At 43.5% G+C, this 72089-nt stretch overlaps 1 protein-coding gene across 1 annotated transcript; it reads right to left on the reverse strand.

Annotated features, from left to right (window-relative positions):
• Window positions 1-1489: 1489 nt before the first annotated feature.
• CNGA3 (cyclic nucleotide gated channel subunit alpha 3) lies at window positions 1490-46127 on the reverse strand. The gene is made up of 8 exons (XM_006137386.4): window positions 46027-46127; window positions 37544-37660; window positions 33953-34132; window positions 23091-23141; window positions 18622-18729; window positions 14845-14952; window positions 7125-7231; window positions 1490-3444 (listed from the first exon to the last, which is right to left on the reverse strand). The coding sequence occupies exons 1-8, from the start codon at window positions 46125-46127 to the stop codon at window positions 2033-2035; spliced, it is 2184 nt and encodes a 727-aa protein (XP_006137448.2). The 3' UTR covers window positions 1490-2032.
• Between the last annotated feature and the right edge of the window lie 25962 nt (window positions 46128-72089).

Below are 72089 nucleotides of genomic sequence, written 5' to 3' on the forward strand. Positions count from 1 at the left end.
AATTCAGCTGAGAAGCTGAAGAGGCAGACCTGAACTATTTATGAGCATCAACCAGCAAATCGCTGTTTCTGTGGTTTCTCAAGATGCACTGTGAGTCTGACCTAGCACCAGAAGTAGCCTCCTGCAGGAAAGAGGAAGTCCCCTACCTCCCCACCCACACCAGTACTAGCAGCTGGAGCTCAGTGCATAGTAGAAGCCCTCTAGTGCTAAAATAGCCTAATTTCATGGTCTATAATATGTTGGCAGTAAAAATCCTCAATAAAATTCTGCTTAAATGCAGTGCTAGCATGATTGCACCTGAGATAGTGTATTCACCAGAAAGCTAAGTGTCAACCTAGACTCCTAGGCTACGTCTAGACTGGCAGGATTTTCCGGAAATGCTTTTAAAAGTTTTCCGTTAAAAGCATTTTCGGAAAACAGCATCTAGATTGGCACGGGCGCTTTTCCGCAAATCACTTTTTGCGGAAAAGCGTCCGTGGCCAATCTAGACGCGCTTTTCCGCAAAAAAGCCCCGAACGCCATTTTCGCGATCAGGGATTTTTTGTGCAAAACAAATCTCAGCTGTCTACACTGGACTTTTGCCCAAACGGGAGCAGCATAGTATTTCCGCAAAAATCACTGATTTCTTACAGTAGGAAGTCAGTGCTTTTGCGGAAATTCAAGCGGCCAGTGTAGACAGCTGGCAAGTTTTTCTGGAAAAGCAGCTGATTTTCCGGAAAAACTGGCCAGTCTAGACACAGCCTTAGAGCAATTTTAGAAGGGGGGAGCAAATAGAATGACTAGGAGCCTGAAAGGGTTGTCTTGAGGAAAATTACAAGTAAATTTTGTCTGTCTTAGCTTAGTAATGATGAGCCATGGTAACAGATATCTAAAAGCTGTAAATTTCAAGAAGAGAGAGGAAATCTTTAGGCTGGCATGAGGGGCTTATCACCAGGAGTAATAAGATAAAGGAAGGAAATCTTAGGCTGAATTTCAGGACATGCCTCCTAGCAGGAACCAGGATCTTCCTCCTCTGTAGAAATACTTGCAAATGGAGATCTGTGTAGAAAATCAGAGCAGAAAAATCTGCTCCTCCCTCACAACATTTTCTGCAATAGGGGGTGCCCCCATGCATTAAATGCCACAGTTCTGCCTCCAAAGCCTGATGAAATACCAGGGGATGGAGAGCAGGCCCTCAGTATGAAGGCAGATGGCTTTGTGGGTGGGTCGCTATATCTTTTTTCAGCTTTAATGAAGCCATGCTGCCAGGACTGCCAACCTCTTTGGGCTTCCCTTCATGCAAGGATTTTCCCAGAATGGACAGGGCTAGGAAACCGTTAATGCACTCCAGTTAACATAACAGTTGCAAAGTGGAGAAACTATAATAGAGTTTCATTCAAGGTAAATTAAGCACCGTTTGCTTGCATTATAAAGACGTCCAATGACCACAGCATAGTACAGCAAACAGGAGTCATTTCAACATCTGTGGCATTCAAATAACTGGGTATTTTACATCATGTGATATGTTATATAGCAAAGACAGACTTTCTTTTAAACCAGGTTCTTTCACATGTGCAAAGTGCATTGATGGGTAGTGTGGATTTACTACATGTATTCAGCAGACTACTAGCGTACCAAGGTAGAGGGTGTGGACATATACAGATCAGTCTCCTCATTCTGGCAGACTCCATTCTTTACACATAATTTCCTTAACAATAAGAGCATGGAAAAAAATAAACAAAAATTAAATGGTCAAGAAAAAACCTTTACATACCACATTAAAGATAATCTGAGCATGACTTGTAAGAAACATGTCATAAGTACAAAAGACCCAAATGACAATCCAAAGTCTCCTCCTAAAAACAAGATAAAAGGTAACAATTTCCTATTTACAAGAAAATATTGCTTTAATTAAAAACTCTAAAAACCATTCTCTTGGAGTCCATATAAAAATAAGAGTGTGTGTGTTTTCACATATATAATATGCTTATATATATTTATGGCTTTACAGGCAGCAATATTCTAGATTAAATGAGGGAATATAAATGAACTATTAATTCTTTTTCTCAACTTCCTCGGGTTTTATAGACTCTTCCCCTCCATCAGATAAGAAGCCACTTCCATATTTCTTCACTTTGTTTTCCACTTTGGTGAGTCTCTGTTTTACTTTGAGTTGGGCTGAGTTGTATTCTGCCATTAGCCTAGCAAACCTAGTCTGTAGACTGTCCAGTGCACTTTCAAGTCTTTCCACTTTTTCTTCCAAGTCTTTAGGGTCAGCTCCTGCTTTTGCTGCCTCCTCATCTATTAAATTGTCTTTCAACAGAATTTGCCGCCCTTTCTCTTCCAACGCCTTTTTGGCATCAGGATATTCAGTGAGGGCTTCCATCAAATCGTCTTTGGATAAACAGAACAGATCAGAATAACCAATGCTTCTGATGTTGGCTGTCCTCCTGTTACCAGATTTGCTACCCTTGATGTTTAAAATGCTGATTTCACCAAAGTAGCTGCCATCGCTTAGGACAACAAACTGTGTTATGCCATCATCTGCCACCACAGCCAACTTCCCCTCCTTAATGATATACATTTCCCTCCCAATATCCCCCTTTTTGCAGATGTAATCTCCAGGACTAAAGACTGTAGGTCTCAGCTTCAGCACTAGCTCAATAAGAAGTCCAGCTTCACAATCCTGGAAGATGCGCACTTTCTTTAGCGTATCCAGATGGACGTTGATAGCAATTTCAGCCTTAAGTTTATCAGGCAGGTTTTTAAGAACTTCCTTCTCATCTACTGTTTTCTTATTGGTCCAGAGGTAATCAAACCACTTAATGACCCTGGCCTCCAAATCCTTTGTCACCTTTCGGAAATGCATATACTGTTTTATGGAATCAACTTTGGCCTGGAACTCTGCCCTGGAAGCATTCATGTTGGAAATCATAGAGCCTACATTACCAACAATGGTAGCAAAGATCAGCACACCCACCAAGAAGTCAATGACCACAAAGAGATACTCTTCATCTTTCACCGGAGGTGGGGTTTCTCCAATTGTCGTCAGTGTCAGTGTTGACCAATACAAACAGTAAATATACTTTCTGGACAGACGTCCATATTCTGGGTGGGTCACATTGGGATAAACCCAGGAGTCAGTCCCAAACCCAATAAGCTTTGAAATTGCATAATATATGCATGCATTCCAGTGGATGATTATGAGAATGTACAAGACAAGATTTCCAATCCGAAACATATTTGGATAGTTTGTCCTGGTTTCTGTGCGATCAAAAAACTCAAATAGCCTGGCAAACCTCAGCAAGCGATTAAAACGTAGTTCAGGGTAGTTCAGCCCAAGTTTTAAATATGCCAGGTCTGTTGGTAAAAGAGAGAGCACATCCAATCTGAACTGTACAGTAGTAGTGTAATGTTTTCTTAATTTCTTTTCATCTTGAACTAGTAAGCCTTGTTCAAGAAAGCCTTAAAAGAATTTTAAAAAAAGTTCTCTGTTAGAATACATAACAAAATGGGCTACAAACCTATAATTAGTCAGAAACATTTCATAACTTATGCCTGAAGGATTCTTGTTTGCTTGCAAATACTGAAGACGTTATTGGATTTGAAACTTATCATACATTAATGTACTCTCCATAGGTTTCTAGTATGTTTAATAAAAAAGATATTGCATAAGTTTCATATTTACCACAGGCTGAACCTCAGTTGTCCAGGACTCTCTGGTCTGGCAACATCCATGGTCCGCAAGGACCACGGATATTGCTGGACTAGAGTCCCAGCCACAGAGGTTGTCAGCGGCCGAGAGCTCAGCCAGTCTGGCAGCAGGCACCCTGCAGAGGCAGTGGCCTGGGGGCAGGAAGCCAGCCAGGATGTGAGCCCTACCATCCCTGAAGCCGCTGCCAACCGGAGCCACAGAGCCACGACTGGCCAGGGCTGTGGAGCTGGGGATAGGGGATAGGGAGCCCTAGCAGCCACAGGCATGGAGCTGCTGCTGTCCAAAAGCAGAGGACCCCTGTGGCTGGCAGCAAAGCTCCACCATCCGGGGGCAGGGAGCCCCTGTGACCATGGGTGCAGCGAGCCCTGGTGGCTGTGGGTAGAGAGTCCCGCCAGTCTGAGCTGGGCTGCAGCCCTGCGTGGAGCTCTGCTAGCAGGCCAGGGGGAGGGCACTAGTCAGACCAGCGGCCAGATGGGGAGCCCTGGGACAGTCGGAGCCCTGACCTCCCCTGGTCCGGCAACCTCCCTCTTTCTGGATGGCTCAAGTCCTGAGGGTGCAAGACCAGAGAGGTCCAAATTGGAGTAACAGAATTACAGTAGCACATAGAGGCCTCACCCAAGAATGGAACTCCACTGTGGTAAGCATTCTAGCAAGCCTGACGAGCTCGGTCAGTAGAGCATCAGGATCTTAACCTGCAGCAGCAGCAGCTGGGAGCCCTGGGCCCCTTTGAATCACCAGGCCCCAGGACAACTGCCCCTTCTGTCCCAGTCCCATCAATGTGCCTGCACTTACTCATAGATTTATAGAGGCTACAGCCAGAAGTGAGCATTGTGACCATTTAGTTTGACCTGTATAACACAAGCCAGAGAACTTCCCCACAATAATTCCAACAGCAGATATTTTAGAAAAACACCCAATCCTGACTTAAAAATAGTCAGTGATGGAGAATCAACCAGGCCCCTTGGTAAATTGTTTCAATGGTTAATTATTCTCATGCTTAAAAATTTACACGTTAGGTTCCATTCTGAATTTGTCTAGCTCCATTTTCAAGCCATTGGATCGTATTATACCTTTCTCTGCTCAATTGAATGACTCATTATTAAATATTTGGTCACCATGTAGCTACTTACTAACTATAAAAAAATTAAAAAAACAACATATAGTCTAGTAGCACCTTAAAGACTAACAAAATGTGTAGATGGTATCATGGGCTTTTGTGGGCACAACCCACTTCTTCAGATGACAAGAGTATAATAAATCCAGATCCAAGATAATCAGTCACCCCTTAATCGTCTCTTTGTTAAGCTAAATGAATGGAGCTACAGTCTATCAGTATCAGGTAAGATTTGTAATCCTTCAGGCTTCAGTCATCCTTGTGACTCTTCCCTGAATCTTCACAAATTTATCAACATCCTTCTTCAACTGTGAGCAGCAGAACTGGACACCGTATTCCAGCAGCAATCAAGCCAAAAGGGCCTGAGCTGTCAGATGAAGATCTGCAGAGCGTGGCTGAAAGCCCAGTTTCCAAAAGGAAATACAATGTTCAGAGCAGCCTCTTTTCTCTGGAAAGCTACTTCATTATTCAGAATCATTTTGGTTCTCTGAGATGGGCCCTCGAATTTCCAATACACATCTTGATTTTGTACAAATTCAATTTATAAAAATTAGTTTCTTGAAAATCAAAAATATATAAATACAGGATTTAAGGCTCCCACTAAATCCTAGTCCCATTACAATTGTTTAACACAGGTTTTTAACATTGTGTCTTTCATTATTTGTTTTTGTCCATTACCCCTCTGAGACTTTTACAAAATAGTGACATGGACATGATGTGAAAGGACCTACTTTAAGCTGATGGAAGTCAACACTTCCCACACTTCACAGAATACAGTCCCACACTTCACAGAAACCACTGCAGATGCCTGAACTGAAGTGACTGACTCACAGTAGCATTTCCCCACCTTTGATATTTGCATCTCCATATCAAATACTGTGAATGAGACACATCCACCTTGACTTAAGTAGCTTCATTAACACGAGTCCTACAATTCACAGGTAACTTCTTTTGCTGTTATAGATATATATCCCCAATTCTGTAATGTCCACTCCAACTCATCTGATGAAATGGGTTTGTCCCACAAAAGTTCATAACCTACTAAATTTGTTAGTCTTTAAGGTGCCACAAGACTGCTCGTTTTCTTTACAGTTACAGGCTAACACGGATACCCCTCTGAGGGTATGTCTACACTGCATTCCTCTTTCGAGGAATTTTATAAGGAGTAAGGGTAATTTTGAAAGAAGGGTTCTCTTTTGAAATAACTGTGTCTAGACAGCGTTTCTTTTTTCGAAATAGGGTATTTTGAAATAGCACCTGGATATGATTATGCAAATGAAGCACGGGAAATTAAAATCTGCGCTTCATTTGCAATTTCATTAGTCTGTATTTGCATTCCTCTCTCGAAAGAGGAATGCAGTGTAGACATACCCTGAGACTTAACAGCATTTCTGTAGCCAACCCAAAACTGTTTAATCAGCATTTTAGCTGTTCTGTGACAGCCTTACAATTCTAATAGTCAGAATAGTCACATGCATCTGTATCCATTGCCATACCAAGGAACTCCTATTTTCTCTTCAGTTGTTAGAAATTCCCCTTGTAGCACATTACTCCACTGCAAAAGGGAACCTTTTTGGGTAGGGTTGGCCTCTTGTGGAAATACGGTGAATCTAAGTCTTAAGGCTACATTGATTTGATAAATAAGTTGCATACTAAATGTGAACGATAGTGAGGCTAAGCATTTACTTTCTGCTGTGAATTGTTTAAATGTCTCTCAAGGCAACAGCAGATTTTTCCTCCCCTCTGCAACTGTGGTCACCATTTTACTGATGTCATTTGCTTGGCTTAAAATAGATAACATTGCATGCACCATAGTATGAAAGTTTGGGTTCCGATACACTGCAAGAGGAAAGTTCTCAGCAGTGACTGTTCTCAGCAGTGACTCTCTTAGTGACAGACTGGCCATGGTATGCTCTTTTTTACACAGTGAATAATTAGCTTGTATTATTCATTGCCACAAGCTATAATTAATGTCAAGACATCAGCAGGATTAAAAAACAGCACTCAACATTTATATGGATTTTAAAAAATCACCACTATAATACATAGGATTGTGGGGGATTTTTTAACTTTGGAAAGGATTTGAGACAGGGAATAATCCTATCTCTAATTGATGGGTGTTAGGAAAAGCTTTTTCTAAACACAGGTTATTCCATACTTTCCCACATCAGAGTTTCCTGTGTTTTCTTCAGAAGCATATAGTTTTATGTGTTGTTAGAGAGAGGATACTGAACTACAAGGACAATCACCATACCGATCCAATAAGGCATGATACATGGTATGTCTGAAAACAACATATAATTTAAAAGGACTCACCTGTCCTGAATCTGACGAATATGTCCAGTACATAGATGATATCTGAGCAGTAGTCCAAGACCACCCATAGTATAATATGATTACTTTGTAGCTCATCAAAACAGGCTCTAAACAAACACAAAGATACAGAAGATTTAATTCTCCTTGTATGAGCAAGTGCAGAGAGTACTATATGTGTGTTCTAAAAGCATGTTAGCTAACTGTTGCTGGTATTCGCAGGCTGTGGGCATCATGTCTGCACTGGAGTATTTCCTGTGAATTTAAATATAATGATTTAACATAATCGGACATTTCTGAAACCAAAGGTCTTAGGGTACGTCTACACTACAGCGCTAGTTCGAACTAACTTAGTTCGAATTAGTTAATTCGAACTAAGCTAGTTCGAACTAACGCGTCTAGAACTAAAAACTAGTTCGAACTAGCGTTTTGCTACTTCGAACTAGTAAGTCCACATTGAGTGGACTCTGAACAGGGCTTAAGGATGGCCGGAAGCAGTGCCGGCAGGGCATAAAAGGAGGACTTAGAGCATGGAGATGCTGTCTCAGGCTAGCCGAGGGCTGCGCTTAAAGGGTCCCGACCCCCACCCCGGACACACAGTTCTAAGGGGTGCCCCGCTTCCAAAGAAGTTCTGGCTTGGAGTGCCCTGAGTGCCCACACTGGGCACATCACACCACTCGGCCATCAGCCCGGCTGCACTTGCCGCAGGCTGCCATCTGGGGAGAGGGAGTAATTGGGGGGCTGCAGGAGAGCTTCCACCCCCAGAAGCCCGCAGAGCCAGCCCAGTCCTCCCCATCGGGGGCTCGTACCCCATTCCTCCCTCACCTCCTTCCACTTACCCTTCCCTAGCCCCTCTTCTTATTGATGTACAAAATAAAGATAACGTTTCTTCCAACATTGACTCTGTCTTTATTGAAAAAAACTGGGGGACACTGGGAAAAGGAGGTGGGAGAGGGGAAGAGAAAGGCTGGGAGAGGGGAGGGCAACTAACATGATCAGGGGTTGGGAACAGGTCCCAGATGAAGAAAGGCTACAGAGACTGGGACTGTTCAGCTTAGAAAAGAGGAGACGGAGAGGGGACAGGATAGAGGTCTCTAAAAGCAGGGGTTGGGTGGAGAGGGTGCATTCAGAAAAGTTCTTCCTGAGTTCCCATAAAGAAGGACTAGAGGACACCAAAGGAAAGGAATGGGTAGCAGGCTTGAAACTAGTAAGAGAAAGTTGTTGTTCTTGACAAAGCAAATAGTTAACCTGTGGAACTCCTTGCTGCAGGAGGCTGTGAAGGCTACAACTAGAACAGAGTTTAAAGGGAAGTGAGATAAAGTGATGGAGGTTGGGTCCATGGAGTCCTATTAGCCAGAGGGTAGGAGTGGTGTCCCTGCCTAAAGTTTGTGGAAGGCTGGAGAGGGATGGCACGAGACAAATGGCTTGGTCATTATCTTCGGTCCATCCCCTCCAGGGTCCCTAGGGTTGGCCGCTGTTGGCAGACAGGCTACTGGGCTAGATGGATCTTTGGTCTGACCCAGTACGGCCATTGTAAGCTCAGGGCTCAGTGTCGGGGGTCTCAGTGGACCCCCTTGATTTTCATGCACACCTGCTCGTGGGTGGCCAGGCTGGCAGCTCTCCTGCCCTAGACAGCCACTTTCCTGTGCCTAGTGCGGAGATCGTGGACGAGGTCCACGATGTCCGCACTAGCCCAGGAAGGTGCCCGCCTCTTGCGGTCCAGGGCAAGCTCCCGGGAGCCGCCAGCCTGGTCCCGGCAAGAGGGGGTGGGCTGGGGGGCATCGGGTGGGTGGCTCTGTGCCGTGCCAGGTGCAGGGTCTGCTAGCTGGGTGCTGGCAGGCTTGCACCTGGCACGGGCACCGTAGCCAGCCCGTGCCCCTTTAAGGGGTCCGGGGCCGGGAGGGGGGCATAGAGTTTCCCTGGTGTTGGCCAGAGTGGCCACCAGGGAAACCTGGGGAGGGCTAGCCTCCCACTAGTTCGAACTAAAGGGCTACACAGCCCTTAGTTCGAACTAGCTAGTTCGAACTAGGCGTTAGTCCTCGTAAAATGAGGTTTACCTAGTTCGAACTAAGCGCTCCGCTAGTTCGATTCAAATTCGAACTAGCGGAGCGCTAGTGTAGCACCTATTAAAGTTAGTTCGAACTAACGTCCGTTAGTTCGAACTAACTTTGTAGTGTAGACATACCCTTACATAGCAGGGGAAAATGTCACATACATACACACATACACACGTTACTCTGTATCAGTCCTCTCAGCATAGATCCTCAAGACTTTACATCACAGCATCAAGTCTGCAAGCTGAGGAGAACTGGACAGGAATTCATTCAGATCCCATCCAGGGACTTCCTGGCTCAACTGAAAGAAGGCTTACTCCTTCAGGGCACACTATCTCCCATGTCTCCCAGAGGCTAAATGGTCTGTCTCTATAACAGTCTGACATGACTCTCATACACAGACTCCGATTGTCCATTTAACATACTCCAGTAATATCCACCTGCTACTGGAGAAACAGCCATGTCAAAATTCCTCATACTAATTTTAAATGACTCTTCTCTGTCCACTCCTCTATCATGCTTGCCATCCACCACCTTTCTATCCCTGTATTGGCATTTACACATCTGATGGTTAGGAAAAGGAGACTACTATACGTTTCTCCATAAATGGTAAGAGTGCCTAGCGCAGGGATGGGCAAAATATAGTCTATGAGCTGGATCCAGCCTGTCACAATACTCTGGGCCACCAATGTCCCAGTGGGAACCTCAGGCAGGCTGCTTGACTGCTGTGCTCCTGCACGCCACTTAAAGCAGCTAGCTGCTGGGGCCAGTGTTTGTCTCCGCACCATGCACACTTCAGGGTAGGGAGGTCTCTGTATGCTGCTCCCACACCACCAGCACAATCCTCGCAACTCCCATTGGCTGCAAACTGACCAATGGGAGCTGTCTGGGCCATGCTTACAGGCGCAGGCAGTTTGTGGAGCTTCCTCTCCTCGTGGCATGCACTACACAGAGACACACATCCTGGGCCCAGTAGCCGGACACTTTGAGTGGCGTGCAGAAGTGTGGTGGGCAGGAAGTCTGCCTGAAGATCCCACTGAGCAGCTGAGCAGGAGCTGCCTAGCATAAGTGACTCCTGTATCTGACATCCTCACTTCCGCCCACATTGCAACTCCCTGCTCCGGTCACAAACTAAACCCTCTGCACCCCCTTCTGCACTCCTGCCTCTGGTCACAACCACCTCCCAGACCCAGCACCCCCTTTTGCATCCCTCCTCCAGGTCAGCATCCTCTCCTATACACAAAACCCTGCCAGAAACTGCACCCCCTGCTGTAACTCAATGCCCTCTCTTCCACATCCTACACCTTCTCTTATGCCCCAATGTCCTACCAACCCCCTTTCTGTATACACCCTCCATCCCAGACCCTGCACATCCTCCATTAAAATCAATGAAGAGTGCGGCCCTTGACCACTTACTAAATTCTTAGAGTGCCACCCCCCCATCAAAAATTATTGGTAACCCTGGCCTAGAGCAATACCTTGACTTAGTGTCACTTTGTGCTGTAGCCACTAGATGGCACACAGAAGCCATTGCAGGCACAGATTTGAGGATGCTTGCTGCAAGCCAAAGACTTTTTAGGCAGAAAGATGAAAATCATCAGGTCACAAATCCTAACGCATAATGAAGAGGTATGAACTGTACAAAGAGGTTCTGTGCAAAATCACCCAAGAAATTATTATAGAGAGGCAGAATGAGCCGATGGGGAATGACTCAAATTGTACTGTTCTAAAAGCTACCTTTAATGAGAAAATAAAACTGGAATAAAGTCCAATAAGTCCAAAAGTCCCTCATTTGTAAAAGTAAAATTGTATCTTCTGCTATAACTGCCTCTGATGGCAGCAAGCAAGTGGTAATCAAACTGCTATCCCAGGCAGCACCACACCTACAGGGTTGCAGTGCCCAGCACAACCCACCATAGGCCCCACCCACACCCCCATCTCTTCCTGCCCCTGCTCTGTCCCTACTTCATCTTTTCTCTCAAGCCCTGCCTCTTCTCTGCCCCGCCTTTTCCCACCCTTGCTCCGCCCCCTTCTGTCCCTGTTGCACCCTTTCCTCCAATCCCCCTCCCTCAAGCAACACGTTCCAGGAGATTACGAGGGGAGGGAGGGAGCTAGCACTGGCAGCAGGAGTAGGGACCCCTGCACTCACCATGGTGGTGGGAAGCCAAGTGATCCACCCCTGCTATTTGCATTCTGCCAAGCCCAGTTCCCATCAGTGTGCTCCAGGGAGCAGAGTGGGTTGGGGGCCACAGTGCTCCACTTCCTGTCACTGCGATGAAGCAGAATAACCCAGCTGAGAGCAAAATGCAGGACAATGTAGCACTTTAAAGACTAACAAGATGGTTTATTAGATGATGAGCTTTCGTGGGCCAGACCCACTTCCTCAGATCAAATAGTGGAAGAAAGTAGTCACAACCATATATACCAAAGGGTACAATTTAAAAAAATGAACACATATGAAAAGGACAAATCACATTTCAGAACAGGAGGGAGATGCCGGGGGGGGGGGGGGAAGGAAGGAAGGTAAGTGTCTGTGAATTGATGATATTAGAGGTAGGGAGAGTGGGATGTTTGTGAGTTAATGGTATTAGAGGTGATAATTGAGGAAACTATCTTGATAATGGGTGAGATAGTTCAAATGTTTGTTGAGTCCTTTTTGGAAAGTGTCGAATTTTAACATGAATGACAGTTCAGAGGATTCCCTTTCAAGTGCAGATGTAAAAGGTCTTTGTAGCAGAATGCAGGTGGTTAAGTCATTGAGAGAGTGTCCTTTCTGGTTAAAATGGCAAGAAACTGTTTTCTCTTTGTGATCTTGTCTGATATCTGTTTTGTGGGCATTAATCCAGCTGAGAGATGCAGGACTGGAGTAGGCTGAGTGGGTCACTTTGCTTCCCGTGGCTTCTGCCAACTAGTAAGTGCAGGAGCGGGCTTGGCCACTGCTGCTGGCATCAGGTCCTCCCAAGCCATCCCCCAGGCTGCCCTGGTCCAATTGGAGTCCCAAAGCAGAGGCCTTGGGTAGCTACCCCAAACTGTCCTATAGACAGGATGGCTCTGATCCCAGGAAGGAAGAGAAGAGAATATTTCAGTGACAGGCACTCTGGGCTCTTATGAAAATGCAGGAAGCATGAAATGCACATTGTCAGCTTTTATTTTACAAAAGCAGAGATTTAAACTTGAAAAGAGAAAGGAGGGGTCATGTCCAGCCCTCTGCCCTGAGACCGGACCAATTAATCCTAGGCCATCCCTGACAGATGCTAAAACCATTAATGGTTCATTATTTTCCAGCCCGCTCTTGTCTCCAACCTGCTCTCTCATGAAGGAATTAAATTCCACATTAAATAATCTAAAATAGTGTCAGAATTGTTAGATTTTTTAAAGCTGCCTCATATAGAAGGAGAACGAGGAATATGAGGTAATATCTTTTATTGGACTAGCTCCTGTGGGTGAGAAAGACAAAAAGAGCTTTGTGGGGCAAGCTCAAAAGCTTGTCTCTCTCATGCACAGAAGTGCAATAGGAGATAATACAGGTTGCATCTCCCTGGTCTGGCACCCTCAGAACCTGAGTGGCCCCGAACAAGGGAGTGTGCCTGATTGGGAGAGGTCAGTCGTTGGGCTCTCCTGAGGCTCCTCTCCTGGTCACGGATCCATCCAGTGCCCTTCCCCAAGCCCACTGCTGGGCTCCGCTGCCTCCAGCTCTTTGGTAGGGCTCCTCTCCAGGCTGCTGGCCCCACCCTGGCTGGGGGGACTCCCTGCCCCCAGCCAAGCTCTTCTCTGAGCAGCTAGCCCCATTGCAGTCAGCCGGGCTTCATACCCCCAGCCAGTGGGCTCCCAGCCATCAGGTCTCTGTTCTGTGTCCCTGGCCAGTGAGGCTTTGCTCTGGGTCAGCCTCACTCCAGCTGCAACAGGGCTCCACGTCCCGGGTCAGCATGATTCCCTGCCTCTGACTGCTGGACCTGCTTTGGCCAGCAGGGCTCCACACCCTGGCAGCCAGGGCTTCCTGCCCCCCACAGCCTGCTGACCAGGCTCGCTGCCTGCAGGCCACTGGTCCTATAGGCTGCCAGCTGCTGGCAACCTCTGCAGGTGGGGCTCTGTGATCCAGCAACATCTGTAGTCTTGCTGGACTATAGATGTTGCTGGCCCAAAGAGTCATGGACCACAGAGGTTCAACCTGTACTTCACCCACATTGTGTCTCGAGTACCCTGGGTCCGACACAGCTACAACTGCATTGCATCATGAAGAAACAGCTTTTAACAAGAGTTATATTTTTATAATACAAAATGGAAGAGAAAGTCAGAGAATGTATGATGGTGTGGTGTGTTATAAAAGTTTTACCATCACCAGTTTAGCAGTTAAGTTCTGTGGGGAATTCCAAATGAATGCTGAAAATACCTTGATAGTGTTCCATCCAGTCTGTGTGGAGGGACACATATTTTAACAAAAAACTATATAAAGAAAGCATCTTAAATGTCATTGCTAATATTTTTAGCTCCCTCTGCCTGGAACAACAAGCTACATGAGTCCAAATATACAGGCTTGGAGGGAGAAAATACTCTTCAGAATCACGTGCATTTCTATACAGAATATCAGGATTTTAAATCCCAGGGAATTTTGGGCCTTTTACAGCTAAAGGCGCAGAAAGAATTTCCGTCTTTCTGGAATTTCCTCTTAGCAGTATAAAGCTCCTATTTATATCCCATGATCGGGTGTCAAGATTCCCATAACACAATCCTGTCACTGATGCAGTACTGACTTGTCCTACACCTCAAGGGCTAGGAGTAGAACTTTGATCTGGCTTGTTGTGATACTTGTGCGGTCCGGGGAGGGAGAGGTGGGAAATGGCAGCTGTTTTAATCTGTTCAAGGGGAGACAGATTAATGAGCAGAGGCCAGACAGTCAAAGGTACATGATATATGCAAAGGGCTCTTAATTTTATCCCATAGATATAATTTCCACATGTGTGATATGCATACGTAGGCATGTATGTATATTACATTTACATATGTTAGAAGCATAGAATCTGGAATAAAGGATTTGGAACATGTACCTGACTTCTAAAACAGTCAAAAAATAAAAACATATCCTTAAGAAAATTGATTAGTGCAGTGTTTCCCAATTTTATTTGACCATGGAACACTTTTAAGCTCGGAAAAATTTCAAGGAACTCCTACAGCCAGGGAAAAACTTTGTCGAGCAAAAAAAACCTGCATAAGTTGTTGCTGCTAGACCCCTTGGTAAAAGCAGAGCGGCAGTGGGGGATGGGAGGAGAGAAATCTTGGGTTGATCAGGAGAAGCAGGACCAGCAGCTATTGCTGCTGCTAGGCCCCTTGGTAAAAGCAGAGTGGCAACGGGGGAGGGGAGATGTCTGAAAGCCCAGTGGGGAACCAGAGAAGGAGCCAGCATCTTTGTGCACCGGGCTCTGTCTCTTTAAGCGGGGGAGCGTTCAGGTGCTCACGGAACCCTTGCTTTCACTTTGCAGAACCCCAGGGTTCCACGGAGCACCATTTGGGAAAGACTGGATTAGTGAATGCGCAATGCAGTAGTAGTTATGGGGATGTGAAAGTTAATGGGCACTCTGTTAAAATAAAAAAACCAAGTGTGCTTTTCCAGTTTCATACAAACAAGACACCCCTTCTGCAATCTCAAATAACCATAAAATATAAATCCATACCTGCACACTAGCAGACACCAATTATAGAATACTGGGGTCGCGATTATGGTCAGCCACCTATAGTATAGGTTGCTTGAAGGATCAACCACAAAGATCTCCTTTTTCTTCCTGAAAAGTAAAACGTGCAGATTATTTTCATAAGGAGGCCATGTTTTTGTTCAGTAAGACTGAATACCCTTCCAGAAGACTGTAATAGTTGCAGCACATTTAGGCCACATGTTCACTACACAGATTGCTCCTGCTGCAGTCGACCTTCTGGCGTTCGATTTAGTGTGTCTAGTGAAGATCCGTTAAATCGAACTCAGAGGATGCCCCTGTCAGTGCCAAATACAGGACTATGTAGTACTTTACTCCTGCATCTTATGAAGAGGAAGGGAAACCAATGGGAGTGTTTGCTTCCTTTGATCTCCCACTGTGTGAACAGTGTGGAAACTCGATTTAAGATACAGCAACTACAGCTACATAATTAACGTAGCTGGAGTTGTGTATCTGGAGTCGACCTTCCACTGTTGTATAGGTCAGACATGTAGATTTAGACATAGCACCAAAGGCCAGCCCTGCTGACATCCCAGCTATTGCTCAGTACAGCAGCTCAAGCTTTTTTCATTTGACTCAGTCTATTCCTGTTTGCCCCCAAATCCATAGCAATCAAAAGGAACTAGAAAAATCTACATAAATGTCAAAACAGCATAGCTGAAAGTGATTTAAAATTATTAACACTCTTCTTGCAAGCCATCCCTTGTGTTTTAAGTAAGCCATCCCTCAGACCAGACTGAGCAAGTTAAGTGCATCTTAATGTCATCCCTGCTTAAATCATGAGGAAAGCCATGGTCCCTTGTCTCAACAGGATCTTCTCCAAGAGCCCTTTGGAGATTTTCTCTAAACATAGGTTAAATATTTATCTTTTTTATTTCCATTATAACAAGATGATCACTCTGCCTCTAACAACTTTGACATATTTATATGAATGAGAATCTAACAGGACAAAAAAATCTGCTAACTCCCTTTGAAATGGGAAATGATCTGTTTTCCTCTATGCCTATTTGTCTCTCTCCGTCTGCTACCAATATTCGTAGCCTACTCCATCACCATTTTGCTCATAATTCATTTCGCCATTGTCAACCATTTAGTTGCACTACAATTAATTTGTTGTTCTGAAATACTCTTTTACTGTTCCTTATCTTTAAAAAATGTTTTTTACTTACTTAAGAACCAAGAGTTTGACCCTACATTACTTGAAATCAATAGCAAAGCTTCCATTGACTGAAATGGTGAAGTTTAGGTCCCAGTATTGTCTCCCTTATTTCTGGTGAGTAGTATCTTACTTTCACTCTGATTTCAATGCAACTACTCCTACTGTAAGGCAATTCTAATTGTAAATAAGGTTGCAATGAAGATGGGGGTATGCTTGTGAGAGTGTAGAAATATTATATATATATACAATTGTGAACATGACATGTTTGCAAGGGGGGTGCTATCTGTACTAATGTGCTATCATTAAAAACCTCAATTCTGCACATTCATAATATAGGCATCTTTCTTTTAAAACCAAAAAGAATCCTATTTATCTTCCCACTCACCATAGATTGTTACCAATTTCTTCAAAAAGCCACAACAAAATTGTGACTCACTCTGTTCCCTGAGTCAAAAGGTCAATGCCTATCGTGCACTCTCCAAAGAATGATCCTTTCTCATATAAATCTATTCTATTATTTTCTCTGCTGCCTTGTTTCAAAGAACCTCAGACTTGTGTGAAAGGACAGTCCCCACTGGGCACTCTGGGAGGCTCACAGTGCTTCCTCTAGAAAAAAAAAAGATTCTGCTCGAACAAAACTTTGTTTTAGAGAGAAGATTCTATGACCTGGAATGAGGAAGAATCCACCCAGAAGTGGCATTCTGAACTAAGGATACTACAGCATTACGGTACCTACTACACACTCTACACACGTGTGTGATGTATTTATTATAACACACCCCTTGAAATCAGTGTTCATTCTGCACATACAACACATGCTCTTTCCATATTTTCTTCTTTACATGGCATTGCACTAAGGGCAACCCTAATAAACAGAGTTTATAAATCATTAATTAAGGGGCAATTGTCTATTTACATAATAGTAAAGGCCACATGCACTGCCTGATGTAAGAAATTGCAACCACATTGAAGTAAGTGGAGCTGCTTCTGCTCACAGCAGGGCAAATCATAGTAAATATAATTGACCATGTCAAAATGGATTAAATATTCATCTAAATATTGTGGTTTTGTTCTGTGGCCATGTTAACTCTAAAGATATTCTTTACCATGACTAAGCCTGTACAGGCTTGCAAAGGAGACTGCTGTTGACTGATAGGACCTGATAGGAAAAACTTAAAAAACAACAAAAAGTCTAGAAGCACCTTAAAGACTAAGATGTAGATGGTATAACGAGCTTTTGTAAGCACAACCCACTTCTTCAGCAGACTGGAGTATTAGAAGTCCAGATCCAAGAATAAATAAGGGAGAAAGGGCGAGAAGAAGGGAGGAGGGGGAAAAGATTGTTCACGTAGTTACAAGAAGCTAATGAGAACAACTGGCACCTCCATTGTGTGGTTGGTTGGATAAGCTTGATAGGCAAGGCAAGGACTTGAACAGCCAACTCAGGTGATCAGAGATCAGCTGAATTCCCTTTACTGCTGAGTCTGAAGCAGGGGGTGCTGGAACAGGGAAGCCATGGTTCCCTGGGGCCTCATCACTTTATCAGCTGTAAGGGCAACCGATGGGAGGGAAGGGGTGGAGAGGAATGAGTAGGGGATGCGGTGTTGGGTGATGTGGTGGCACAGGGGCACGTGGAGTTGGGGAAGGGACAGCACAATAACAGGGGCTTGGGAAGAAGAGGTGGCACAAGGGTAGAACCTCAGGGGCAGGGGCAGTGAGGGGGTGGGGCCATGGTTCAGATGCCGGTCCCCACACACACACTTTTAAGGAGCTTCCACCACTCCTGGTCTGAAGTTAGACCAACATAGTATTGGGAAGATGCCAAGGACAGGACTGATGAAGTGGGTTTTACCCACAAAATCTCATGATCTAATATATTTGTTAGTTTCTAAGGGTATGTCTAGACTACACCCCTATTTCAAAAGAGGGAAGTAAATTAGACAGATTGAAATTGCAAATGAAGCCGGGATTTGAATTTCCCGTGCTTCATTTGCATAATGGCAGCCGCGCGTTCTTTCAAAAAAGGGCTTTTCAAAAGTGAAACCGCCATCTAGAAGTGGTTCTTTCGGGGGGGGGGGGGGGGGAAACCTTTTTTGAAAGTTCCTGTACTTTTTTTGTGTGGAGTACAGGATCTTTCAAAAAGGGTTGTTGTTTTTTTCAGAAGAACCGCATTTAGACGGTGGTTTCACTTTCAAAAAGCCCTTTTTCCAAAGAACGCACGACTGTTATTATGCAAATGAAGCGCGGGAAATTCAAATCCCGGCTTCATTTGCAATTTCGATCTGTCTAATTTACATCCCTCTTTCGAAAGAGGAATGTAGTCTACACATGCCCTAAGGTGCCTCAGGACTGCTTGTTGTTTTCAAGGACAGAACTGTGTGCTTCGGAGCATATTGCCGGTTCCCGGAGCAGTTGCACAGTTTCAAAGTTGAAAATTTATTACATCTTTGACATAAGAACACCTCTGCAGCCTGGGGAAACAAAACTGTAGCAGAACCTTCCTTTGAATACTTAACTACTTCATGTAAGACTCAATGGTGCAGGAGGTGTGTTACAATCATACATTCAATAGTAATACTTACTCCTCTTTTTTTTTATCATCTTTTTTGTCGTCTTTTTTCTCCTCTTTCTTTTCCTCCTTTTTTTCTTCTTTTTTCTCCTCCTTAACCTCTTTCTTTTCTTTGTTCTTGCTGTATAACATAGTGTAACATTTATCAATGTTCCCAATTTACAGTCTAGGCTAGGCTAGAGGATGGAAGTTGAGGCAGGATAAAGAAGGCTCTGAAGTTGGGTTTTGCACCTACAGAAGAGGAAAGGACAGGGCTTCTCAACTAGACTACTCACTATTTGGGACCTGTATTACATGAACTATGCTGCAGAATTAACAACAGCGTGGTATTAAATCATGTAACCAGTTGGCTGATTTTGTGAGAGATTAACCCAAGCTTTAACAATGTTTCCTTTGTTTACAGCGGAATATTTCCCATTTGCTTGACTCTTCAGGCAGCTAAAAAAATCTGTTTCATGGCATTAGGACTTGAAATGATTTGATAGTCTCAAAATTTGCTTGGTCTTTTGACATACTTCGGCCCCAACAGCACCAACTACCTGTTTAAAGCTGTGGTGGTAGTTAAGTAAAAAGGTTTGATTCTCTTCTCACACTTGTTTTGCTCTCATGTAACTCCCATCAAAATTATCTCTGACTTACAATAGTGCAAGAGAACCATAGCCAAAGGGGGCAATTGCCCTAGGGCCTGGCAATTCAAAGGTGCCCAGGGATCCCGGCCATCACCACTACTACGGCAGTGGGGACAGACAGAGCCCCCGGCCCTTTACATTGCTGCTGGAGCACCAGGCTGGGCACTCTGTGTGGCTGTGAGGTCTGTGGGAGAGGACATGCTGCAGTCCAGGAAGCACTGAGGGCTGGCAGCCCCAGCTCCCCCCCTTCTGCCTGAGGCCTCACCCATTCCAGGGGTGCAGAGCCAGTCCCCCCACCTTGCTTGGGGGCCCATGGTGGCTGTCAGCCCTGCTGCCTAAGAACATGCCAATTGTAATGAAAGCACAGTATTTTGAGGGACAGGAGGACGGTGTGAAAATATATTCACTAATTTTAAGATAAATGCAATTGGCTTAGGAATATCCCTTATCAGCTGATAATAAACATGAGTCCTGATACTCTCTGACCACACTCCCATTGTGATGCAGCATGGCAGTGTTATTTGGAAGACCCCTGCCTTAACTTAGCTGGCATAAGTCAAAATCCTAAAACCATCCCCGTTTGCATTCTCCAAGGTGTTATTTAGAGGTTCACCAAATCAGGCTTGGGCATGCAGTGAAACTTCACTGGGGCCTATGAAAATCCACATGGCCAGGGAACACAAGTGTAGAGTGAAATAGTCTCTGTGTTAATCGATTAACTGAAAGAGCTCCTAAATTCCTACCCACATTAGGGCTACATTTACTCTGCAGAGTTTTTGTGCAAAACCGACCATTTTTGCACAAAAACTTGCGGCGTGTCCACACTACAAGCGCATTCTTGCACAAGAAAAAGTACAGTTAATTATAAGAATCGCAAAAAGACAGTGTGTACGGGTAACAGGGATTTCTTGCACAAGCAACCCCTATGGCTAAAATGGTCATCAGAGCTTTCTTGCACAAGAGAGCATCCACACTGCCATGTACGCTCTTGCACAAAAGCAAATGGCACTGTGGACGCACTCTTGTGCAAGAACTTCTGGCGCAAGAACTCTTGCGCAAAAAGTTGTTGTGCAAGAATCCTGCATTGTAGACGTAGCCTAAGATTTTGCACATCCCCTTATAACAGGATTAGCCTCTTTAGAACAGCAGAGGGTGCTAGTCACACATTTATTTTCTTTACCATTAGACTCCAGATCTTGTGTGACTGCATTTTATATGTAAATGTTGCCATTCCCACAAAGCACTATGTTGATCAGAAACACTCTTGGGTGTCACATTATTCATTTTAATAGCTAACTACTATGCTTTTGTGCATGACATGAACCCCATTCATAACCACTATCCGTATTAACGCACTGGTCCATGATACTCAAAAGCGTTTGGCTCCCAAGGACAGTTGTATAACAAGGGCACAATGTTTCTTTTTAAAAGAACTGTGCTGCTGAGTATTTATCAGCCTGATTATGCAAGGAAGATTCATTTGACATGGCTAAGCAATCAAAATTTGTCAGTGCCATTGAACCATGGAAGAGGTGTTTTGACAAAAATCAGTAGTTTACCCACTGATCAGTAGATGGCTGTTTTTATTTTACTGGGGAATGGAATTTCTCCTGACTCCATTTTCTCCATTTATTCACTGGGGGCTGGATGAATTATATTCATCTCTTTGTTCAGACACTGCTCTATCTCCCTGCTCTACCCACAGTATCTATTGCTACAGCAACGTTAGCACAGTGCAAAAATACCCTAAAGACTTGCCACTGAGGGTGACTCAAAAGGAAGGACAAGCCCCTCCTTTCTCCTATCCTGAGAGCTAGCATAGCCCCTGCATGGCACCTGCAAATTTGAAGGCCTCATCTCTGCTGCTTCACATATGGGCACTCTGTTGCTCCTTCCATCTTCACAAACCTGGAGCTTTAACAACACCTGCAGTTTATTTCCTCTGAGGTTTTATTAAGTCACCACCATTCAAGTAATCACTTGAAAGGATATTCCGATCTATTCCCTTTGACTAAAGGAAATGGAAAGGACTTTTTGTCCCGTTTTTCCTGAGTATACAGTGAAGAGATATCCATTTGGGCTGGGAAAGACTTGCCTGCCTATACTCTTCTAATCATATAATTATAATAGTTAATAAAATGTAGTACTTACGTAATGTTTTTCATCTTTAAATTGCTCTACATATCATCTATCTATTCCTTACGCCACCCAGGTGAGATAAGTATTGTCTCAATTTGGGGAAACTATAGCACTGATAGTTAAGTGATAAGCACAAGGCACAGCATGAGTCACTGTCAGAAATAGGGTTAGAATTTGTGTCTCAGTCCTATGCCCTGAAGCTTTGTCTATGCTATGAGATTTTTGCGGCACAGCATATGCTATTGACGGACTCGTTAGCATGAGTTGCAATGTCATTAGCATATTTTCTGCAGATGCTTTTTGCACAATGGGTTTTTGCGCAAAAAGAAGCAGTGTAGCCACTTCCGTTTTGCACGGGAGAGGCATAAGGATCTTGCGCAAAAGGGGGGTTTTGCACAAAATGGAAGCGGCTACACTGCTTCTTTTTGTGCAAAAACCCATTGTGCAAAAAGCAGTGACAGAAAATATGCTAATGACATCACGACTCCTGCTAATGAGTCCGTCATTAGCATACTCTCTGCCGCAAAAACTTGTAGTGTAGACATAGGTAAGAGTCGTAAGCCATGCTTCACACTTTTAGTTCTACTATTACTGTTCTACAGTAAAAGCCCAAAATCCTGAGCATTGTAAACATTGTTGTAGTACACAGGGCATTTATTTTTAAATCAAGCACTCATAAGAAAAAAACAGTCAATTAAAGAGAAATAAAAATTTCTCCCAAGTATGGAATTTTGAAATGGAAAGAAGTTTTCAGAGAATGATCATTTTAAATTCACAGTGTATTGCTCAACAATGACTTGTCTGCTTCTAATATGGACAATTCCTTTTGGCCCTGAGTTTTTTGTATTTGGGTTTTTACATAGGAAAGAAATGAAAAACAAGACTAGCCTCAAGGCAGGAACAAAACTACTGCTGTTTGCTGTGCCATTCCCAGAGCTAGAGGGCAAGGGTCATTATCAGCTATAGTGTGGAGTGATTTCAGGTTACTGGAGCTCTTCACATTTTCTAGAATTCTTTCTTTGAAGGAATTAAATAGCCTGAGAAATCTAAAATTGGCTATTACTTCCTTAGATTTCAAGGTCAGAAGGAAATGTTGTGATCATTTCAGTAAGACCTTGTGTATGACACAGGCCATAGAATTTCATCAAGCACCGACTGAAACAAAACAACTTTTAGTTTAGCTAAACCATATCTTTGAGAAAGACATCCAATCCTGATTTAAACTGTGTATGTCCAGAACTTCTGCATACCCTATATAATATCAGCTTTTAGCCACGGAAAAGGCACAAATGACAATGTGAAGTTATTTGAATATTTGATTTGAAAGCTGTGTGTCAATAAAAAAGAACGCTGTTAAGAAAAATAATAGACAGATCTCTTGCCCATGAGTTTAAATGTCAGCAAGCCCATTAGTAATGTTGCAAAATCAGCCAGCCTGAATTTGAAGAGGTAGGGACTAGTAGTTGTTTAATCAGACACATGGAAAAGAAGGGAAGCTGGAAATAGTTCCCCTGGAAACTCAGGAATATTTCCATAACCTATAAAACTAGACCTTTCTCTACATTAATTCCATATATCAGGAAGAGGCTTAGAAAAAGATAAGCAGGAGTCTATAGCTACAATAGTCACTAACATGTTTTGAACAGGGAAGAGGGTAAGGAGCTGGTACATCAGAGGCAAGAAGGTGCTATGAAGCAAGCAGTGATGTACTTACTCTTCGTTGTTGTTGCTGTTGTTGACATTAAATCTGGCCAGGGACCAGTGACTGAAGCAAGTTAAATAGAACACAGTAAAAGAACAATATTGTACATTTTGTGCACATGTTTACCAACATGATAGACTGAGCTGCTGCTCCTACTCATACTTTGAAAAGATTAGAAGGGCCAACTTTGACCGCAGCTGTAAGCCCTTTTGCATAACTATGTAGGGTACCAATTGCCCTTGATCATGTGCAGAACATACACGTTTGTGACCATGTCAGAAGCACTTTAGCCTGCTCTCAGGCGTATTAATGCTTGACATCATGAGTCTCTCTATTTATAGCAGCATTCCCATTTGGCTGCTCTTATAAGTGTTTCTCAAGCCTTTCAAGTCTTCACAGAAGCAGTGCCAAGACTCCTGGAAAGACAGCAGAAATGCTTACCGTTGCTGCAAAATTAACTCTCCATAACGTCACAACAATTCTGAGCTACTATCACATGGTAACAGAAATGCAATTTGAGCTAGGGAAATGGGATATCTCAGTATCTGGCTAGCTAAAGAAATAACATTGCTGGCACATGACCAGTTTTGTTTACTCTAATGACTTTGAATCTGAAACACTAATGGGCTCCCAATACAGAAATCAGAAAATCTCTTGGCTGTTGGCTTGAGTGATTAGACTATAGTAGCGTGACTAATCTAACAAAATATATTAGGCATGCAAAGAAATACACTGCTTCCAAGCTTAAATTATTAAGAAGCTATTTCAGTAAGGACGGGACTGCATTGATCTGTTGCAAATCTGTGTTCACTATAATATAAATTACCAGCTGTAAATTCAAACCAAATTCTTACCCATCTCAGACTATGTCACATGTGAGCCTGAGCTTCAAAGTAATGAGCCTGCCAAAAAGTTAAGTTCCATCCCTGTGTTTTGACAAACCACAATGTTTTCTTTAGCCAACTCTATGGGGCTAATTTAAGCCTGTAAAGCCTGGTCTATACTGCAGAGTTAAGTTGATGCAAAGCAGCTTATGTTGACTTAATTATTTAAATTTCTACACTAAAATTTCATTCCAGGGATGTAACTATCAAACTGCAGCAACTTAATAACTCCACCTGCATAAGAGGCAGAGCCAATGTTGGTGTGGTTAGCTCAATGCAGTGTCAGTGTAAACCAGTGGTTCTCAACTAGTGATACCAGTTATCTTAGAGGTACACAAAGGTTTTCCAGAGGGTACATCAACTTATCTAGATATTTGCCTAGTTTTACAATAGATTCCATAAAAAAATACTAGCAAAGATGGCATGGACTAACATTTCATATGGTCAATGACTCTGCGTACTATAAACTGAAATGTAAGTACAATATTTATATTCCAATTGCTTTATTTTATAATTATATGGTAAAAGTGAGAAACTAAAGAATTTTTCAATAGCAGTGTGCTGTGACACTTGTATTTTTGTAAGAAAGTAGTTTTTAAGTGAGGTGAAATGCAAGATAAATCAGACTCCTGAAATGGGTACAGTAGTCTGAAAATGCTGAGAGCCCCAAGAGTAGATGCTGTATTGCTTACCTCGATTGTTACAACTTTCAGAAAACCTCCCTGAATGCCTCACACTATCAGGACAATCTGTGCAAGTACTCCTAGTGAGGATGCAGACTGTCAGCACAAGCAGTAAAATATAACATGCACATGAGCAATATAATTACTGCCGTGGCTGTATGCAGACATAATTTATGTTGACTTAATTTTGTAGCGTGGATATGCATTAAGTCACGTATTACATTCACTTGCAAAATGTAAGCCTGGAAACACATCAAGGGCTCACCTGAAGGCATTAGTTCATTTATTTTAAAAAAAGATTCAGACAAGACTAACCCTGCTTGTGACACAGACGTGTGAACACCTTTTAATGATCCATCTTTAACATTTTCTGATTTCTGGAGCAGAAGCCTATCAGTGATGTGTGAATGAGTATGATTAAGTGTTACTGAATGTTGCACGAATACTTGTAGTTGAGTTTCCAAGTGCTCGATGCTAAGATCCAGATTCTAAATGTCTTTGCTTGGGAAACTGCTTTCATACCCAGCATACAGCAGCAGAGTGAAAGCTCTTTTCAGTCCAATCAGTAGGGATTAAAGTCCAGGTTAAGGGACTGTTCTGGGTTCTGGCATAAGCAATGTAAGCTAAAATCCCACTCCTGAAACTGTCCAATACACTTTAGAAGAAGAAATCATCTTAAAGGAAAAAGTGTTCATTATTATCAGGCTCACACCACTGGTATATTCAAGGCTTGAATAGGATTGCATGGATTGTCTAAGTGTTTACGCTACAACCAGCTTCTCACTGCAGAGTGGGAAAAAGTGAGAAAACCGGGGGCATACCAGTAGTTCAGGGGGACAAAGCATTTATTTTCTCCATTCAGGAACTGGGTTTGCTACTCTTACCTGATGAACAAACAGAGAAATAGCATTGCTAAACTGTGGTCGTACATTCCAGAGAAGAGCAACAAGAATGATTAACGGTCTAGAGAACATGACCTATGAAGGAAGGCTGAAAGAACTGGGTTTGTTTAGTTTAGAAAAGAGAAGACTGAGAGGGGACATGATAGCCGTTTTCAGGTATTTAAAAGGGTGTCATAAGGAGAAGGGAGAAAACTTGTTCATCTTGGCCTCTGAGGATAGAACAAGAAGCAATGGGCTTAAACTGCAGCAAGGGAGGTTTAGGTTGGACATTAGGAAAAAGTTCCTAACTGTCAGGATAGTTAAACACTGGAATAAATTGCCCAGGGAGGTTGTGGAATCCCCATCTCTGGAGATATTTAAGAGTAGGTTAGATAAATGTCTATCAGGGATGGTCTAGATAGTATTTGGTCCTGCCATTGGGACAGGGGACTGGACTCAACCTCTCGAGGTCCCTTCCAGTCCTAGTATTCTATGATTCTATTATTTGCTAGCAAGCACAATGATGGCCAACAAAAAAAAGCAGGAATGCATTACTTGTACCAGAAGTGTCAACATCACCTGCATTTTGCACCCCTATGTAAGAATTTCTTATGTTATATCAGCTTCTGGGAAACTGCATTATTTATCTAAGTGCTTCTACAAGCTACCTGCAACTGAGAAACTGTGCCTCCATCTGTGAGGCTAAAGACCACAGAGTTGCAATTTCAAACTGCACCATGCCTTCCTCCACTGCTTATCCAGGGAGATCTGCCAAAGCAATGATTACCTTCAGCTAATTATGCACAAGAATCTTGGCATAATAATCCCTAGAGAAATTAAATGTATTAAGCAACTCTAGCTCATTTCTGTCCCATTGGTCACTAAGCTCTATTCTATTGAAACTCATTTAATTTGATAGGCTGACTTTGGGAAAGAGAGAGTTACTCACCTTATGCAGTAACGAGGGTTTTTCAACATGTGTGTCCCTGTGGGTGCTCCACTCTAGGTGCTGCTGCATCCTCACGCCGGTGATCGGAGATCTTTTCTAACAGTGCCCTGCCGTGCTGCACATGCGTAGTAGTGTTTCCTCGTGCCGTTAGTGTCTGTTAGTTGCACACGCAGTGTGGTGTCTCTGTTCCTTCTCTCCCTTGAACGTGCACCAAAGAGGCTCAAAAGAAGAGGAGAAGGGAGGGTTGTGGAGCACCCACTGGGACACACATCTCAAAGAACTCCCATTATTGCACAGGGTGAATAACTCTTTTTTCTTCTTTAAGTGATGTCCACATGGGTGTGCCCTCAAGGTGTCTGAAGACCAGTGTCCATCTCGTGGAGGTGGATTTTGAAGCCATGTCCCGGAGACAGTGGAGATGACAGCATGACCCACTAATGTTGCTGGGACTAGGCCGGATGTCAGAGCATAGTGTCTGGTGAAGGTGTGTTCATAGGACTAGGTTGCTGCTCTACAGATCTCCTCAAGTGGGAGATTGTTGAGGAAGTCTGTGGTCGATGTCACTGCTTGGGTAGAGTGGCCATGATAACAGGTGGCAGTTGCTTGTTATGGATGGCGTAACAAGTAGGAATGCAAGAAGAGATCCATTTTGATATTCACTGCCAGGAGACAGCCCATCCTTTCGAGCATTTGGCAAAGGAGATTAAAAGTCTTGTGGATTTTCTTGGACTTGGTCCTGTTAAGGTAAAAAGTGATCGCTCATCACATGATGTCGGAGGGTATATAACACTGCTTGGACTTCACCGTTGTGTGTCTTTGGACAGAATGCAGGTAAATGGATTGGTTCATTAATATGGAAGGGTGAGGGGGCTTTCAGGAGGAATTTTGGTTTAAGTCTGAGTGTGACCTTGTCATTACTGAAAATTGCATCAAAGCTGCTATCTCACCTACACGTCTGCTGGAAGTGATGGCTACAAGAAAGGCTACTTTCATGGACAGATGAAACATGTGGCAAGTGGTTCAAAGGGCAGTTTTGTGAGACTCTTAAGGACATGGCTGAGATCCCACAAAGGGATAGGTGGTCTTACTATGGGGAACTTGTTTTGTAGGCCTGCTAAGAAATGTTTAGTCATGAGGTGCGAAAAAAGAGAATCCTCATCCATTGGTTTATGAACTGTAGAAACCATTTCATATTTAGCTAGAAGGCATTCTGTATAACAAAAGCCATTTCAGTTTCTTGTGTCTGCACGTATACAGGCAGTCCCCAAGTTGCGCAGTTACGAACGGGGTTTTTCTCGCCCCGGAGGATGGGAGTGGCGGGACGCCCAGATGCGCCGCGGTCCCACCGCCCGCGTCCTACGGAGCGAGAAAAGCTGCTCCGCGTCTCCCTGGTCTGCTGGGGGGGGGAAGCCCCCCCCAGCAGACCAGGGAGACACGGAACAAAGCCGCGGAGCACGCGGGCAGTGGGACAGCCCAGACGTGCCGCAGCTGGGCTGTCCCGCTGCCCGCGTGCTCCGCATCTTTGCTCCGCGTCTCCCTGGTCTGCTGGGGGGGGGGGGCGCAGCTAGTGCGCCCTTCCCCCAGCAGACCAGGCTTTTCTCCGGACGCCTGTGGTAGAGCAGCTGGGGCGCTGCCGGTTGGTCCCGCAGCACTGCTCTGGGCACTACTGGACCAACCCGGCAGCACCCCAGCTGCTCTGCCCCGGGCGTCCTGATTCAGCCGCTGCTGGTCAGTTTCAGCAGCGGCTGAATCAGGACGCCTGGGGCAGAGCAGCTTGGGTGCTGCTGGGTTGGTCCAGTAGCACCGAGGAGCGGCACTACTGGAGCAACCCAGCAGCACCCCAGCTGCTCTGCCCCAGGCGTCCCCAAGTCAGCCACTGCTGAAACTGACCAGCGCTGACTACAGGAAGCCCGAGGCAGAGTTTCTCTGCCCCGGGCTTCCTGGAATCAGCCGCTGATCAGTTTCAGCAGCAGCTGACTTGGGGACGCCTGGGGTTCTTAAGTTGAATCTGTATGTAAGTCGGAACTGGCGTCCAGATTCAGCCTGTTGAAACTGATCAGCAGCTGATTTCAGGAAGCCCAGGGCAGAGCAACTCTGCCTCAGGCTTCCTGTAGTCAGCCGCTGGTCAGTTTCAGCAGCGGCTGAATCTGGACGCCAGTTCCGACTTACATACAGATTCAACTTAAGAACAAACCTACAGTCCCTATCTTGTACGTAACCCGGGGACTGCCTGTACTAGAGGGAGTGAACTGGCCTTCACCGAGGTGGGGAGAGGCCAGAAGGATGCGCTGTTGGAATGTGTTAATGAACTATTTTGAGCTGAAGCTCGAACTCCCTCTAAACCTGTTTCTTTCTTTGCTGATAATAATTCCTCTTTGAAGTTCACTTTGATTTCTTGCCCTGACATCAGACTTGTTTGGTTAAGGGTATACAATTAATCCTAGTATTTTATTAGCCAGCCTTACTGGGCCCGGCTTTGCTAGGACCACGTTTAGCTCATGCTGTGCTTTATTAATTAATAAAGCTGTTTGTTAGCTGCCTAAACAGAGAGGAGCATTTTTTTGCTTCAACAAAACACTGCAATTGCCTGTGAGTTGACTTTTATTGAACTAAAAGAGAGACCTGACTGCCACCATTTCAAGGAGGTAATCCAGTATGATTGGTAGGAGAGTGCTGGGAGGTGGGATATTATGTTTTCCCCGTATCCATGTAGAAAATCTCTTCCATTTGTAAGTATAGGTTTTCCCAGAAGAATCTCATCGACTATTGATTAATATTTGTTTTACCTTGTCAGAGCAGGACGTTTCGGCATCATGGATCCATGAGGGAGCCAGGCTTTGAGGTTAACTGTGACCAGATCTGGATGGAGAGTCCTGCTGTGATGCTGGGATAGAAGATCGTGATGTGGTGGGAACGCATAGGGAGCGGAGATCACCAGTCATTGGAATATGGAAACCAGGTCTGCCTGGGCCACAATAGTGCTACTAGTATGACCCATGCTTGCTCCTATCTGATTTTCATGATTACTCAATGTATCCAGGGTAACGCTGGAAATGCATACAGAAGTGGGGCTTCCCATTTGAGGAGAAATGCATCTCTTAGAGATCCCTTTCCCAGGGCTGCCCTGGAGCAAAACTGGTAACATTTGCAGTTGGATCAGGTCACTAAAAAGTTGATATCGGGTTGACCCTACTTGGAGAACACTTCCTGGAGGGCTGTTATGTCCAGTACCCACTTGTGTTGGTCTGAGAACAGGCAGCTGAGATTACGGTAACATTGAGAACTTCTGGTAGGTAGGTTACTATGGGGTAATTCAGTGCCATATGCACGAATTCCAAAGTTTCATTGCCTCGGTGCAGAGGGAGTTGGACCGTGCTCCTCCCTGGTGGTTGATGTAGTACATGCAAGATGTATTGTCTGTTAGGATGCAGATCACCTTCTTCTTGATGAGTGGGAGAAAATGAAGGCATGCGTAGCATACTGCTCTTAACTCCACGAGTTCAATATGGAGTGTGCTTTCTTGGTAAGACCATTTGCCCTGAACAGCATGGGACTCCAAGTGTGCTCCCCAGCCCACACAGGAAGTGTCTGTAGTTATGGTAATCATCAGGGATATTTCTTGAAATGGGATGTCCTCTCGCATAGGCTATGTCTAGACTGCAAGCCTCTTTCGAAAGAGAGCGTCTAGACTGCACGTTGAACTTTCGAAAAAGCGGCTTGCTTTTTCAAAAGAAAGCATCCAGTGAGTCTGGATGCTCTCTTTCAAAGAAGCCCTATTTACATTGAAGAACGCCTTCTTTCGAAAGAGGAACTTTCGAAAGAAGGCGTTCTTCCTCGTGAAATGAGGTTTACCGCCATCGAAAGAAAAGCCGCGTTCTTTCGATTTAATTTCGAAAGAATGCGGCTTGAGTCTGGACGCAGGGGAAGTTTTTTCGAAAAAAGGCTACTTTTTTCGGAAAACCCCCTGAGTCTGGACACAGCCCTAGTGTGCAGCTATGTCCACCAATGTAGGGAAGATAAGATGTGGTGCAGTATATTGACTATTTTGTGAAGGGAGTCGCTGGAGGGGATGTAAATCGTAGCCAGCCATGTTTGGAGGTACCTCGTATAGAGTCTGGCTAGTCTCAGCACATATATTGTGGCCGCCATATGACCAAGTATTTAGAGACAGGTGCGTACTGTCATAAGTGGTGAAACTTGTGCAGTGTTTATGAAGGCAGTGAGTAAATCAAACCTGTGTTTGGGTAGTGTTGCTTTGGCTATGATGGAGTCTTGTCAAGCTCCTATGAACTTAAGAGTCTGTGTGGGCTGCAATGTGGATTTTGATAATTGATATGGAATTCAAGGCTGAGTAGTAGAATGTATCTTGGGTATCTTGATAGGATGTGTCTTTGATAAGGCAGTCATCTAAATAGGGAAAAATTATCTTTCCTATGTGGTGGAGGTATGCCACTACTACAGCCAGGGTTTTTGAGAAGACTCTCAGTGCCGTTGATAAACCAAATGGAAGAACTCAGTATTGGTAATAGTTGGTTCCTACAGTAAAACGTAGGAAATGTCCATGTGCTGGATGAATAGTTATATAAAAATTAGCATCTTGGAGGTCGAGGGCTGAGACTCTATCTCCACTGTCTAATGCCAATATGATGGTTGCTAACGTGACCATCTTGAACCTTCAGTTCATTTCGTATTCGTTGAGTTTTCTGAGATCAGGTATGGGTCTCCACCCCCCATCTTCTTCTGCGTGAGGAAGTATTTTGAGTAAAACCCTCATCCATGATAAGCCAAAGGGACTAGTTCTATGGCCCCGATTTGTAGCTGATGTTGAACCTCTAGTTGTAGCAGGTTTTTGTGAGAAGGGCCCCTGAAGAGGGTTAGGGAGGGAGTGTGGGTAGGGGGAATAGATGTGAAAGGTATAGATTAGCCCAAACTGATTATCTCTAGCACTCACCGGTCGGGTGTTATATCCGTCCATCGTTGGAAAAAGAACCGTAGCTGGTGGACAAACTGAAGGTTGGACAGCGTAGAAGGTGGCATAGAGGGGATGTTGCTTGCGCTCTCCAAACCTTCAAATTTGCTGTTTGGACATGGATGGTTGGTTTGTGCTGGATTGATGTTGATGCTGTAGTGTGCACTTTTGTTGTCTGTATCTTTGTTTAAAATTGTAGGGTCTGTGAGACTGCCTATATGACTCCTGTGGCCTTGAGTGGGAATTGTATCTCGAACACTTATTGGGCAGTGTGCACATCCCTAATGTTCTAAGGGTAGTGTGTGAATCTTTCATAGAGTGTAACACCTAATTGGTTTTACTGGCAAATAAGTGGGACTTATCTAATGGAAGGTCCTCTGCTTTGAGCTGCAGCTCCTTTAGTATACCCAAGGCTTGGAGCTATGAGGTTCTGCACATAACAATTGCCGTAGCAGTGCTGCTTGAAGTGCTGTGCGGGCAATAGTGTGACCCTCATGCATTATGGCTTAAAGATAAGGATGCTTTTGTTCTGGGAGAAACTGGATGAGGTCTTGCAGTTTTGAATAACTGGTATGGTCATAGTCAGCCAGGAGTGACGAATAATTGGCTGTGTGTAGTTGTTAAATGGTTGAAAAGTAAACTTTTCTGCTCAGTATATCAAACTGGTAATGGTCTTTGTCCTGGGGGATAGGCCAGAACTGGGGATACTTGGTTCTGTGATGTACAGCGTCTATCACCAAGGAGTTTGGGGACAGACGCAAAAAAAAGAAAGTCCATACCCTTCGCGGGGACAAAATATTTTCTATCAGCACTCTTGTTTGTGGGCATAATTGAGGGGCGTGTCTGCCAAATGGTGTCAGCTGGGTTGAGAGAGCTCTACCTATGGATGAAGCCAATCTTAGAGGATGTAGGAGGTTGCTGAAAATGAAGAAGCCTGCGTTGCTTCTCTTGTCCTTCTTGGAGGTCTATCACCTGTGCATTGGTCACTCGATTGAATAACTCCTGAAACTGCTTTAGGTCATCTGTAGGAATTGGGGTCAAAGGGTTGATTGTGGTACATGGGTGGACCTGGATGCACATGATTCCCAGGGAGGGCGTCTCTGTGTCGGTGACGAGAACTTGCTTTGTGGTCCTATATCTGACTTAGTAAGTGATATTGACAGTGCCAGTGAACCAAGGAAATATATTGAATGGGCTAATGATGCCAGTGAATGCATTGTCAACTGGACATCCATCTGAGTATGTTCAGTCTTGGTGAACCCTTGTGTTGCACCAGCTTGGTAGGTGCTGCTGATGGTGCTGTCGGTACCGGAGGCAGCGTCAGTATTGGTGCCCTTGGAGGTGACGTGTCAGCACAGGTAGGCTTCAACACCATCTTCGGTGCTGGTTTTGGTGTGGTCTTAGATGCCGTGTCAGGCAATGGTGCCATCAGTGCAGATGTTGAGGCCAGTGCCAAGGACTTGTGCCTGGGTCTGGAATGTGCACGTTTGTGTGGTGTGCTATGTTTCATCAGCATGGTGCTGGAGGTGCTGGGCTTATCAGCAATGCTAGCACAAGAGGATCTCAGTGCCAAGGGCAGGGATCTGGCTGGAGATGTCCTGGCCTTTGTCTTTGCCCTGTCTGAGTATGAGGAGAGATGATTCTTATCAGCAATTTGAATGTTTTCTCTCCCTTGAGTCCACGCTGAAGTGAGAGAGTCCTCTCAAGTTGGCTGGAGGGATTTCTCATAAACTCTTGAGGCGATTTGCTCAGTCTCGTCTTGCTTGTACCGTAAAATTGGAGCAGTATGGGCACTTCTGGAAGAGATGGCCTTCTCCTAGGCATTTTATACAAGAGGAGTGACTGGCAGATTCAGGCATAGCATCTCTACACAAGTTGCACCTCTTGTAACCTGGTGAACCAGGCATATTGAACTGCAGAGAATGCAGGGAAAATGAACTTTTTTTTTAAGTTGTGGGGGTTTTGTTTTTTAAATTAAAAATTGGGGGATGCATCCAAAAACTTGGAGAAGGATAAAAACTGAGGAACCTTTCAAACTATTTTATCATGTTAGGCCTGAGGATGATGACTGCGAAGGAGCTCTGTCTGCTGCCGAGGACATTAGAAAAGGAACTGAGGCACCATGCCACGTGCACAACTAATGGACACTAACAGCACAAGGAGAAACTACTGCACATGCATGACACAGCAGGGCACTGCTAGAAGAGACCTCTGATCATTGATGCGAGGACACACCCGAACCTAGAGTGGAGCACCCACAGGGACATCACTCGAAAAATAATTAGGGAAACCTTAGCTTGGATTATATTCGATATTGCTTCCTCCAGTTTTCTTGGAAGTTGGAGGACTTAAATTACTTTCAGCAAAGTTTCTGGAGATTATTAGTTCTTCTACTTGATTCCAATCCTAAATAAAACCTATCATGCTTACTTACATGCCATGCACAGAAAGAACATGATTATACCAAGACCATTCTTCTCCCACTAAAGTACAATCAAATCAACTTACCTTTTCACTTTGCCTGGCTGCTCATAGTTGCTCAAATTGGAATGAGTGTTACTTTCCCTATTGGGTGCCTCTTTGAGATCTGGCCCTCGGATACGATCAAGGAAAGAATCTGGCCTTTGGTCTTCATCGTGCAAATGTCCTCTTGCCCATGATCTCATAGATAAGATGAAACGGGATAACCTGCAAGGAAGAGACACACAATGTTGTCTGAACAGACAAGAATCCTAGGTCCTGGCTCAAAGCTTCCCCCAGGGCCTGAGCTATCCCAAGCAGCAGCTAGAAACCCCTCTGCATAAAAGGAACTTGGGCACAGAGTATCCCAGATAGGATTTTCACAGCTTCTGGACCCCTGTCTCACCACTGAAATCTGACATTTTGCTATATAATACTAGCTACCTGCTGCAACTTCCACATCAGGGCCTCCCCATCCTCTCACATGGTAAAGAAACCAGGAAGGTACTTTATTCACCAGGCCTCAGTGTCCCTCACGAGTATGGCATGGGATAGGAGCCAGAGAGACATCACTAGCTGCCCGATCAGCAGGCAGCTTGCCAAGCGGGACAGGGACTGGACATCATCAAGAGCTCTGGAAGCTTCTGACATTAGGAGTAATGTAAAGAGGTGAGGCATCTTGTGCTGTGGGGAGAGAGGAGATGTTGAATCCTCATATGATGACATACCCAATGGTGGCCAAATGAAGTAAGAACAAAGAGTGATTGGATGGTGAAAAAGAATGGCTTGTGAATTGATTTTCTGAGAAGTGATGGATGCTGGAAATTCAAATTAAGTGGTCACTTACCTTTTAAGGACATTTGAGTGGGCTGAGAGTGTGGATGTATTTTATAAGTAACAGGGCAACCTGATTTTGTAAATCTCATCTGTGATTCTGGCAGACCACTTGTATGAGCTCTTACCAAGACTGTAGGCATTAGCTAAGAACTGAGAAACTGACAGTTGGACACCAGTCAATTTACCTGTGTGTGTTGGTTTTGCTTAAAATAGGTATTAGTTTTATTATAATGTTTAGTATTTAGACTCTATGAAATGCTCATAAGTTGCTGCTTGTGTTACTCTCACTTGTAGTGCCTGTGTTCCATGCCATCAGAAAATACAGACGTTCTGCTGTATAACTTTGAAAAAATTTGCTCTGAACTTGTGAACCCAGACACAGGAATCCTTCCTCTTCTCCTTCCCCCACACCAGGCCCTTTGCAGAAGGATTATCATAATTTAAAAAGTCTCAGAGGGGTAGCCGTGTTAGTCTGTAACTTTAAAAACAAAAAGTAGTCCTGTGGCACCTTAGCCCTGGTCTACTCTAGGGAGCTATTTCAAAATAACTCCCCTTATTTCAAAATAATGAGCAGAGCGTCCACACTACCAAGCCCATTATTTCAAAATAATGGGGCTGGTCAGTTCAAAATCTGTACTCCTGCTTTCCTCGGGGAATAATGCTATTTCAATTTTGTTATTTTGAAATAATTTCCTAGTGTAGACATGCCCTAAGAGACTAACAAAATTAAATAGCATCATGATATTTCATGGGTAAATCCCACTTCATCAGGTTCTGTCCCATCCCACAGGTTCCGATGAAGTGGGTAAACCCACAAAAGATCATGATTCTACACAGGAGCGGCCTGAGGTGGGCCACGGCAGCAGGCGCCCCAGGCAGAATGCGCAATTGGCACCTCTGCCTGCACGGCCTTCAATGGAGTGATGTCATCATCCAGCACCCCGTGACGTCATCATCGGGTGGCCCGTTGAAGGCGGCGCCCTTGGCAACGGCCGAGTTGGCCTATAGTCACGGGCCGCCCCTGATTCTGTATAATTTTGTTAGTCTCTATGGTGCCACAGGGCTACTCATCACAATTTAAATGGGTATTACAAGACAAAAGCTTTAATTGCCTTAACCACCCACAGGGAAGCACATGCAGAAGGCCTCTTCCTATCTCTGAATACGGGAAGAGAGAAATAAAGATAGTGGATGTGAAGGTCCACTAATTTTCATCGTTTTCAGTGTTTCATCTTTTTCTTGCTTGATCTCCCACAGGGCAAGAGAAACCAAACTGAAGCCAGACAGCTCCAAGGGTTACTTCCTGGGTCTACCTGAAAGATACTTTGAATTGATAGATCTCTTCAGCTCTGTCACTCTTACGATTTAGATAACTCATTTTTGTATATAGGTTTGATTGCTTTAACCTGTAAATAACTCTCTTTTCTCCCCTGTAGTTAATAACTCCTTACATAATTTATTACAGGATTGGCAACAGGCCTTATCTTAGGTGTAAGATCTGGGATAAGTGACTGGTCTCTTGAGACTGGAAACAACCTGCATGTGGTGGGATTACTCAGTGTAAGTGATCATTTATCACTAAGTCCAGTGTGTCTGAATGACATGACAGACTGGGGAGTCAAAGGGACTATCTGTGACTTCATAATAGAACTGCTACAGCGAGCCAGGAGTTTACATTTGTTACTAACTTGGTAAACTCTATTTATAGAGCATACCACCAGTTTGAAATATCTGCCATGTTTCTGACATACTGTTCTGAAGTAGGCACTCATGGTTATGGGCTACTCCAGCCATCATGACATCATCTATATACCTTCCTATTTCCCATTTGTAGCTTCTGACAGTTGCACCATGTAAATACTTGAGGGCAGACAATAGATCTATCTGTATGTTCTCCAAGGTGTCCATAATACAGTGTGCAAAATGGTTTGAAAGGTTCCTCAGTTTTTATCCTTCTCCAAGTTTCTGGTTGCTTTTCCCCATTTTTAATTAAAAAAACCCCCATAACTTAAAAAAAAGTTAATTTTCCCTGCATATGTGATGTTTATTTCACATAGTTAATGACTATATCAGGAGACAAACAGAATTCTGTTGAAATTCTTTAGACCAGACACAGAGGCCCCTTTTTAAGAATGTGCTTAAATCATGTTCAACTTCAGATATATGTTTAATTCCCATTAACCTAAATGGGCCTTAAGCATATTCCTGAGTATAAGCATATGCTTAAGTTCTGTACTGGATAGAGATGCTTTCCTGAATCTGGGCCAAAGTCAGCCCCTCCAACCTTTGTTGACTGAAGCTTCATGTGCATCATAGATGTAATTTAATCCTAAAAATACCCCCAAATCCCTGTATTCTCGAAGTCTACAATCCGCTTTCTTGTCAGAGCCATCCACCACCAACTCTGGGAGATAATAGTTATTATACTCTTATAACATAAAAGTTAACAATCTGAAAAAAATCTTATATATTCCTTCACTTACTGTCTAACTTTACTAATTATTTTCCTCCTTATTCAATTAATTTTCAACTGATTAATTTTTTTCCTAATTGAACTAAAATGTGCTTATCTGCTTGAGCCAATTCACCAACCCTAGCACACAAAATTAATCTATAAAGTACAAAAATAAGGTCAAAGCATCTTTTGCTCCATTTATGTTTATTATAGGCTCTTCTGTTTCCAGATGGATTGAACTCATTTTCTAGTAAGTCTATGGCTGCCACCTGGTCATCCCCCATTCAACAACCTTTTGCAGATCTGCTACCCTTTACCATTCAAAATTAAGCTAATTAGCCAGTTACCTAGCCATTGCTCCAGTGCCTGTGAACGAAGTCCTGCGGGATTCAGACAAGCCTCTTGTCTCCATGGAAATGACTCTCTGCAATTCTGAAGAAGTGTCCTCACACAGTGAATTGGTCCTGCAAAATCAATTTTTAAAATGAAGGATTTTATTCAGCCTGCAATGCATTTGCCACACACTCAATTCTTCCACTTACATAATAAGGGGAAACAATACTGTTCTCCCCATCATAAAGGCTACTGAAGCTAGGTACAAAGTGAACACATGTCAGGTCTAGTTAACTAATTTTCCCCTCCCTCTGGACTACAGACATTTCTGCCCGTCTGTCTCGCCAGGCAGTAATGTCCTGGCCATTCAACCTGACAGATTTCATGTGCTTACAGCAGCGGTCTCCAACCTTTTTACACCTGAGATCACCTTTTAAATGTCAGAACAAGCCAAGACCTACCGCCCCATCCTTCCCTCCCAAACCCCACCCCTTCCTTGAAGCCCACCCTCTCTATTTTCCTCCTCTCCATCACTTGCTATCCCCAGCCCTTATACACGCTACACTGCCACTTTTTTTATTATTATTATTATTCTGTAGGAAGAGGTTTTTCCAACATTTGGCCTGTCTAGACTGGACCAAATGTCAGGAAAAAAACCATTCTTTTGGAAGCTCTTTTATTCCTCGTGGAATAATAAATACAGGGGTTACCGAAAGAGCATGTTTGCTCTTCTACTAAAAAAAGCGGAAGAACAAACGCATCCCTGAATGCGGAAGAGTTTTTCCAGGATATCTCTGGAATCCCAGAAAAACTCCTGCAGTCTAGCTGTACCCTCACTGGGTTGAGACAGGATGTCTGGGGTGGGAATGAAGGATTTGGGTGTGGGAAGGCATGAGAGGTGCAAGCTCTGAGAGGGAATTTGGATGCAGGAGGAGGTGAAGAAGGGGATGCTGGCTCGGGGAGGGGGCTCCAGGCCAAGGAGTGTTGGAGTCAGATGTAGGGTTGGGATACTAAGAAAGCCACAGGCTTGTGGATGTGAGGGTGCAGAGATTTGGGTTGGGGTATGTGAGGGGCTTAGGGCAGGAGGGTCCAGTGTATGATAGGCTCAGATCTAGGGTCGAGGGGGGGGAGTGCAGGATTGTTATGATGCTGCGGCCAGATTGGGGCTTGGCCCCAATTGGTGGTTTGTTGGCCAGGCTTCATTTTTAAATAAAATACTATGTCAAACACAAAAAGTTTCTGCATTGTCTTTATTTATGAGAAGGGGGGAACCTGTTTTGAGTCAGGGGTCACCGACCCACAGAAAAGTCAGTTGCGGGCCACACAAGTGAGATGCAAAAAAATAACTCCTCCAAAAAAAACCCCCCAGCCTCACTAATGTGGCTCCAACTGTGCTGGTGGGAGCAGGGGATATGGTACTGGGGAAGGGTAGTAGTGGGTGCTGAGGCAGGGGACAGGGTGCCAGTGGGGGCAAGGGACAGAGTGTTGCCGGGGGCAGGGAGTCCCCCGCACCTGCCTCCTCCCAGGACTCTTCCCACCTCCCCTGCACCCCCTGCCACAGAGCAGGGAAGCCCCGGTGCATGCCTCTTCTGGGGCTGACTCCTCCTCCCCCCGCAAGTTCCTGGCACGCCACAGACCTGGTGGAGGGGAGCAGCCAGTGCACTTCCGGAACCCCTGGAAGTGGCACGCAGCTGTAGGACTTCCGTCCACCCTGCAGGAAGTTGGCACTACCTCCATTGTCACTGGAGGTAGGTAGTGGGGCTTCTTGGGGGTGGAGGGAAATGGGGGGTCTGAACACCTTGTGATCGACTGGTCGAGCCCTCGTGATCGACCAGTCAATCACCATCAACAGATTGGTGACCACAGGCTTACAGCTTAGCTTGGAATTAAACATCTTTACAAACCCTTTGTGAAAAGCAGCACCCTCATTAGTTACTTGCTGCTTATTTTCCCCCAGAAATGGCCATTTGTTCCTTAAGTGATATGGGGAGTTACAGTGATAACATCTCTTAGGCTCCTTTGTCTGTATAGGAGACCTGGGACTGGTAGCAGGGGAGTGTACTTGGGAAGTATTGCCAGCCTCCCAGCCAGCCTCCCTTTTCTCAGGGGAAAATTGGGGACTCTGCCCCTCCCCCATATTTAAACCCCTCTGTTTGAGATTTCTCCTTTCGAGGTGTTTGAAATTGCTCAAATTGATCATCAAAGCAAGCAAGAACCTCCACGTTCTCAATGGATTTGTCCCACAGATACTGCTTCACATTATCATCAACCATGTCCCGGAACTGTTCCTGAACAATGAGATCACACGTGATCACACATTATCTAGCATACCCCTCATTTGGTTAACAGAAGCCACATTACTTAGCCCAGCCCTTCTCTCAAGGGTTCTACATTTCACTCTGTAAGGTTCAGGTGTAATCTGAAACTGTCTTAAAACCAAATCTTTGAATTTACCATAGTCTGAATCATCAGTAATAGACATCTTATTGAATACGCGTAGGGGTCTCCTTTTCCATTTTGCAACCAGAGTAAGTATCTTCTGCTCCTCAGGAATTGGATTGATAGTGCACAGTCTTTCAAAGGTGATGAAATATTCGGTGATATCTCTGGACTCCTCATAAGTGGGGCACAGTCGGTCCCACTCTTGGATTTGGAGAGGAGGGTCTTGCTATGTTGAGATGCTTACTCCTGAAGTCAAGTACAGCCAGTTCATGCAGTCTCTCTCTCTCCCTGTCCTCTTGAGCAGATTTTTGTGCTTCCTTCTGGGCTTCCAGGGCTAACTCATGGGCTTTCCTCTGGGTTTCTGAGGCTAAATCACAAGCAGCTTTTTGTTCAAGCTATCTTAATGCCAAGCTGTCTTGTGAGCAGCTTTTTGTTCAAGCTCTTTCAGTTCCATGGCCCTTTGATGGGCTTTTTCTTCTCTGTCTCTTTCTAGCTGTTTTAATTCCAAGCCTCACTCATGGGCAGCTTTTTCCCGGACAGTTTAGGCTTCTATCTCAAGCCTCTTTATTATATTTGTCTCTTATGTTCTGCCTCCTTGTCTACTGCTTGGATCCTTTGCAGTTCCAGTTTCTTCTGAACCTCGCTCTCACTCATTTTGCTGATTTTCCTACTTCTATTTCCCTTACCCGAAATAAGCAAATAGAAAAAACAAAGTAATCACTCTCTGTCCTCTAAAAGCCACTTAGAACACACTTAAAATCACTACTAGCATCCAGAGCAACCGGCTGTGTACATTTTCCCTGCTCAGTGCACCATTGTGATAGGGTGTGGTCACAGAAAACCTTTTAGAGCTGCTTCCCAATATGCTGACAAAGCCACTGAAACTCACCTTCTTGCCCTCTGGGGCTTCTCACCACCCTGACCTGGTGGGCCAGAATGAAAGGAGGACGTGCACACTGATTGCTCCCCCAGGTAACAACTATTTACACTGGACTTGATAATAAATAAAAGCAATTTTATTAAGTACAAAGAGTAGGATTGAAGTGGTTGCAAGTGGAAACAGGCAGAGTAAAGTAAATTATAAATTTTAAATAACGGAAAGCACATAGCTAGTATAAACACCCTAAATCTTATAGCAAAATTGCCCTAAAACTGTTCTTATTTCAGTTAAACTTCCAAAACTGGGAAGATCTTTTTTTCCCTGGGGTCTCTACTTCATTCTCTTGGGAGTAAAATGCTAGTCAAAGACAAAGAGCCTGAAAACTTTGCATCCTAAATAGATATCCCTTTGAGTGGGAATTCTGTTTCTACATTCCCCCATCCATGGGAAATTAGTTGGTCAGACATTACTGGTTGGGGTGGTCTCATGTCTTCCTACCACCAACCACTGCTCAGACTTAGAGGACAAAAGAGGCAATTTACCAGTGATTACTTAGACACTGAGGTGTCCCAGCATTATGAAAGCCATTAAGGGTGTTTCTTTGTACATTTAAAACCATAAACCATTCCCTATTCCATATCACTAACTTTACATACAGGCATGATACATACACCAAAATAAGATATACAGATTTAGCATGAAAACTGATAGGTTACATGAGGTATTTTGTCCAAAGCATCTTCAAATTATGCATATTTGTATCTATAAAATAATTTCATAAAGCGATGGGGACCATCACAATAAGAATGTATATTAAAATGTTAAGGCTAACTAAGGAACAAGTGTTCCTTAAGTGACTTGCCACAAGATGTCAGAGTATGTTAGTATTAGAGCTGAGTGGTCTATATTTATTTAATATTCTGTCATTTGTATAGGGATTAGATACAGTGCTCCTGTCAGCTAATTGCTAAGTTATCTGATAAAACATTAGAGTTTTCAAGTGCCTTAGTAGCCCTTCACACGGCATACACAGGTCACTCTCACACCTACCAACATCTGAACTAGTATCCCTGCCCTTTACCTTACCCAGGGGCCAAGCAAGTCTGTTAGCCCCCTTTGCCTATATCCACACATTATGGGAGGATGCATTTTAAAAATCAGAGCTAGAGTTTTTTGGTACAGTGGACTAGGTTAGTCACATACCTTCACTCTCAGTCACACTTGTAAGTTACAGAGACAAAACTCCTCTGTATATTATGTGGGGCAGAGACTCTCTCTCTTATTCTTTGTTGTAGAGACTGTCTAGTTTGGCCAATTACACAAATCAGACATCAGAACTGGTAACACACATAAACCTGTAGGGGTGAGGAAAGGGAGGGAAGAAGGAAGGAAGGAAGGAATTTTGCCTGCAAAAGGAATATGGCCTAGTCTTAGGATCATCAACAACTATGCAGCAGCGTCACAATGCAGAAAGAGAGGGTAACATGCCCTTTTCCTGCCCCTTCCCCTGCAAAAATATCAAATTCTCTCCAGAATTATAGAAACATAGAAGCTAAGGAGGCACACTCATTCTTTCAGAGCTTTGTGCTGAAGGCTTTGACATATTCATTTAGGTAAATTGCTTCCCTTTTTTTATTGTTGTTAACAGATATCAAGGTTAGGAACAGTGAGAGGGGAAGTGTTTACAAAGAATTTAGGCCTGATCTACGCCTAAAACTTAGACTAACCTAGCTACGTGCTCAAGGATGTGAAAAATGTTATTAAACCAATTTAAACCCTGGAATAGACACTACTAGAATTCTTCTGTCAAACTTGGCATCACCTCTCGTGACAGTGGATTTAATACAGACACAGAAAAACCCCTAGGTTACGTCTACACTGCAGGATTTTTGCACAAGAACAGCTGTTCTTGAGCAAAAACTAGGAGAGTGTCTACACTGCACACTCATTCTTGCTCAAGTAAATTTACAGTTAAGTGTCGGTACAGAGGACTTCTTGCACAAGAGTTATTCCTCTCCCCAAGAGGAATAAGAGCTCTTGCGCAAGAAGGCAATGTGGACAGGCAACAGGTTTCTTGCGCAAGAAACCCCTATGGCTAAAATGGCCATCAGAGCTTTCTTGCGCAAGAGGGCGTCACACTGTTATGCACACTCTTGCACAAAAGCACATTTCTTGGTCAAAAGCACATGGGAGTGTGGACGTGCTCTCGCACAAGAACTCTTGTGCAAAACAGTTCTTGCACAAGAAGCCTGCAGTGTAGATGTAGCCCCAATGATGTTCTTGCAATTGTCTACACTATAGTGCTATTGCAGCTGTGACTCAGTAACGCTTATGGTGTAGGCATTCTCTTACACTGCATGTGGGGGATGGACAGAATTAGCTGGAGAAATCCAACCCCTGCTTTCAGTGTAAAAGGAGAGGAAAGTTCCTGGCAAGACAGAGTAGGAACTTGAGATATTTTCTGTAATTTGAGCTGGGATTAAAGAGTAGGACACTTCTCTTTGTCAGGCCTGCAGCAGCAAAGACAGGACAACAGATGGACAGTTGGGTCTCTTCTTCTACTTCATGTCCCAACTTCTCTGTTCCACCTGCCTACCTGTTTTCTGCCTCCCTCTCCCCAGTAAACTACTGGGATTCTAGTCCTCTTCCATTCAAACTGAAAACTGAGAGACGTAATAGAATCAGAGATGTGGATTCTGATTATCTTTGATAATGACTCACGGTTTATAACAAAAGCCTTAATGTGGGTTTGAGGATAAGAACTACCTTTTGAAATTTGTGAAAGACAACAGATGAAATGATGCATTACTAAACATGAGCCTCTGAAGTTCTCCATTCACCCACTTGCCTTTCAGCAATTCCAAACTTTCTAAACGTTCATACAAACACAGGACTTGTAAGCTATCTTGCCCATGTTCATTTCAGTTACTCTAGTAATGTTTTTGCAAAAAATTGAATGGACTTCACAGAGTGTTATCAAAATTCCACAAATTCATCTCATGGTTGCTTAGAATTAGATTCTCACTCACAGCCTGACTAAGCCTATGTTGTCTCTTGATAAATATCTCTCTCTGGCTGTATCTACACTGGGCCACTTATTCCGGAAAATCAGCCGCTTTTCCGGAATAACTTGCCACCTGTCTACACTGGCCCCTTGAATTTCCGGAAAAGCACTGACGATCTACTGTAAGAAATCAGCCGCTTTTCCAGAAATACTATGCTGCTCCCGTTTGGGCAAAAGTCCTTTTTCCGGAAAACTGTTACGGAAAAGGGCCAGTGTAGACAGCACAGTAGTCTTTTCTGCAAAAAAACCCCGATCGTGAAAATGACGATCGGGGCTTTTTTGTGGAAAAGCGCGTCTACATTGGCCACAGACGCTTTTCCGGAAAAGCATCCTGCCAATGTAGACATTCTTTTTCTGGAAATACTTATAACGGAAAACTGTTCTGTTTTAAGCATATCCGGAAATTCATGCCAGTGTAGACGTAGCCCCGAAGTGTATATATCATTTTAGTCTGCTGATTGATGTTACAAGTATATTTTATATTTTCCAGCAATCATTTTACAACTTTTTTCTATCTTTTACCTTCACACACAAGAATATTTATTCCAATTACTTTCAATGTGTCATCTCTTTTAAAGGGAGATTACATCTTTTTTACTCATCTGTAAAGTCCTGTAATTAATGTTGACCATAGCAAACAGAATGCTTGAAACGAATGTCTTTCCAGGATTACCCTCATCCTGAGAGAGTGCAAATCATGTTACAGACATATATATTTTAGTCCCATTAGTGTCATAATTAAGTCTTTACCTCAGATGTTGTCATTGAATGCAGTAACTCAGTTATATATTTAAATCTTTAGGAAAATGCACTCACAGCTGCATCAATAATTCTATTCTGCAAACTATCAGTCACTGGTATCTTTTACTAAAAGGTCATAGGGGAAGGAAGGAAAGAATGATCCTTGCTTTCAGCTACATTTTCTCTGTTTTCCAGTGGTATCGCTGTGTACAGATGCAAACCAGTGCTAAGATTTGCAGTCATGGTGTCTGCAGATCGCCCCAAGTGAGGACATTGTGCAGCATCTCCTGGTCAAATGGGCCATTTTACATGAAACAAACTCACCTCCACTTTTACTATGCAACTGTGCACTGCCTGATATAGCCTATGTTCAGGTAGAAGGTGTCTGCTCTATACAGAAGCAAATGGAAGGGATCCATAAGGGGGAAATTGATGCGTCCAGGCTCCCTTCTGGTTACTCAACATCCCACACCCATTATTCGCACACCAAATCCAGTCAGGCTAACATGTCTCTCCAGTCTTTGATCCCAAATAATAAACAATCCCCAGCTGTTGCCCCTAAGAAGAGGCAAGCTTGGCTGAGATGATGTGCATCAGCAAGCACAAATCAAGCCATATTTTGGCTGCTGTAAATGCACTGCAGAACATTCAGGATAAATCCTAATCTCCCTCCCCTCTTCATAGGCACAGGACTTGTCTAGACTGGGAAAACAAGTGGTATTTTATAACACAGTAACTCATTTGCTTATACATTATATACACTACACATTCTCCAAGTCTACCCAAGACCACAGTTGGCCTTGAGCGCAAAGGTGGCTGGTACAAAACCACCCTACAGAAGGAAGATATGAGGAGCCTGCAAAGTAACACACCTCTCCTATGAGCCCACAGTCCTGCCAGGGGCTCCTTTTGCCCCAGACTGCAGGAAGGATTGAGAGATGACCTGTCATTAGAGCCAGTGGATTTGTAATTATGCAGGTTCAACTTCCATTACCCCTGGGGAAGCAGTAGCATGGCATGAAGAGAGAATCCCTTCTTCTCCAACCCTTCCAATTCATCACAGTACAGAGCCCAAAAAATCAGTAGTACCCTGCAAACAGGATTTGGTTTTCCTTAAACATGTCTAATTCCTACTGAAGTGTTGTTACCCAAAGAATGCAATATTTAACTCCACAAACAGAAGTGATGGAAACGTTCCTACTGTTGTGCATTTTGCTAAGTATAGCCACCGCAATGACTGTTGAAACTCAGTTAACTTCACTGGGTCAAACACTGTGTGGGCAAGCATTCCCATAATGCATTGCACTATAGAGGTGCCTCAAAATATACAACAATTACTCTCCTTACCTCCGATAAAAGCAATATATTACCTGCTAAAGCCATTTTCAATTCTTTCAATGTCTTCATCAGTGGTCCTAACGGACACCCTGTGCATTGCAGGGTAGGAGTTCTGGGTGTTGATTTTAGCCATTGTGCTTTACATATCAGCATCCAAATGACAGCTAAAACACAAGAATAACATTTTTAAGGACGCAACAGAGATAAAATTGGTTAAATATTTAAAAAGTAATTTGTTAAAAAAATTATGTTAGTAGTTTGTAAAAAGATCTGTAATGATCTTCATAAATGTAATGTGACCACTACTTGGTACATTTAAACTACACAGGGCAGAACATTTGTGAATGTCAATAAAAGATAATCCTGCATTGGCAGAGAAAAGGACTTGATGATTTAATAAGTCTACTTACTGACACACATATTTTATATAATAAAATTACATTCAAACTCTTGTTAAGGAAACATTCAGGTTGAAAAGTCAAGCAAAATAAGTTAGGTAAAGCCTAAATTAAAGTTACCTGTGCAATTTGAATTTGTCCCTCCCTCCCTGCCTGCCTGCTATTCTGTTTCCTCCACACATGTTCCATCTCCTACACTCCCTATCACACAAACAGGCACACACTCCCATCGTACCCCACTTCTGGCTCCTGCCCGTCCCCTGCATCCACTACAATTTCACTCCATCTGTTGCAGATCCCAGCTATTGTTCCCCTCTTACCAGTGAGCTCCTGACCTTTTTCCCAACCTCCCCAGACCCATTCATCCCCTTCATCATCTCTCTGCATTCTGGTCAGATTGCTTCCTCTTTCTCCACCACAATTTCTGTGGAGACCATGGAGAGCACAGGAGGAACTTCCACTGGTTGCAGTTCCTGGCCAATGGGAGCTGCAGAACGAGTGCTCAGGACATGGACAATACACAAGAGTTTCCCTGGCTTCCCATATGCCTAGGAGGTGCAAGGAACTGCCAGCTGCAGCCCAGGAGCCATGTGGAGTCAGGGCAGGTAGGGAGCCTGCCTTAGCCCCTCTATACTGCTGATCAGACATTTTACGGTCTGGTCACCAGTGCCAACTGAGCCACCAGGATCCCTGTTTGACGAGGCATTTCCCATCGAAAACCAGATATCTGGCCATCCTACTAGTATCTGTGAGGAGATGGAACATGCTCAGTATGGACAGAATCTTTGAAGAATTTATCTGCCAAACTCTAACATCTCTACTGAACATGGACAACTGAAATGTTTTTGAAGGCCTTATAATTTGGCCAAATTACAATAGGAATGGAAAAAGGAATATCTCTGACACAACTGTCACTTAGCCCAATTTCAAGTCCTTGCTCCAGAGCATGGAGGAACTAGAGTTTCTCAGTGAAACTTACAGGCTGTGTCTAGACTGGCCAGTTTTTCCAAAAAATCAGCCGCTTTTCCAGAAAAACTTGCCAGCTGTTTACACTGGCCGCTTGAATTTCCGCAAAAGCACTGACTTCCTACTGTAAGAAATCAGTGCTTCTTGTGGAAATACTATTCTGCTCCCGTTCGGGCAAAAGTCCCTTTTGCGCAAAGCTTTTGCGCAAAAGGGCCAGTGTAGACAGCTCAGATTTGTTTTCCGCAAAAAAGCCCCGATTGCGAAAATGTCGATCAGGGTTTTTTTGCGGAAAAGCGTGTCTAGATTGGCACGGATGCTTTTTGCGCAAAAAGTGCTTTTGTGGAAAAGTGTCTGTGCCAATCTAGACACTCTGTTCCGAAAATGCTTTTAACGGAAAACTTTTCCATTAAAAGCATTTCCGGAAAATCATGCCAATCTAGATGCAGCCTGTGTTTTTTAATCTGGCAAACGACTATTTTTCTTGTTCTCAGAAATAGCTGAACCAGTTCAGTAGGAGCTTCCCCTCAAAATCAGCCTTAGGCAGACACTTAGTACAACTAATAATGCATTTTTCATTATGAATTTTCAGAAGAGGTTGTGCTAAAGTTATTAAACCTTCAGGATTCACACATTTCATAAACCCACTAAAGACCTGCTTACTCACCAACTCCTCCCCCCCAAAAGTATGGCCCCATAAATAACTCAACACTTTTTTGCTTTATTTAAACACATCTACCATATACACACATGCATACATATGCAAGCATGGGCAGAATCATAAATAGATACACATGAAGACACAATTGCAATTATTTTTGTTACATTATTTAATTTGTCTCAATTGCAAGACTGCTTCTGGGAACAGCCATTTTCCAAAATGTTAATTGGTGGTTACTTTCAAGATTTGAAAAGGTGTCATCCTCCTTCGGAACACTCTTGATGGTATCAAAGACTACCTCACTGTTCAATTTACTAAAATCTGCAGATCTGTTTCACGACTTATGCTCTGCCACACCTTGATGGCTTTCAGCTGTGGAGTCATGAGGTGGACTACAAGGAAGAGGCCATGATGTCACAACCACAAATCTCTCCATTTAAAACCAAACAACATGCGTGTTTGCTGGCAAATTGTTAGACAAAGAGGGAAAATAGGGGAGAGAAGGAAAAAATTGCTTCCCTCTGCTAATGATGGTCAGGAAGGAATTTTCCTCCAGGGTAGATTGGCAGAGGCCCTGGAGGTTTTTTGCCTTCCTCTGTAGCATGGGGTACAGATCACAGCTGGAGCATTCTCTGCATCTTGGGGTCTTCAAAGTATTTGAAGGCTTCAATATCCGAGATATAGGTGAGAGGATTATTCTAGGAGGGGTGGGTGAGATTTTGTGGCCTGCACTGTGCAGGGGGTCAGACTAGATGATCATAATGGTCCCTTCTGACCTTAAAGTCTATGAGTCTGATTTGCTCCTGAAGCCTTTCCAGCATCTGTTATTCATTTCCATCTCTTTGTGCTGTACTAGATTCCAGAAAAGCCATCTTTTAATGATAGTGTGGCCAGCTGCCTATATTTTTCTGCTGTCTATGCCCCTCTGTTCTCATTGCTAAGTCACTTTCTTTAAGCAGTTTCTTACACAAAAGCAGAGCACATTGTAGCGGAGATAAGTAAGCTAAGGTGACAACCTCTTGTCCAGTAGCACCTAGCATCCTGCACCCCTCCCACCCAAACAATTTTTACTTTTGCTCTAGGTTATTTTTTAAATGGGTGATATGGAAACAGAATAGCTACCAAGAATAGTAATGAACTGAGATGCACAGATCTCTATGTATTACTTCACTAGAAAATTACAGCAAGTTAGGATACAATCTTGAGGAGTTATGTTAAATAAGCATGACCATACCTTTGGCATTGATATTTACCACCACCCAATTGACATGATGACAAACACAACTTGTCCATCTACATTAGCTACAACGTCCCGATCAATATAACTTAAAATGCATTAAGTCAACAGCCTAAAAGAGTATAGATCCAAGCGTACACAGTCTCAAGAGCAATCTCTTTATTATTATTATTTTCAGCCTTCATTTCTTCCTTTAAAAAACCCTCCTTGGGTTTTTTACATGCTTTTAGCTGCTCCTTCAGCCAGACTCTCTCACCCCTCAGTCTGATCTCAGTTTCTTTGAGACCTCTTTTGCCAAACATATGTACCCCTCCTCAAAACAATACTCAGTAAGATTTCCTGGGCAGATTCACGTGTCTGAGGTAAGACTTATGCATCCAGTTAATTGAAGTGTCAGTTCACACCTATCAATTACAGTGGGGTCTTAGCTCAACCCATCACTTAAGTTTCTCCCATCTGATTACAATACGTAACCCCCAAGGATCTCACCTAGGTTACATAAGAACATAAGAACGGCTGCACTGGGTCAGACCAAAGGTCCACCTAGCCCAGTATCCTGTCTGCCGACAGTGGCCAGCACCAGGTGCCCCAGAGAGGGTGGAACGAAGACAATGATCAAGCAATTTGTATCCTGCCATCCTTCTCCAGCCTCTGACAAACAGAGGCCAGAGACACCATTTCTATCCCCTGGCTAATAGCCTTTTGTGGACCTAATCTCCATGAAATTATCTAGCTTCTCTTTAAACTCTGTTATAGTCCTAGCCTTCACAGCCTCCTCTGGCAAGGAGTTCCATGGATTGACTACACGTTGTGTGAAGAAGAATGTTCTTTTATTAGATTTAAACCTGTTACCCATTAATTTCATTTGGTGTCCTCTAGTTCTTCTATTATGGGAACTAATAAATAACTTTTCTTTATCCACCCTCTCCACACCACTCATGATTTTATAGACCTCTATCATATCCCCCCTCAGTCTCCTTTTTTCTAAACTGAAAAGTCCCAGTCGCTTTAACCTCTCTTCAGATGGGACCCGTTCCAAACCCCTACTCATTTTAGTTGCCCTTTTCTGAACCCTTTCCAAGGCCAAAATATCTTTTTTGAGGTGAGGAGACCACATCTGTACACAGTATTCAAGATGTGGGCGTACCATAGTTTTATACAGGGGCAGTAAAATATTCTGTGTCTTATTTTCTATCCCTTTCTTAATAATTCCTAGCATCCTATTAGCCTTTTTGACCACCGCTGCACACTGTGTGGACGTTTTCAGAGAACTATCCACGATAACTCCAAGATCTCTTTCCTGATTTCTCATAGCCAAATTAGCCCCCATCATACTGTATGTATAGTTGGGGTTATTTTTCCCAATGTGCATTACTTTACACTTATCCACATTCAATTTCAATTGCCATTTTGTTGCCCAATTACTCAGTTTGGCGAGATCTTTTTGGAGTCCCTCACAGTCTGCTTCTGTCTTGACTATCCTAAACAGTATGGTATCATCCGCAAACTTTACTACCTCACTGCTTACCCCTTTCTCCAGATCATTTATGAATAAGTTGAAAAGGATTGGTCCCAGGACTGACCCTTGGGGGTCACCACTAGTTACCCTTCTCCATTCTGAAAATTTACCATTTATTCCTACCCTTTGTTTCCTGTCTTTTAACCAGTTCTCAATCTAAGAAAGGACCTTCCCTCTTATCCCATGGCCATGTAATTTACACAAGAGCCTTTGGTGAGGGACCTTGTCAAAGGCTTTCTGAAAATCCAAGTATACTATATCTACTGGATCCCCCTTGTCTGCATGTTTGTTAACCCCTTCAAAGAACTCTAATAGATTAGTAAGACAGGATTTCCCTTTATGGAAACCATGTTGACTTTTGTCCAACAAATTATGTTCTTCTACATGCCTCATAATTTTATTCTTTACTATTGTTTCAACTAATTTGCCCAGTACTGAAGTTAGACTTACCGGTCTGTAATTGCCAGGATCGCCTCTAGAGCACTTTTTAAATATTGGTGTCATGTCGGCTACCTTCCAGTCATTAGGTACGGAAGCCGATTTAAAGGACAGGTTACAAACCACAGATAATAGTTCATCAATTTCCCATTTGAGTTCTTTTAGAACCCTTGGATGAATGCCATCCGGTCCCGGAGATTTGTTAACATTAAGTTTTTCTATTTGTTCCAAAACCTCCTCTAATGACACTTCAATCCGGGACAGTTCCTCCGATTCATCACCCACAAAGGACAGTGCAGATTTGGGAATCTCCCTAATGCCCTCAGCCATGAAGACTGAAGCAAATAAATCATTTAGTTTATCCGCAATGACTTTATCGTCCTTGATTGCTCCTTTTATATCTCGATCGTCTAGGGGACACACAGGTTTTTTAGCAGGCTTCCTGCTTCTAATGTACTTAAACACATTTTGTTATTTCTTTGAGAGTTTTTTGGTTCCTCAAAATCTTTTTTTGCTTTTCTTATTACATTTTTACACTTGATTTAACAGTGTTTATGTTCCTTTCTATTTATCTCACTAGGATTGGACTTCCTGGAGCTCTGTATGCTGGTAGTTCAGGGAGAGATGCAATGTCCCTGGTAGGGAAAGGCAACCAAGGGCAAATTCAAACTCTGCTCAGCAACAAATAAGGCTGAGGTCCCCAACCTGTAGGGTGCATCCCCACAAGAGAGTTCAGAGGAACGTTAGGGGGGATGTGGCAGAGGCAGGACAGCCCATACAGGGATAGAGAGGGAGTGCTACCCACATCCAACCTGCCCCCAATTCTGCTCTGACCCCATCTCGAGCCACAGCCATGACCCTGCATTTGGCCCCATTCCCCGCCTCAGCATGGCTCTACACCTGGCTGGGGACCTGGCTTCTGGAACCAATTGGATGCCAGCTATTCCTATGTTCTCATCTTCCAGTGACTACCAAACTATATAGTCAGTAAGGATAACCATTAGTGTAGTGTAATGTAGTGATAATTTTGATTATGTGAATATCTGTCCACTAGACACTGGACTGAAATCAAGTAATTTCACAAAGGCCACTGAACAGCTATTAGGTGGTGGTAACATCATGTCATACTTGCACTACCTTGCCCACTACCTTGCCACTACTTGCCACTTCATCACAAATATCACTAGGATTTAGACTGGTATGAAATCAGCAGTCATACTGGCACACAACTGGAGTAATGGAGTGGTGAACAAAGCCGATGAGCTGTACATAAACCAGAAGCACTAAGTGGGAAAACGCTACAATGTATTAACAATTCCGCAAAGTCTTCAATCCTCCCGCTATACTGGTATGTATACACATCCTTGACCAGATGGTAAAATCACATTGTGAATCTGTACAGTATCATGTTTGACAGGTCATTGTACCCTTAATTTAATTAACAATTCTCAACACTAAGCATGAGATTTTCAAAAGCACCTACATCAGTTGGTGTATCTAAATCCCTTAGTTATTTCTAAAAATCCTACCCTATAGTATACAAAAGTTGAGGGTATTTATCATCTCATAGAAGCAAAGATCACTGCTCTTACCTATTATGAAGGCATATTAAAATAGAAAATATGTGTAAAGGGTATACTACATAGAAAATTAATGTGGAAAGACTACAACACCATTCTTGTGAACGTTTAGAGAACATACATAATAAATAACAGAAAATAAAATTATAATAGTCTTTGATCAGATAGCCAGAAATCTGATCAATCACAGGGATTGTTCCTGCAAGTATTACTTCTTCTGAGAACCAATTATGAAAATACTTCAGTGATAGGGTACGTGATGAATACTCAGATGGGTAAAGGACATAGGATTGTGCCACATGGAATTACAAAATGTACTTTGCTACAGCAAAAATATATAATAATGCTTATGTATTAGAAAATGAAGGATAACTTCCTGACATGCAGCCCTTACTCCCATAACTAATTCTCACTCCCATTAAAAGGTTCTTTTAAATCAATGAGACTATTCACATGAACATAATTATATAAGGTTAGGTCCTTGGTGATGACTATATTATTTTGAGTTAAAGAATATTATGGATCAGTGGCAATTAGCATAGCTCCGTTGAAATCAATAATGGTCCTGTAGCACCTTAGGTTGCGTCCACACCGCAACGTTATTTCAGAATAACGGACGTTATTCCAAAATAATTTTGCAAGTGTCTACACAGCAATTCCATTATTTTGAAATAATATCAAAATAATGGGCAGCTTATTCCAACTTCTGTAAACCTCATTCCACAAGGAATAACGCCTATTTCAAAATAGCTATTTCGGAATAGCGTGTGGGTAGACGGGGTAGCTGGAGTTATTTCAAAAAAAGAGGCCCCCAGGAAATCCCACAGATGCCCTGCTGGCCACTATCGCCACACTCATCGCAACTCTATAGTTCGCCATCCCTGCAGCCCTTAAAGCTGCAGACAGAAGTGAAAGGGATTGTTGCAGGACAGTTCTGACAGTTCTGAGCCACCCAGCAGCTTCCACAGCTTCATATTTGGGCCACAATGAGCGACTTCATTGTTCCCACTGAGCCCTCCACTGCTCCCAGGGAGAAGTCAGACAGCTCCCACGACCCTGCCAGGTGCTGAAAGAGGTGCTCACGTTCCTGGTCTGGTGCAGAGATCCTGGCCCTCATTGAGGTCTGGGGTGAGGAGGAAAACCTCCAGGATCTCCGCACCAGACACTGGAATGCAGATGAACACAGGCGCATGGCTGAGAGCCCGGCCACAAAGGGCCACATTTGCAACCAAGAGCAGGTGCAGATGAAAGTTCAGGAGTTCCGCCAGGCCTGTGCCAAGGCCAGGGAACGGGGATCCCACTCTGGGGCTGAACACCACATGGACCTGCACTGCCTCCTGGGGGGTGGGTCAGTGTCCCTTTGCCCCCCTCGGTAGTGGACTCAGGGCTGGAGATGCCCATTGTTGCCCTCCCGGGTGGCAGAGTCAGTGGTGAAGAGAAGGAGGAGGAGGAGGAAGAGGAGAAGAAGGTGGAAAAGGAGGACCTGGACGAGGCCAGCACCGTCACCATGCTGACCCTGGAGCCGGTACCCCACTCTTACTTTCCTGACACACACATGGTGGAGGTGGCAACAGCAAAGAGCTGGAGCACGCTCCTCGCTTGGCCTTCTCAGCTGGGAATCGTGCTGCTGTTCATGCACGTACAGCACCTGTCTGGGGCACACAGCCCCAGGGGGCTGTAACAGAGAACCACTGTGCTATTGCTCAGAGGGTTTGGGGAGGCCAGCCAACTCCTGATACAGGGGTGGGACTCCCTCCCACCACAAGCCACTACTAGAAAGAAAGCTTGGGCTGTGGAGATTCACACACACATACACACACACACACACTCAGCAGTGCCACACAGGGCCCATGGGCATGCTTGCACGCTCAAGGCAGCACTCACTACCAAGGACAGTGCTGCAAGGCACAGGAGCATCTGCCGCTCACACACATCTCCTCCCTCCCCCCCACCCCAACACCCTGCCCCTCTCTCCTCCAGCGGGCAGGGATACAAGTCCTCTCCCCGTGGGATGCTGCCACTGCTGGACCTGGCGTGTGCATGGCACAGAGGGAAGCCCAGCTGCCTCATGGGCCCTCTCCCATGCATAGGATCCTGGTCTGGCTGGCAACTTCCCATGCCTGCTTGTCCCTAGGACATGAGGATAGTGAGGCTCCCCCTTTGGACATCTGCATCCCTGATGGAAAGGGCCCACTGTCCAGGCTTCAGTGGCCTTGCTCCAAGCCCATCGCCTTCGTCTGACCCAAGAACTGTCAGTATCAGCTCACAATTGAGGGCAAGGCTTCAGGGACAGTGTGAGGACTCCAGATGGGGATGCAGGCTCTGGAGTGGGACTGTGGCTAAGGAATTTGGGGCATAAGCGGGGGCTCAGGCCTGGGGCAGAGAGTTGGGGTGCAGGAGAGGGCTCTCGCTGGGGGTACAGGCTCTGGGATAGGGCTGGGGCTGAGGAGTTTGGGGTATAAGAGGGTGCTCCGGGCTTAGACCAACAGGTTTGGAGGATAGGAGGGGGATCAAGGCTGAGGCAGTGGGTTGGGGCATGGAGTGATGAGGGCTCTGGCTGGGGATATGGGCTCGGGGCTAGGACTAGGTATGAGGGAGTTGTGGGGCAGGAGGAGCTCTGGGCTGGGATTGAAGGGTTCAGAGAGCAGGAGGGAAATCAGGGCTAGGGCAGAAGATTAGGGTGTGGGGGGAGTCTCAAGAGTGCAAGCTCTGGACAGCGCTTACCTCAAGCAGCTCCCAGAAGCAGCGGCACATCGCCCCCAGCTGCTACCTGGAGGTGCGATCAGGCAGCTCTGTGTGCTGCCCTGGCCACAGGCACTGCCCCTGCAGCTCCCATTGGCCACAGTTCCATTCTGTGGGAGCTGTGGGGCTGGTGCTTGGGGTGGAGGCAGCACATAGAGCCCTCCGGCTGCCCCTGTGCACAAGAGCCAGAGTGGGGATGTGCCACTGCTTCTGGGAGCTGTGCAGAGCCACAACACACGTGGAGCAGATCAAGCCTCTGACCCCACTCCCCAGTGGGAGCTCAAGGGCCAAATTAAAATAGCTGATGGGTTGGATGCAGCCCATGGGCCATAGTCAACCCACCTCTTGCCAATGGGCTGATTGTCCACTCCCTTGCATTCTGTGTCGTCACTTACAGCTGGGAAGAGTGAGTGCTTAACGGAGATAAACCACTTGCAGATTAGAATGGTAGCACTTTACATGCACTTTGCAGAGATGTATGTGACTACACCAGGTACAGAACAGCAGAGAATTCAAGCCCACAATATTCTCATTCATTATAACACAAAGAGTTGTATACCTAGAGGCACAAATCCTAGTCCTATGGAAATCAGTGGGAAACTCACACTGACTTTAATGGGACCAGATTTTGGCCTGACTGTATCTATCTGTCTGACTATCTTAAATCTTTGTAGACATCCAATGCCAGTATTTTATGCATTGTGTGCAAGGTTAGTCACTGAAATATCTTGTCTTCTCAGAGCCCTTTCCACTTTGAGTACTGAAAGCTAGAAAAGTAGTGTGAAAGTCATTAAAGTTGAGTATTTAAACTTGGGCAACTATGATAAAGCCATATTTACACACTTAAAATATGTATGTAGCCAGTAGGTAGTTAAAATAACTAAATATGTATTTAAGCTCCTAAATCTGAATCTAAATGCCTAATTTAGGCACCCTAGTTTAGAAATTGGGCCTTTGATGTACTGCCGCAATCTTCAAATGTTCAGAATTCTGGGATTTGTCTTTAAGCACAGCATGTCAAGAATTCATGCATGGAAAACATAACTCAGGTTTAAATACTTTTCAATAGAACCAAAGCATTTCCCAGGGTCAAACAACAAAACAAAATCTTGTAGCTGAAAACAACTTTAGCCCCTGTCTTACATCTTTAGCAACAGCTAAAGCAGTATTTTTACTTTGAAGAGATAAATGTTAGTTTCCAAAACAAAGTCAGTTATGGTCATCTGAAAGGACCGAATAATAATTGCACCTTCTATAGCGTTCCTTCCACATACATTAATCATTAAGATAAAAAACAGAACTAAGTGAGAAATGAATATCATCCTGCTAAAAATACAATGAATTATATATAAAAGATAACACTGCTTGTTTCATATGAAAATGAATCAAGTACTCTTTAATCCTTCTTGCTTTTAGATTTGAACAGCAACTAATGTGTTGTTTGACATTAATGAACATAATAAAAAGTAGATTGACAAAAAATATGGATTCAGATGAGATTTTACAATTTCAGTTTCAGATAAGCATTTGCTAATTTGGAAGAAAGGGTACGTCTACACTAGCCCCCTACTTAGAACTAGGGAGGCTAATGTGGGCGACCGAAATGGCAAATGAAGCACAGGATTTAAATATCCCGCGCTTCATTAGCATGTTCCCGGGAAGTCGCCATTTTGGAAACTGACTAGCCTGGTATAACTGCCCGCGTCTACACGCGGCAGAGAAGTGCGATTCCGAGATAAACCCCTTAGTTCAAATTAACAATTAAACCAAGGTTCAGTTGCAATTTCAGTCACCTTCATTAGCCTCCCTAGTTTGAACTAGGGAGCTAGTGTAGACGTACCCAAAGGGTTTTGCACACCTGTCTGCACAAATGAGACCACTAAAGACTTTGGGCTTTGTTCACTGCTGTTTCACTTTTTGTTTTGTGTTTATGTCATGTGAAGTGAAATGGGGCCCCCTTTGTCCATCAAGGGGACTTAAGCATTAATGCACAGGCCTGCCGACAGGCAGGAGGGGGGGCCAAAGGGAGTAGTTGCCCCAGGCCCCAGCATTCCAAAGGGGCCCAGGGCTCCTGGCTGCTACCACTGGAGGCCCTTTAAATCTCCACTGGAGCACCATGCAGTGTGCTCCGTGCAGCTCTTCGGGCTGCCTGGGAAGGTGGAGGCATGGCAGGGCTTGCTCCAGGCAATGCTGAGGAAGGGAGGGACATGCTGAAATCCCGGTAGCACTGACAGCCAGCTGCCTCTGGCCCCACCCCTTCTGACTGAGGCCAGACCCTTCTGGGAGCACAGCACCACACCTTGCCCACAGGCCCAACAAGGCTGTCAGCTCCCCTGCTGATGCATTACAAATCAACAATAATCAATACAATCAATAGCAAGTGTGTCTCTATTTAAAAAATGAGGATTAACGTAATAATTAATCAGAACCACACAGCTTTGATATGTTCCAAATTCAGATAAAGTCAAAATTCAAACAAGTGACATTCAAGTAAGACACACACACACACACACACACACACATAAAATGTGCAAAATGAAGAAAAATTAAATGTTCACGGTCAATAGAAATCTGCCTTCTTACTCACCTCTAGGCCTGATTCTCATTTACGCAAATATCACTCTACACCACTTTGGCAGTGGAAACTTACAAGACAAGAAAATATATTTTCATAGTCAAAAGAGGTAGTTTTACCAACTACACAAATGCAAGCCTATTAATTCCTACTTTTATAAACATAAAGCTAAATAACAATAAATAACATGAGACTGTATAACAAGAGATTTTGTAAATATTTAAATTATCCAGGCAGCAGTTATGCTGTGTACAGATTTACCTACATCATTTATATAAGACAGGCTCCAATCTGCTACTTCTCTGATAAGTCTTTTATACCTTGGCGTTTGACCTCCATGTAATTATCCTTCTTACAACATCACTTCATAATAGCTGGATTGGAATGGTTGGCTATCCAAAAATACAACTGAAGGCCTGAATTTCCTTGCCTTATTGGGGCTGATTTAAGTAAAGATGCCCATCCCTCCCCAAACTGCAAGACCCAGGATTCAATAAGGCTATATCTAGAAAGCAGCACTGTTTCGGATACCAGAAGTATCCCAAAATAGCTATTCTGCATCTTTAAACATGCTCGTTATTTCAAAATATATTTTGCATAGTGCAAATTGTGTAGCTTATTTCAAGGTAAAGGTGCAGTGTAGATGCACCCTAAGAGACTTAATCTAAATTCTTATACCATGCCATTCATATGGGAGAGAGTAATGGAAGTTTGATTCCTCAGCAAAAGAATAGTCCCATGTCATTGTTTATACTAGTATAACAACAGTTATAACAGTTTTGGAGTGGTGAATCAACCTTACCTAGTTACCTAAAGCTGGTATAAGGGAAATAATGGATGAAAATTCTTTGTTAAAGAAGAAGAGTAGGGAACTAGAAACATGTCCAATTTATGGTTGTGGAAATTAATGTTTATGTAAATAAATAGAGAATTTGTGTTTAATTATACTTTGCACAAGTATAAATGACCACATAAAGTACAAGAGAATGGAGACTAGGTTCCTGTTTCCCCCACAAGAGCTCAAGTTATTATCCCAGGGTATGTCTACACTAGAGCATTATTTCAAAATATCTTATTTTGAAATAGTTAATTCGAAATAAGTTATTTTGAAATAAGACGTCTACACACAAAATGCATTTTGAAATAGCATTTTACTATTTCAAAATAGACACTGAATTGCATTTAAGGCCGGCAGGAACCAGGTCCGGCAGGGCATTAGGTCAGGAGTTACTTTGTGTGCCTGCTGCCTGAGGCTATCTGAGGCCTGTGCTTAAAGTGACTCCCCCTGGACAGCCGGTTCTCAGCTTTCCCTGCTTGCTTGCCTACCTCGATGAGGGACATCAAAGCATTTTGTCTCTGCATGCTGTGGTTGCCCTCACTTGGGACACCACGGCACTCTGCAACATGGAGCCAGAGCTATTAGAGCATTTAAAATGCATGGCTACCAAGAGTGGAAGCAGAATGAAGGAGATGAAATGGATAAGAATGGAAGTATCCTGTGTTGTGTTGCTTACAAAACATTAATGCCCCAATCCTGAAGTAAAAATCGTGAGGGCAGTCCTCCATGTCCATGTGGAACTCCATTAAAGTCAATGTACTAAATTAAATAAAAAGACAAAAATAATATACTTTATTACCTTTTAAACATTGAAGGAATGTTATTGTCATGGAATGCCTGGTCTGATTACACGTGCTACCAGAAAGAATAACCAAGATGGGCTGTCTGCTTATTTTTTTCAAGCAGCTTTGACAATTTGTTTTAATCTTGACATTTCTGCTATGCTGGGGATCCTTGACTAATAAAACATTGATTTTTGTGGTATTGATGAACTCATTAGATATGATATGAGACTAAATTATCCATTTCAGTGGTAACCTAAACTATATTTCAACTCCCAACATTTTATCCCTACATCAACAACACATGTACCTTCCTTTCCATATATGAAGTCATGTTGGTTCCAAATGATATTTCCAAAAGCAACTAGGTGTTTAACTCTTAACTTCACTAAGCATCCATCTGCCTTTTTAGGCACCTAAATATCTTTTAAAATTTGGCTTTTTAACTTCAAGCAATTTTAACCATGGAAGTCAATGGGACTATTTATGTGTTTAAGCACATGTTTAAATGCTTTATTGAACTGGGGACCTGTGCAAAAATCTAGTTGTATAAATGCAAACTTTAGCTTTCTTGATATAAAGGCTACTGGATCAATCCCAGCAAGATAAAAAGAGTATTAAATAGACTGTTTCACTCAGGCCTCTGGTGCTTTTCTTTTGAATTATTAAAGTAATAGTTTAAAACTGTAATTTGAACTATTCCTTTGAGGATTTTTTTATACCCGTGAGTATTAGCCAAGTTATATGGCATTTTCTGTAATTTCTGGGGTCATTATCCCATTAAGTTCCAAAAAGTTTATATGTGCATCTTTTGTTAACCTTAGCAGAGATTATGCCTTTAAACAAAACCCACATATATAATCTCTACAGTGCTTAAAATGCATGCATATACGCTATTGTATGTATACATGGTTGTATGTATGTACACATACAGTTTTAATGTAAAACAGAGTTACTGGACTAAAGTTCCCAAGACTGTCCTTGAATCATTAACTTAGTTGGACTTTTGCTTTTAGCTAAAGCTGGGTGCATAGCTCTTATCAAATAATTTGTTGGATAAATTGAATTGTTTTTTCTTCTGTTTCTCAATTGACTCTGTGCAAATTTAAATTATATTCAAGATTTATTCACCATTTGATATTTTGCTAGATACTTTCTATGAATAAGTATTGAATAGTAGATTTTTTTCAGGAACAGTCAGTTATAAATATTCAACATAATATTGTAAATTCAAATTCCAAACTGTTTAGTTTGATTGGCTACCAAGATCACATGGGTTTGTATCTGTTCCATGACTAGATTAGCATAACATTTAAAAGCAGATTTCTCATGTTTACTTGTTCAGAATTAACTTTCTGAAAATGTTCTCTAACATTTGCCTAAAAATTGCTGTTTCTGAAAACATTTTTGATAATACATTTATTTGCTAGAATATTTGTGAAAAGTGAAACACAAAAGGGGCATGAAGACTGCTAAAGCCAATTCATATTTTATTTGAATAACTTATTTATTTATTTGAGTCACAGGATTTTTTAAACATTCACTCAGATTTTCTTTTAGCATACTTTATGTAGATTACCACACAAGAGCATCTTGAATAGAAAACCATAAAACCTCATTTCTGTTATGTTTTAGATGTGGTAAAAAGGTGTTCAGTAGAGGAGGATTTAAAAACACATTACCAAAAAGAGTTAACAATGTCAGAGAATGCTACAAGATAATGTGTTGACCTGAAATGACAGAGCCAGCCTGCAAATTGAATGACATAATCTGGGGTCAACAGAGGCACTATAGGCAAAGCTAAAGGAAGCTGAGATTCAAGAAAGGATGTTCCAGCCATGGCAAATGTACATGTGTTCAGTTATTCAAAGCTGATGACCTCCCTCCCACAAATTGTGTACTGCATGTTTACCATGATTACTATACCTTATTGGTCACCATGACAATCCTGCTACTATATGAAAGGTTCATTTTTCTGATCAGCTTGTGAAGAGAGACAAGAGATATATATAAAGGGTAATTTTATCCTCCGTCCTCCATGAAGGTGACACAAAAACAGCAAAGAAAGGAAATAATGAAAGCATACAGAAGATTGAAATAACTCAAAGATAACATTGACTTCTAAGATTATAATATTTGAAATCACAATTTACTCAACTGTAGCTATGAAAATTATAGAGCTCTAAACACAGTATCCCTATTACTACTTATTTTGAATGTAATCTCTCTGAAATAGGAAAGAATAAAAACAAACCATTAGCTACTAAAGAATATAAATATTTTGGTATTTTTATTTCTCCAGCAGTTACAAAATTAATGTTCAAATAAACTGGCCCAACATTTCCTTTGGCTTTTGTCTTTAAGACTGAGTGCATTGTATATTAAATAAATGCACCTATTAGAATAATCACTGTCTAGTGTATATTGTCAGATACATCATAAACTTCTCTACACTAGGGAAGTTTTATAAAAATGTCTCATCGTTCTTAATAATACATCAGTTAACATACACATCAGTTTCACTGCTACACTAGGAACTCTAGTATAGAGGGTCCACTGGTTGCCATCACTGTTTTAAGAATGTGATTACAGCTGTTATATACAAGGCTTGATAATGCAGTGCTTAAAACACTGGCAGCAGACCATCTCTGGAATGACACTCCTAACTTTGCTAATGCTGGTGAAACTGAATTGGAGTTGCAATATTTTTTCCAAAATGTGATAGACAAGATTTATATATATCTGTGAGTATGCTCCTACATTTTTGTGCCATTTCTGGATGGCATGTATTGTCAATTCAGGCAGTGGGGTAAAGAATTCAAATCCAGTTTTGGGGCCTTAAAAAGAAACTTGGAGAGATTACTTTCTTGGCTTGCTTTTCTTTTCTATTGGGGGACTGTTTGCTTTACATTTACTATTGTGTTAAGTTTTAAGATCTTTCTGCTTCCACTAAAGTAAATGACAAAGCTTTCAAAATCTCTTCCATGGTTAAGTGTGTGTATTCACTGTTTAGGGTGAGAATTTGAGTTTGACAGTGTTTTTCATTAGGTCTCATTTGCATTTGTTTTTAGGGCATTATTGATGAGCATGCTGAAAGCCAGCACTGCCTGGTGATAAAACTACACCTCCCCAGGAAAAACAGTCCACTTCACTAAACAACAAACAAAAGAAAAACGGGGCCTTATCCTGTAAGGTGCTCAGTACCCTCCCCTCCTAGCAACAGCAGGCCGGTATTCTGTGCCTTCATTTCAAAAGGGACTATTTGCAAAGTAAGCGATTACTCATTCCGAAGAGGGGGGGCTGATGAGGTCAGAATCCCACCCAAAGCTGCATGCACTTTTCACCTTGCCATCCGCAGCATGCACCCTGGTTCCCTGAAGGCCAGGGCCAGGGCGCTGTAAGATCCCGCGTGGGCTATGCAAAGCTTGGGGCGGAGTTGGCAGCTGCTGGGGCAGGGAGCGAGCTGCTCGGAGAGGAGACTGAGAAAGAGCCCTGCGTGGCAGCCCGAGTGCTAGGTGCCTTAAGACTACAGGGAAAGCCCAGGAGCAAACCAAGAGCCAGAAGCTCCAGGATTTTACTCGCTTGTTAAGTTCTTTCCAAGGATCAAAGTGTCAAGCACTTGGGTGTCCGAGACACATTTCTGGCCTCCACGTCGAGCAAAATGTGACCACAACCATGTCCCCTCCCTCCCTCCTCCCGCCGCCCGTCAGCACCTCGCCACGCGGGCAGCGCCCTGCCGGAGTGAGCCCGCTCACCGCAGCCACAGCCCACCCGGGGCTCTCCACGGCCCGGCACCTGGAGCTGTTCAGCCGGGGGGCGCCGTCTCGCCATTGCGTCTGAGGAAAGCCGGGGTAACTTGTACACACACCCCGAGAGCTCTGTCACACACATGCCCCCCCCCCACGTGTCACTCTCTCTCTCTCTCACACACACACACACACACGAAACCCCCCTCACACACATACACAGCTCTCACGTACAAACACACATGCACGCACACGCACGACACACGGCGAGCGCTCATACAGCTCTCTGGCACACACATCCACAGGCAGCTTTCTCACAGACACTCAGCGCTCTCACCCGCATACACACACGCACTACAACACACACACACACACACACACTACAACACACACACACACACACACACACACACGCACTACAACACACACACACACACACACACACACACGCACTACAACACACACACACACACACACGCACTACAACACACACACACACACACACCTCTCCCCCCTGCCTCCCCGCGCACTGAGCGAGAGCCCGCTGGCAGCGCCCTACCTGCGGGTGTCCGGCGGGCACACAGGGGCTCCGGGTGAGGGCATCTCTCCGCGGGCGGCGAGAGGGGCGGGCAGCAGCGAGTCAGTCCCGCCGGCGCTGAGCGAGCCCCGCCGCCGCCATCCAGCGCCGCTGCCCGGTCCCAGCTCCCAGGGCAGCCCCGGCACGAGGCCCGCGCAGCCGGCTGGGCGGGAGACTCGCCGCCTCGCCACAGCCCATGCCCGGGCGCGGGGCTCCCCGCGCTGCCCTCAAGCGCCGAGCTGCGGCTCAGCACCAGGGGCGGCGGACAGCTCCGGGCTCCGGGCACAACCACGCACCCGCCTCCCTCCGCCTCCTCCCCCTGCCCCGCCCCCGAGCCCGGCTTGCCCCCCTCCTGCTCTTTAATCGGCCCCTGGAGCGCAGAGCAGAGGACAGGGCCCAGCAACCCGACGGCGGGGCTGCTGTGCGCTGCTCCCCGCCTGCAGCAAGACCCCTAGGGCGGGAGAAGTGCGAGTTCCCCGCGGGCCAGGCTTAGCGCGCAGTGCTGGGGCGCGGGAAGCGGCCTGTGAGGGGGGAATGGGGCCGCTGTCTGCGGTGGGGGTTAGGTATTAATGTAACCACGCTCTGGCTGAGCCCTTGCTCCTGGGGTGCCAGGGGCTGCTTGGGGAGGGTGCACCACTCTAGCCGCCCGCTCACAGGGATGCAGCGGCCCCGGGCCCGGCGCAGCTCGATGTGGACACTCCCCCTTTGCAAAGTTTCTCAGGGACGCCGACTGTGTAACGCGACAGCAAAGTCCAGGCATGTCTACTAGGAAGAGCCCAGCCCCTGTGCTGAGCACCGTGTTTCCTGACGAGTTGGCACTCTTGCTCAATTCTTAAAAGGAGGCCCTCGGCCTTGGAGGTGCAAGTTATGAGCAACAGACATGACCTCCCTCTGTCCCTCCCTCCCGTCCCTTTGTTGTTGCTGTTGGTTTTTGTTTTGGTTGGGATTTGTGTTTGTTTTCGCACTTGAGTTCCCGACAGGCTTTCATGCATCTTTAAACTTTATCTTATAAAGTCTGATTCTGCAAGGCTTTTTACCTCCCTCTCAGAGAGGGTCAAAACTACCACGAAAGCCGGAAACAAAAGATCAAAACGTTACAGGAGTGCTGGAACAATGTTTACCGGATGGTGTGGGGCCAAAAGCCACTAAAATAAACTGAATTCTATATAGAAACCATTTCATTTCAGAGAGTGCTGTTGTGCCTCCCGCAGCCCTAGTTCCAGCACCTATGTAACCTTAGGTACTAATACTCCATATAACTAACATTCACTTTGGAAAAATGAGTGGACTAAAGCCATGCAATTCAACCCTGAAAGAGGCTTTGGCACAGCTTCGTGGGTCTCAGCTGCAACTTTCTACAAATTCTTAATTCAAATGGGCTGAACATAAGAATGTGCCACATACACTAGGGACCCCATTTGCTTTTTTTATTTTGATTTAAATAAAAGAAGACAGCTAGCCACTGTTCTAGGTATACTGACACTTTTTTTAAATAACAAAGACTAACTGCCCAGCATTACAGCAAAGCTCCAACACACAATAAGATTAAGTCAACCATCCACAAAATTAAGTCACAAAAACAAAATTGCCATCCACTCCTTAAATGCTTCTTTACTTTAACCCCTCATTGCAGCATGCCAAGCCAAGGTAATGAGACTCCAGCTATTCTGGATTAATATGAGGGCAATTCTAGAAGACTGGGGAATAAAATATACAAAGAGCATCTTTTCCTCCCCTATCACACTTCATGGTAGTAAGTGACTAGTACTGTAACCAGCATTATGGGAGTTAAGGCTGAAGTGTTAGACAAAAGTATTATTCAATAATTCATGGTGTTCAATGCAGAGTGTCAAAATCATCCATGATTTAAGAATAAGGTCTCATCTTATATATATTCGTAGGATAACACTGCTGCACTGATTTAAAAGTTGGGGCCCCAACTGGAAATTTGGTAAAGCACAAAGCTAAAAGAGATAGCTGAAGAAGTACTATGGCTGTTTTGTTTGCATCCTACCTGAAATAAAGGAAATTGCCCAACCCAACTGGATTCAGTCCAATATTCCCTCTGATCTTTTCCATTCATGTGCACACAAAGGCATGTATGAATGTATACCACCAGTAGAAACCAAACACCTATCTACAGGGCTCTGCTAATCAGCTGGGCAGCATTTAATCTCTCCTGAGCAGCCACACAAGCACCTAGTTTACAGGGAATACTGATCCAATCTGGTTGTTTGAACTTGGATTCGAGATGGGCAAGAGTAAATTTTCCCATGTCATAAAATGACCATTGCTTACTGTGATTTGAGGTTTAATTTCACCCATTTTTACTGGGACAGGAGGTCCTGTTTGGATGGTCCACATTAAATGGTTAATGGATCCCAAGTGTTTCTAGAGGGTTATTAAGAAGATTATAATTTCTCTGTCAGAGAGTACTGATGGACTGATAGAATTTTATAAAGACCTTTGGCTTTCTTACCTTCAACAGTGAAACCCTAATGCATCTTGGTTCCTGCCGGATCTGCAGCAAATGGGCAGGTAGATGGCTGGAGTGCCAGCAGAAGAATCTTGTATAGTCTGGCCAGTTTGGCCAAAAATTTTTGATAAAAAATTTGATATTGTTCCTATGTGGTAGGTGAAAAGATTTCTTTGCCTCAACCAAAACCTACATAAAAATCTCTGGGGGCAGCTGAGTTAGTCTCTACAGGATAAACATTAAAAAAAAACCAAATAGTCTGGTAGCACTTTATAGACTAACACCACATGTAGATGGTATCATGAGCTTTCATGGGCACAGTCCATTTCTTCAGATGACCAGAGTATTGGATGTCCAGGACCAAAATAAATAGGGGAAAAGGGAGGGGGTTGAGAGGTCCCTTCTCCCCCATTTATTTTGGTCCTTGACATTCAACACTCTGGTATTCTGAAGAAGTAGGCTGTGTCCACTAAAGCTCATGATACCATCCACGTTTTGTTAGTCTTTAAAGTGCTACCAGACTATTTGTTGTTTTTTTAAGTTTATAAAAATCTCTGCGAGTAGATTTGTTTCAGGCAGTAAAATCCTGGTTAAGCTGGACATTGTCCTCTGATTCAGTGATTCCTATGAGTCCCTCATTTTGAGGGAATTGTGTGTTACTTTGATGATATAACCATACACATTCAGAGTGAACTGTCTCAGTTTTGATGGGATTAAATGCTAAATCTGCTCTGCTTGTGCTCTCTGGACCAAAAAAAGAAAGAGCGAGCGAGAGCAGAGAAATATGGAAGCCTAATTGAAATGAAGTGATTCAAAAAAGAAAATACTGTAAATATATTTTGAGAGTTTTTGTTTTCTGCTAAACCCTGTTCTTTTGTTACTTTGTCATCTTACCTACATCCATTTGCTTGTTTCATCTACCTATTGTATTCTTTCTGATACGCAATTGTAGGCTCTTCCAGGTCAGGAATTGTCTTCTTTGTTATTTGTCTATACAGCACCTAATATAATGAGGCTCTAATTCTAGACTCTACAATAACAATGAACAAGATGTTGAAAGGAGATTGTTCATTTTAAATCCCTCTGTTCTTGGCTGCCTTGCTTAAGACATTTAAAGGGGCAATATTTTCAGAGTTCTGAACAACCACCATTTAAAAAGGTGCCTCAGGTTTGGCACTCCGAGTATGGAAACATCCAAAATTATTAACCCTGGAAAATCCAGGACAATAATAGTAAGTCACTAAAAATATATCCACATACAAAGTTATATTTCTAACCCAAATTCTGGGCCTGATCGTACAGCTCTTACCCACACAAGGAACTAGCTGTGAGTAACAGCTGTAAGACTGGGTTCTCTGTCTCAAGTATTTGCACTTTGTAAAAATGTTAGCAGTGCTTCTTGTACTGTTGGAATAACTGGACTGCAAGACATTTTCACATACATAGACTTTAACATTACTCATTTCATGCACTGTATAACAATAGTTATTACATTTTGTGAATTCATATTTTTTCATTCCAACATCCACTTTTTATTTAAAAATGGCTGAAACACTAACAAAAACAATACATTCACATCTTGTATGACAAACAATATTTAGCAATGTAGTAGTAGTTTTCAATACAATCTTTTGTCACAGGGTGTAGTCCTCACTGCCAGACTGGGCACCTCCTCCTGATTGTGCTGGGGATTGGTTCCAGGCTGATGCCCACGTCCATAGTCTGCACACTAGCTTCCACCTACAGCTCCTCTCTCAGCTCCCAGAACCACAGCACCTCTTTGTGATACACCTCCCAACAAGGGGGAAACACAGATGATGAACTAGCCAGAGGGCTGTATCTCTAGCAGTCCAGCCACTTCACCAGGGGCAAGTGGGGGAGGGCGGGCCTGCTGCTCCCCCAACTCTGGGCAGGGAGTTGTAGTAAATAGAAGCCTCTTGCTGCTCAGCTGTAACCATTGTCAATGCTGCTCTATTTCCCTGGGCCACTTCACTATCACACCAGCACTTTCTTTGCTCTCACCTCAGGGTATTCTGCTACTCTGACCAAGATGCTTACAGTTCTCTCAGCCCCCCAAGGATGAAGCCCTTACTCATTAGGCTCCCTGCAGCAACTCACCTATTCTGCCCTGCAGCTCCTTTTTATCTGAGCCTGCTGGTTCTGGATTGGTTGCTCCTTGCAACTACTCCCTGATTGGCTATACTTCATCAAGCCTCTCTGGGCCACTTGGAGGACTCATCTCCATTGCTCCTTCAGGGCAGGGCATAGTTAATCCTGCTTATGCGTATGTGGGATTGCTTTTCAGAGGTGCTTTATAACCTTAGGTTCCAATTAAGTCACTTAGAAAAGGGACACAACAACTTTGAAAACCAAGAAAACAAAGCATAGGGATCATCCTGATTTTCCTTGTAAAAATTTAACTGTGCAGAGCTTCTTTCTGATACATGCTTTTAATCATATGCAGGAAACTGTGACCTTAAAACAATTATGAGTATCTAAAAGCAGATATTATACTTCTAATCTATGAAGGGTACCATACTAGAAGGGTGCGTCTAGATAGCACCCTTCTGTCGTAATAAGCTATGCAATTTGCACTATGCAAAAGAGCTTATTTTGAAATTTGGCACTGTCTACACAGTGCCAAATTCCAAAATAAGGCACTATTCCGATAAATCCCTTAACTTTCATGGAACAAGGGTTACCGGTATAGCCAGTATAGCATGCTTGCTCTTACAGGAAAAAGCAAGTGCTTTTAAAGATGTGGTGTTGCTATTTTGGAGTACTTCTGGTATTTAAAAATAGCAACACAGTCTAGATCTACCCAAAGAGACCAAAAACATAATGGAAGTATTTTATGGTTATGATGTAATATAGTGAAAAGAATAATGATCAAATGAAGTCACAATATCCACAGATGTACTGGCTTCTGCGGATATTGTGACTTCATTTGATCATTATGCTAGCCAATGGGTGATGCTAACAAAAAAGGAGTATTTTCTAAGCCCCAACCCTCTTGTGGAAATGGGCACTGAAGTCTGAGCTGCAGGGATGCACCTATCTCTGCTTACATTCCCCAAATGGGAACCCACTACCTGGAGTCAAGCAGCCTGAGCACCTAAATTAGGGAGGAGGGGGTGTGAAAATAAGTTGGACACCTGCCTCACTCTGCACACCCACAGCACTCACGTGGGAGGTGGGAGACTAAGGTTCAATTCCTCCCTCTGCCTGAGGAGGATAAGGGGTTTGAATTTTGTTCTGCCACATCTCAGGAGGGCACTCTAACCAGTGGGCTGTGCAGGGGTACCTGAGGCCCAAGGGCTGGATGCAGCTCCCAGCTTGCCTGGATCCATCCCCTGAGGCTCAGGGCATCTCCTTCCTCTCCCCCCTCCCCTCTCGCCCAGCATTGAGGAACCCACACTGGTAGCTCCCTCCCCCGCCACTTCCTGCAGGGCTGGAGCACACAAAATCTACTAGCTTCCCCCTCCCCAGGCTCTGGTGTGCAAAGGGAATGTGGGGAGTGTCTTTCTCCTCAGTTGGGGAGTCATGTCAGAGAGGATTTTTTTTTATTTGCTTCTCACTTGTGTGCGGCCCCCAACTGATTTTTCTGTGGGTCAGTGGTCCCCTACCCAAAAAAGTTCCCCACCCTTAGACTGAAATATTTTGATATGGGGATCCCTCCAGCTCCCCTGTTAAGCTGTAGCACTCTGGATAAATAATGAAAGAGTCACTAGAGCAGGGGAACTGGACCCTGGTGGGTGGCTACATAGTCTCTCTCTGCCACTGATTTGCTGTGTGATCTTGGGCAAATCACTTCACATCTCTGTGGCTCTGTCATTATCTATCTTGTCTAACTGTAAGCTCTTTGCAGCAGGGACTGTCTCTTACTCTTCATTTTTACAATGCCCAGGAGAATAAGGCCCTGATCTCACCTAAAAGTAAGTGGATAAATTATCAATCTCAGACACTTCATCCTTGCCAACATTCTGTTAATTCCCACATTACTTTCTCATGCTACAGTATTTTTTGATACTCTTGTACAATCATATTAAACCAGAGCCAAAAACAACAACACTCTAAATGCTTACAGCTGTAAGCTACATTATATCAAAATAGTTAACATTCAGTCAATCATAATCAAGCACTGTAGATCTGACTCACTGACCTAAAATCATTGATCTGTGATAGATACCACTTGAAAACATGAATGCAAAGTACCATCTCTGATGTCAACAAATTATTTTGTAGTTTTTTCTCTATGTAAAATCTCATTTCTATTCAAGTCTGAAAGCAATTTGGCCCCGAATCAGTGAACATTTACACCTGAATTTGGAATTAAGAATTCTGGACATTTCTTATAATACCTCAAAGAAATTCAACCCCTTCTTTTTCAACACTTGTCCATGCTTTGACTGTCTGCTACCTTTTCCTATCTGTCTTTTTGATTCGTATTTCACTCACCTTCAGTCTGTTCAGGCCACCACAAGCACAATTTTCCTCCCCTTTCAGTCCTTTGTTTGAATCCTTTCCCTGACTTCATGTAACCTTGCATGTTGAATTTGAGCTACTCATACTCACCTTCAAAGTACTGCACAACTCAGCCTCTGTCTACATCTTTGCTTTCATGTCTCCTTGCTTCTTGTTTTGCTTTGATTTGGACCAGGGCTTCTTATTTTCATTCTCTTGTTTTTAGTCTGACTTGGGTCTGATGTTTAGGTTTGTCCTTATTTGTTATGCCATTGAAAGCACCCAAGCTGAATCTATGTAAAAAATTTTAATAAAAATGAAAGCTCTAAAACATTATATTTAAATACTTGGACTTTCAAGTGGTTAAAATTATCACAACTACACTTACTATTAAATAATAAAATAATAAAATTTATTTAAATATTTTAGATGTTTTTCTACATTTTCAAATATATTGATTTCAATTACAACACAATATGAAGTATACAGTGCTCACTTTATGTTTACTTTATGTTTATGTTTATGAATATTTAGCATATCTGGCAAATAAATACCTTACAATGCCTGCTACAAATGTGTTCTCACTTTCAGATGACATTATAAAAAAGAAGCAGGTAGCATTCTCTCTCAGAAATGTAAACAAACTGGTTTCTCTAAGCAATTGGCTGAACAAGAAATAGGACTTAGTGTACTTCTAGGTGCTAACGTTTTGTATTGGTTTTTTTTTTTTTTGAGTGGTTATATAAAGAGAATCTACATTTGTAAGGTGCACTTTCACAATAAAAACATTGCCTTATAGTACTTGTATGAGGTGATTTGAAAAATACTATTTTAATAATTTTTACAGTGCAAATATTTGCAATAAAAATATAAAGTGAGCACTGTACATTTTGTATTGTATTGTAACTGAAATCAATATATTTGAAAATGTAGAAAAACTATCCAAAATATTTAATAAATTTAAATTGATATTCTATTTTAACAGTGCAATTGAAACTGTGATTAATTTTTAAATTGCAATTTATTTTGTAGTTAATCATGTGAGTTAAATATGATTTTGATAATGCCCACCTGGTTTGAAATTGAGATTAGAGCATAG

This window comes from Pelodiscus sinensis, chromosome 1 (genome assembly GCF_049634645.1).
Source record: "Pelodiscus sinensis isolate JC-2024 chromosome 1, ASM4963464v1, whole genome shotgun sequence".
Taxonomy (NCBI): domain Eukaryota; kingdom Metazoa; phylum Chordata; order Testudines; family Trionychidae; genus Pelodiscus; species Pelodiscus sinensis.

What these genes read in the sequence shown, in the direction of transcription:
- CNGA3 (XM_006137386.4), bottom strand. Translation starts at nt 46,127, where the DNA reads ATGGCTAAAATCAACACCCAGAACTCCTACCCTGCAATGCACAGGGTG. An exon ending in CAGCCAGGCAAAGTGAAAAG is followed by an intron (nt 23,142 to 33,952) that starts GTAAGTTGATTT and finishes AACTTGCTTCAG; the next exon opens with TCACTGGTCCCTGGCCAGAT. An exon ending in GATGATAAAAAAAAAGAGGA is followed by an intron (nt 14,953 to 18,621) that starts GTAAGTATTACT and finishes TTTACTTTTCAG; the next exon opens with GAAGAAAAAGGAGATCTTTG.